At 37.9% G+C, this 72089-nt stretch overlaps 1 protein-coding gene and 1 pseudogene across 2 annotated transcripts; one reads left to right on the forward strand and one right to left on the reverse strand.

Annotated features, from left to right (window-relative positions):
• Positions 1 to 13966: 13966 nt before the first annotated feature.
• PTGFR (prostaglandin F receptor) lies at positions 13967 to 41923 on the forward strand. 2 transcript variants are annotated; one of them, XM_087820541.1, is made up of 3 exons: positions 13967 to 14045; positions 15421 to 16290; positions 40619 to 41923. In XM_087820541.1, exons 2-3 carry the CDS (start codon positions 15493 to 15495, stop codon positions 40916 to 40918), a joined length of 1098 nt encoding a protein of 365 aa, XP_087676667.1. In that variant the 5' UTR covers positions 13967 to 14045; positions 15421 to 15492; the 3' UTR covers positions 40919 to 41923. The 2 variants fall into 2 exon arrangements, with proteins under 2 accessions (XP_087676667.1, XP_016072295.1); XM_016216809.2 differs by lacking the exon at positions 13967 to 14045 and adding an exon at positions 14225 to 14283.
• A 14882-nt stretch (positions 41924 to 56805) lies between these two features.
• On the reverse strand, positions 56806 to 57446 carry LOC107540096 (cell division control protein 42 homolog pseudogene; annotated as a pseudogene).
• Between the last annotated feature and the right edge of the window lie 14643 nt (positions 57447 to 72089).

A 72089-nucleotide genomic window follows, 5' to 3' on the forward strand; every position in this document is an offset into this window, starting at 1 on the left:
TTTTGCAATTTTTTTAAATTCTACTTAAAAATAAGAAAAATATACTGTTATTGGTTTAAACTTCTCTTTCCATTAGCCATTAATAAACTTTTTTAAATTTCAAAAAGGAAATTTAATTGGAATTATACATATTTTCAGGTTTTCCTTTGATAAACAGTGAAAAATTGCTATTTTTCAGTTGAAACTTTTTATCTATTCTTTTTTTAAAATGAGGAATAGTCAGCCTCAAGCCTTTATTTGGAATCTTCTGTCCTGCCAGTTCGGAGTAGTTTAATACTCACTTCTTCCCCGAAGGCACCGTGTTTGGAGAGAACAGGACCATTTAGTGCCAAACTCTTGCTCTACCCAGCCAGCTGTCTGTAGCTGCTGGGAAGAGGCTGAATTAGGGGGTCCTCCCAAACAGGACTTGGACCTCTGCTTTCTGTTCTTCTGAATTTCTTGGTCTACTTTCCTGGGTTTAACAGTGATGCTGATGGAAGGCTAACATTTTTCTTTTCTGGAATATGTGCAGAATCTAGGTTTCAGTTTTTATAAAATTATCTTAAACCTCACAAAAATACCAAAGATAAATTTGGAATGCTATGAATTGTAAAACTTATCTTCAATGCTTGTAGAGAGAAAATGCTGGTGGGACAAAGTAATAGCGCATTCACAGTTAAGATAGTTAATGCTTCAGTGATTGTTATTTGTGTTTTTTTATTTGTTTTTTCTGTTTTAAAAAATATGTCTTTATTGATTTTAGAGAGAGGAAGGGAGAGGGAAAAAGAGAGATAGAAACAACAATGATAAGAGAGTCATTAATCGACTGCCTCCTGCACACCCCCTACCGGGGATTGAGCCCACAACCCTGAAATGTGCCTTGACCAGGAATCTAACCTCGATTTCCTGGATCATAAGTTGATGCTTAACCACTGAGCCATGCTGGCCTGGCATTCCCTAATATTTTTGATCTGAGTAATAATAAACATTTACTGAGCATTTGTGGTAATAAATATGAATTTATTTGTTCCTTACAACAACTCTATGAGGTAGGCAGAAGTGATGTTCAAAACATTTCAGAGCCTGTAAAGCATGGGTTCTGGCCCATTGGAATAGATTCAGGACACAGAGCTGGGACAAGGTGGCTAAGCTTCTGCTGTTCAAGGTGTTAGCTTTTTAATTTTTAAATTCAGTGTTATGGAGTATAGAGGAGACCCAGGAGGTGGAGCCTGGGTGGACACTGTGTGTTTGTGGGCACTTGGTACTTGAGTAAGCAGCTGTTTATCTACCAGCATGAAGTATTTTATATTTTAGGAACTAGATCTCCCCTACTGATATATGTTGGAGAATATTATCATGATGGTAATACTGTTAATATCTCCACATATTCAGATTTAACTTTAAGCTTCCAGTTAGTCTTCAGGTAAGACATTTCCTTTATAGGTAAAATGCTGGTGAACATTAATAATAGCCAGCATTGCTTGAATCTTGGCACAGTGCCTGCTACTGTGCCTGACAATGATTACTTTTCATCATTTGCATCACTTACTCTGCAGAGCAATTCTGTAAGGTAGATATTGCTATCCATGCTCAATTGCTTTGCACATTTAATTTACTACTTACAATAATAAAATAAGGTAAATTTTAAAGCATCTATTAACAGATGAAAAAACTGAGGCTTACAGAGGTTAAGTAGTGGGGCTGGATTTCAAACTCAGGTCTTTATGACTCCAGTGTTTTTAGTCATTGAATATTACGTGTCATATCATGTTAAGCACATTTCATCATGGTGTCGCTCACTCATATGCTTAGAACAGCTTTTTCTCCCTCAAAGAACTGCTACTTTCCCCTTCCTTCTCTGTCTGTAGCAACCACCTATTTTTTCCTTTACCTCCAAATATGAGGCTCAGATATAGTAGTGCCATAAATGCTGATAAAATATGTGTTTAAGCTTCCCTGGTAATGATATCCTGTTCTCTTATTTGCATTTTGCCCCAGTCTTCATTTTTAATTCTAAACTTGCATTTTTCTTTAGCCACATGTTTATTAAAACAGCCCTCTTTAAGCCATAGTCAGTTATTTTGAGGAACAAGAAGAATGAATAAATACATAAAGCCTATATTCATAGCTTGATAAATCACTCAACACAGACCTAAAAATAGTTGTTAATTGAGAGTGATCATTGCTTTTGGTTGATTCCAGTTTTATAAGTCCCAAACAATCAAGTGACAAAATATACATTTTTGAGAGTCAATGTTGTGGATCAGTATCTGGAGTTGTAATTCTTTTCTGGGAGGTAGTAAGCATCTTTAAGAGCATGCCAAGTCTAATATGTCACTCAGTAACTGTTGACTGGCTAGCTAAACATTCTGAATTAATAACTCCAAATGTATGTATCTTGAGAATTTTTTCTTCACAGGTATTTTATAGTATGTAGACAAAGCAGAAAGGTAAAATAATAATAAAAAGAGAGAACAGAAGGGGGGGGACATATTTCAATCTCATCATTCATGGACTATTCAATTAAGGAGAGAATTCACTTCTTTCAGAGAAAGAAATGCTCTAAGATGTGGCAGGGGTAAAGGGGTTATGTAACACTAGGATTGACTGGCTTCTTTGGATGCCTTTAGCAGATTGTAGAATTTTCTGCGAATGATTCTTAAGGTCACATATGATACATTCAAGCTCTGAACTAAATATTTCAAACTACCTGTATGGTTCTACCTGACATAGCAGTTCAACTTTACTAATTCAACAGGTATTTACTGAGTCCTTACTGTGTTCCAGGTTTGGGTTTGAGATACCTGAGAGAACAAAACAGAAAATCTCTGTCCTCATTGTGTTAGCCTGAATAATGCCCACCTCAGATGTCCATCGTGATCCTTGGAACCTGTGACTATGTTACTTTATGTGACAGAAGTAGACTTTGCAGATATGGTTAAGTTAAGCATCTTGAGATGGAAGAGCATCTGGATTGTCCAGGTGAACCGTAAATGTAATCACAAGTGTCTTTAGAAGAGGGAGGCAGAGGAGGATTTTCCTTCAGAAGAAAAGCAATGTGATGAGGTGTGTGCTTTGAAGACATAAGAGGGGCCGAGGAACCAAGATATGTGGGTGGCTACAAGAAAATGAAAAAGAGAAATCAGTTTCTCTCTTCAGAGCCTCCCTGTCCACATGTTGACTTTAGCGCAGTGAAACCGATTTTGGACTCTGACCGCCCAGAACTATAAGAGAACAAATTTATGTTGTTTTAAGGCTTGCATTCACGGAGATTTCATTCTAAAGGAGGAGACAGACAGAAAACAACAATTACAATAAAGAAATAAATTATATAATATGTTAGAAGATAATAAGTGCTGTGGGAAAAGAAGAAAAACAACACAGGGTAAGTGGGACAGAGAGGGCCCGGTCCACGCAGGGTGCTGGTGAGGCACAACAGCATAACGAGGACTGCGCAGAACAGGCCTCACCGAGAGGGTGAGATCTGAGCAACGACATAAAGCTGGTAAAGGAGTTAGCTCAGTGGATCTTTGTGGAAATTATTCCAGGCAGAGAGAACAGCAGTACAAATGCCCTAAGGCAGGAGTCTGCCTGATGTGTCTCATGAAAAGAGACCAGGGTGATTAAATGAAAGGGACAGTAGAAGGAAGATTAGGTAGGTGCCTGCAGGCTGATCACATAAGCTTTGTAAAGCCTACCATTAGGAAGAGAAACCATTTTACAGATTTATTAGTAGTTATTTTCTACAAGATAATACATACCTGGCCAATCCAGTTAAATAAATTATTTAACTGAAATAAATTATTAATAGGGTAAACTAGAGTATAACCATAGACTCAGAGACATCTTCTAAATTAGTTTTAGAACACCAGTTTGGAAAAATGATATCAGTCTACTAATTATGTGTGAGTTTTCCTTTTTTTTTGCAATTTATTTAATTTTTACTTTAAATAATTAAAAAAATTTTAAAATCATAGTTGACATACAATTATTATATTAGTTTCAGGTTTACAACACAGTGATTACAACACATATTATATAATTCATTGTGAGGACTCTACTAGAAGGCAGCTGAATTTCAGCTGCTCTCACTGCCTTCTTTTATTTTATAAATTTTCCACTGATTATTTACAAAAGTCTCGTGCCCACTTAAAATTTGGCTTTATAACTTAATCCCAAACTCACTTCAGTAACAGTCTAGAGTCATTGCATCCAGAATTTTGCTTAAGCTAAGCAAGTATAAATTTGTTGAATAAATGAATAAATGAGTAAATAATGAATAAAGTAAGAAGTGTCTGTACTTGCCCTCTCCAGCTACTCTTAAGTTTTTGCAGATTCCTGGGCCTGTTCTGGTATTAGATGGAGGTGTAACAGTGGACTCAGGCCATTAGCCAAGGAGAACTGGAGCAGACCTTGTGTATGGGGTATGTGGGATGAGTCCCAGGCACCTGCGTGTCCAGTGAGATGAATCTTCCACAAATTCCACTGCATTCACCCAGTGTTTACAAACAGGCTTCTCTCTTGGTTTCTTATTTTATGCTAGTTGCTTGTGTGATTGGTTCTCTGTAAGGAATGTTTTCCCAACTGGCTGGGGCCTTGCCCACCTTCATGGTGTATGGGAGGGCCAGTGTCATTTAGCAGGCCAAGAAGTAGGATTAGATATTTGTATCAGGGTTGTCCAGACAAACAAAACCAATAGGATGTCTGGGTGTGTGTGTGTGTGTGTGTGTGTGTGTGTGTGTGTGTATGCACAGTGAACACCTGACTAGAACAAAATGCTTCCCTAAGCAAGAGGGAATTCCCCAGAAGACTGCCTTGGGACTAGAACTAGAGCATGGCTCTTCTGGGTCTCTGCCCGTGGGCTGAACACTCATGTAGTAACACACACACACACACACACACACACACACACACACACACACACACATCCCTATTGGTCTTTCTTTTTGGAGAATTTTGACTCATACAGATTTCTAAAGATGATTCTAGCCTAACCCTTTCTCGTCTTTTTCTTTCCTTTGCCTTTTGCTCTCCATGTGTAGATGAGACATCTGAAGCTCAGAGGAGTCAAGTGACTTGTTCAAGATAATCAGCTAATTCGTGACTGTGTGTTGAGCTATTGGTGGGGCAGGGAGGAAGGAGGCATCAGCAATGACTAATATATTAACCAGCTAGATACCTGGAGTTGTTAAAAGGAATTAAGATGTCAGGAGAATCTATATAGTTTGAGACAAAATGATACCCTCATTCAATGGGTTTAAAGCACCAACTACGGCAGAGCTATGCAGAAGGTATTCAGTGTTCAGGAGAGAGAGACATTTCTGTCTGGTGATTATCCTATTGAGAATAAAGAGTTGATTATGTGAAAGAACAAATTTCCAACATTCATGAAAAAGTCAAAGTTTCCATTTGTTAAGGACACAATGTTCTCACAGCAGTTTTGTTCTCTCTGCTTAGTGATAACTGGCTCTGACACTTTCACATGAGGTCCTTTTATTGTCAGAGAAGCCACACTCTGAAAACCAAAATGTTTTTGAACTTAAAAAAGTTCATGACAATATAGTGCTTTTGATTTTGTTAATTGATTTTTTTTAGAGAGATAGAAAGGGGGGAGAGAGAAAGAGAGAGGGAGAGAGAGAGAGAGATTTGTTGTTCCATGTATTTATGCATTCGTTGGTTGATTCTTGTATGTGCCTTGATTGGGGACCGAACCCACAACCTTGGCATATCAGAACGACGCTCTAACCAGCTGAGCTACCCTGCCAGGGACAAGGGCTTTCAATTTTCAATTTGATTTTTAAAAATTTTACAGTGGAAGAAACAATATCAACCACATTAGGGTATGTTATACTTAGCTTTTAGAAAATGGGATGAGACACTTCAGCAGTGCCTACACATGAAACATATTGTGGAGAATGTTGGTAATTAGTTGCACAATTCAGGTTGAGAATCACTTTTCCTATCAACTTTTTTTCCTGCCTTGTTTGTTGGATAATTTGAGAGTATTTATTTATTTTTAAATATTCAGTCAATAGTTTTTATTTCTATTTCATATTGTCCAGAGAGATACAAGTTCTTGAAACAAGTGAAAAACACAAATATATATAGTTATTCAATACATATTAGTGGGCATAAACAAAGCCATTATACTAAGCTTTATGGAAGAGATAAAAATACAGAGGATACAGCCTCTTTGCCAGTGTAGCAGGTAGAAAGGTTTTAGTGCCAAAGGGAAAATTTTTATAGGAATTTATTCACTCACTGGATATGTATCAATTGTAAGTTATAACCTAGGCACAAGGAGAGGGATACAGCGGTGTCTAAGACCCAGTGTTCAGTGTGTGGAAGCTGAGAGAAAAAGCAGGAAAAATTGCTGTTAAAGGTGTAAAATATAAAGCTTTTTCCTTTCTTTCGTGGTCTCTTTCTCATCTTGTTGGTGTTGCTTATTTGCTATTTGATGTTCTAAGTAAAGAAAAATTAAAATGTTTAGTTATTCGCATGACCTTTATTGTTCATCTCTATATTGTGCAACATCAATTCAAATGCAAATATCAGTGATTTCACTTGTGTGTGAAATGACAGAATCACACAATTTGTATTTTAGGGCTTACCCTTCGAAGGTGCCTGGCTAGTCAGAGACAGAGTTAAGACAGGATGAGAAAGGTTGGAAGAAGAGAGTCTCCCCCAGGCATGGAGCCAGCTGAGGGGGCACTTGGGGCATAGGGATATTCATGAGGCTAGTGCAGATCCTCACAGGCACCTGAAAATCCCCCTCTGTGATTTAGGGTGTGTTTGCTTGGGCTTGATGGCTACTGGGTTCCTCATTCCACCAGACAAGGGACCTACGTGGAGCGCCCCATCCGGGGGGGGGGGGGGTGGTGCTGAGATGCAACAGGATGTGTGCCTGACTCCAACCCTACCCAAGCTCGTGGTCAGGCCCCTTCCTAGGTGAACAGTGCCAACAATTATGGGGCGGGGGTGGGGAAGGGGAGGCTGACTGGAGCTTGGGACAGGGGAAGGGGTGGCCCAGGGAGGCCTATCCCAGTGGGGTGGGATTGTGCAGGAAGGAATCAGAGGTTCTAAGCCCTGGTGCATGCTCTATTGTCCTAAATTCAAAGATAAAATGATTCAGAATCTCAAGATCCCACTGGCTGCCTGGCCAAGAAGCCAGTCCTACTCTGGAGTTCTGCCTTTTTGTATTGTTTCTACAGCTGTGAAGGCTCCACCTTTTAGGGAAAGCAGTTTTCTTTTTGTGCTGAGCTAGAGGAACAGTGAGCCCATCAATATTTCCCCCTTCGATCTCTACTTGAATTGGCGTTCAAGATGAATTTTCAATGTTTTTTTAAGGATTGATTTCCTTTCCTTTTCCAAGAATGATCTCATTATTTTTCACAGTGGTTTTGGGTTGGCTTTGGATTTGGCTGCTGGCGTTTTGAAACTTCACTAAAGCAAAGTTCTTGTGAAAATTGTGGACAAGTATTAATGTAGTGAAGGAAGCAAGGTGACCCCTGATAACCACTTAGCCACAAAGGGACCTTCCAAGACAGCCACCAGTCCTTGGACAACCCCCTGTGTCCAACCACAGTGCGCAGGGGAGTCTCGGCTGCTTATCACTTTTAGTGAGGCAGTTATGGGCCAGAGGTTAAGGTCAAGGGGCCCAGGAGTTGATCAGACCTGGGACTGAATTCCTCTTCTATTGTTATTTGAGTTAACCCTTTAATCTTTCTCTGCCTCAGTTGCCTCATGTGCAAAATGAGGATCATGGCTTTGCCTTTTTTTATAGCATTCTTGTGAAAGTTAATTAAATATACCTGTCAAGTGTTTAGCATGGTCATTGAGACATAGTTCTCAGTAGATATACATTCTACATCTTCCTATGCAAGCATGAACAAAAAAAGTGCAAGAGGCAAAGTGTCTTTGCATAACACGGTCCTTCTTTTGCTCCCCTGTGCTGGGGGCCTGGGAGCCTTCAGGCATTTCTGTGATGCTGGATCTGGTCCATTCCCTTCCAGGCAACAAACTCTTGCTTCGTACTTTCACTCTTGTCAAACACTATGTCTTGTGTCCCACCTGCTCAAGGCCATTAAAGTAATAGTTTACTGGGTGGATTAAGTTTGTTTTTTAGTTGAATCCTAGATATCTGTATCAAATATTGAAATCAGATCAGTCAGGAAGGAAATGTTCCAGAACAGCAAATGGGAGTCTAGAGAAAGATGAAGATGACTTGGGAAGAAAAGCAAAATAAATAAGTAAATTAAAAATAAATAAATAAAATAGGGAGTTGTTAATAAGAACTAGAATGCCACTGTAGATTTTAAGTTCTTTGAAGGCAGAAACTGGGGCTACATGGTACCTGCATTTAAATGTCCTTACCAGAATGCTTTGCTCACTCTGAGTCCAACAAGTGTGTAGAATAAATAACGAATAGTGATAGGCACCCAGGCTCTGCAAGGAGTGGCCAGGAGCAGGGTCCCTGCTGAAGGGCAGGTGTGGAAATAAACAGGAGGTTTAAGAGGGTCTACACTGCTTCTTGTCCCCTGAATGAAACAGAAAGAGCTGAGTATTTCAGGTTTGTGTAGTAACGCACTTTCAGCATAGCTTTTTGATCTTGGGCAAGTAATTTATGCTCTTTGGGCTTGGTTTCTTCATCTCTCTTTTGTCTAATGAGGGTAAAAACAACCACCTGGTGGTGCTAACGTGAGCATTAAAAGAGCCTGTCGCAGGGCAGGAAAGCAATGACTGTTATAATTCTATTCTGCCACCTTCCAACCTTTCCCTTCTTTGTATCTCAGAGACTTTCTATTCTCCTGTCATCAAGAGTTAACAGAAACATTAGTGCTTAAAGCACGCCACTGTTGGCCTTGACTATTGTGAAAGAACATAGATGGATTGTTGCAAAACTTTCTGCACTAAAAGAAAAACAATACAGGCATCTGTTTTTCTGGTGGTAGGATTAGCAGCAACAAACTGTGTGTGTAGAAGACAGCACTTGGTGATTTATTAAACCCAGAGGCAATCTGAAAAGTCGGTAAGTGTATGGGTTTGTGGTGAAACAGACTTGGTTTTGTCCCATGTGCTTGCCACTGTAATCAGGTAAGTTACTTAACTTCTTTGTGCTTGGGCTTTCACATCTGTGGTAGGCCTGCTTTCCCCCCTCCCTCCCTCCCTCCCTCCCTTCCCTCCCTCATTCCTCCCTGAGCACCTCCACAGTATGGGCAGGGTGCTGGAAACACAATGGTGATGACAGATGTGCGGTCAGCACGGTGTCCAGAAGGCACACTCACGTGTGGGGGGTTCAGTTCTGAAGCCTGAATAAGGGTGAGGCATTGTGCGAAGGGTCCAAGGAAGGTTGTCCCAGGCAGGGTGTGAGGGCAGGCCACGAGGCAGGTTTCTGGGGCTGAGAACGCCAGCGTTGCTGAAGCACAGAGTTGGAGGGGTGAGGAACGAGAGCTGAGCCCCGGGGGGGAATAACAGCTGGGCTGATTAGGAAAGGCCTTGAAAACCACCTGAGGGTGACGTAGCACCTCCCAAACTGTGCTTCCCAGTGGGACCGAGTCCAGGGGGGCCCACTGAGCATTGTCTCCCTTACAGGAGATTCACGGTGCGCACTAGTATCTATTAATATTCTTTGGTAAAGAATTCTGTTTAACATTTGCTTAACAGTTTTCTCAAACCTAATGAATATTTAAAAAATTAACCTCTTCTGAACAGAGACCCCTGAGACTCTGCTTTGGGGAAATGATGAGAAATGGGAAGCCATTTTCTGGTTGTAAGTCAGGGCCCAACATAACCTTATTTGCATCTTATAAAGACACGATAATTTCTACCACATATGAAACACCAGGTACTCTTCAAAGCACTTAATTTTAATAACAAGTCCACAAGGTGGGAATTATTATTCTTTTTTGCATTGTTGAAATACGGAAACCAAGGCATAAAAGAATCTGATAATTTCCCAAGGTTATGAAACTAGTTCTAAGTGGAGGGAACTGAATATGAACTTGGCCGGTCTGGTCTTGGAGACTATACTCAACATATCAGTCTGACTGCATGGGGCAAGAGGCTGGAGTCACACAGGACAGGAGACAATTAGGATGTGGCTTTGAAAGCAACACTCCACAACCCCTATGTTAGACAGACTTTTCTAAAAGTGATCCCGACTGCATGCTCCAAGAATTCAAAGAATCTGATACAGGAGAAATCTTGAGCTCAGGGCCCCTCTGATGTTAGTTCTCCAGGCTCCCAGCAAATGCCACTTGCCACCAAGCAGGGGTCTGTGAGCTCAAGGTCTACAGGGTTAATCCAGTTTGGAGATGCATTTTGTTTGCCCTTCAAATTTCACAGAGTCCAAATCTGGGACTAGCAATTTTCAGTTTACTACAAGCCCCAATGCTCCCTATAAATCACTCCCAGCTGCTTTACACATTCATTGTGAGTGCCTTGCCCCAAAAGTGTTTCAGTGTGCTATCTTTGTTCTCAAGGCTAGTTTTAGGTTTGGCTACCCTTGACCAGTTGTGCTATACCAAAAAGAAGGGAAGCTTCAGTCCCTTCCCCAACACACCAGGGCTGCCTCTATGGGCCCCCTTCCGAGTAGAGCCCCAAGGAGAAAGTAAACTGAGGGTTCACATCCTGACACTCCAAACAAACCACAGAGAGGGCAGAATGTGGGTGCCTTAAAAAACATAAATCCAGCCCGGCCAGGCGTGGCTCAGTGGTTGAGCATAGACCTAGGATCCAGGCAAACAGGGTTCGATTCCCGGTCAGGGCACATGCCCGGGTTGCGGGCTTGATCAATGACTCTCTCATCATTGATGTTTCTATCTCTCTCTCCCTCTCCTTTCCTCTCTCTGAAATCAATAAAGATATATTTAAAAAACACACACACATAAATCCAAGCTTTTCCATTCTCTCCTACTTCCTGGGTCTTGCAGCTCTGTTGATGAATTAAATCAGGGCTCAAGAGAGAGCCCCTGCCATCCTATTACCTCCCCCGTCTTTCCTCCCCGTAGAAGCCCACCTGAGGGTGCTCCAACCCGCCTCTGCACTGGAACACTAGAAACTCAAACAGGGAGTAATAAACTAGCATTTGATCTTGCTATTCCAAGCGTGCTCTCTCAACACACTCACCATTCCTGGACACCTGGCTATAATTTTGCCCATATGCTATAAAAAATTCCACTGTCACCATGAATACATATACTGATGAAGAAATTGTACTTGATACAGTCAGTCTATTAATTTAATGAAATATCCATTATACTACGTTAAATGGATACAGCAGCCCTAGGAAATGAATGCAGTCCTTAAACTAGGTAATAGGTGCATGGGTGTTTATGTTATAGTTCACAACTTATAAATGTGCTACATGTTACTTTTTATGTATCAAATAGTTATACAATAAGAATAAAAAGACAAAAGAAGTTCTTATTATTTTCATTACTACCAAACTGGGGCATGTTTCCACTATTAATCTTTATGGCAAATTCAGGAAAAGCTTTTCTTGACATTTTTATTCAGACTGTAAAAATCAACTTCCAACACTCCCTTTGATTTTTATAGAGTTTTTATTTCAAACTTGGTGTCACTGAGTCCCTGTTTTTCTGACTTAAATTGTAGTGTGCACATCTTCTGAGCAAAGCGTCCTGTATTTCCTGAATGAGGGTCATCGCCAAGCACACGCCTCTCATGGTATATTATCTTCTTGTGGACAGGCTGACATTTAACACAAGGAATCCTGGACATCTCAAATCACAGCAAGGTTTTGAGCATGCATGCATGCCACGAAGTTTAAGTGCCTTCCTCCAGCCTAGAAGCCACATCAGAGCAGGGGCTGGTATGCTTTGTTTGCACAGCAGTACCTCTGCCTCCTAGAAACAGTGCCTGACACAAAGTAGGTGCTCAAGAAATTTGTTGAAGGTATAAATGGTTTTATGTGAGTGTCCACTTCTCAGAAGTAACAGTACCAATTACCACTTTTCAGAAGAGTTTATCAGCCATCTCCCAACATCCACTAACTTGTGATCTGTTTATTTCCCTCATCTGCTGTTTCACTGCCTTTTCTCCCAATCTGAGCACTCACGTGTGTGTGTTTTTCTTTTAAGAGGGTTTAGTTGTTTAATTTCCCATATTACCACTGATAGTAACATATTCTTTCTATCTTGAGGAGAAGAGGTGTGGGTGCTTTAGAATCTTTATTGATACTCAGGTTGAATGTATCTTGATTAAGGAATAGATTCTAAGAAAGGAACTCCAAGAATACATGCAAAATAGATTTTTTTAAAAGGGAGGATTTATCTAATACTTTGAAAACCAAATCAATATTTTGAATCTATAAATTACATAATGAATGCTATGATTTGACATTGCACTAATAAAATTCTTCCCCCTCCCTTTTTTTTTACCCAGTAAATAGAGCCACAACTGTTAATGAGGTACTCCAGTGAGAAGTATCGAACTGGAGTACCTCATTACTGGAAATGCTGGTTGTAAAACTGATGGATTCAAACAACATTTGACAAGTGACCAGGCCTAGTCCTAGGTGAACATGGAGAGATGAGCAAGCTCTCTGCAGCGATTCAGTTCAGCGGGAGAGACGTAAGTAAACAGATTATTGCAATGTAAAGTGATTAAGTGCTATTGATCATTTTTACTGTGGTTTATTACACAGTTGTTTTTTGGATACTAGCCATCCGGATATGATATTTCTCTACTATACGGAATATTTGATGAACCAAGTTGTCCAAGTCCCTGACCATACCTGAGTAAGGGTTTGTTTTACAAGTTATAATCACGTCATTAAAAAAAACACAACTCAATATCTGCCACAGGGGAAAACTGTGCAATTGTTCTTTTCTACAGTTAATGGCTAATTTATTTTACCTTGCTTAAGCATTTTATGATCCCTTTCGACTTCCAGGAATTTGGGGGCCCTTTCTGATCTTAGAATGGAGAAGGCGGCTGCATGTCCACGTGGCACTGGTTTTCCCCGTGGATGGTGGCAACTCTTTCCTCAGACAAAAAGAGTAAAGGTCAGTAATAGATCCCCGTCAGTGTTTAGCTGGAAAATGAGGCCTAGTTAACGGGGATGGATCGAAACTGTATTAGCAAAAAGCGGTTACAGAGTTAAAATAGCTCAACTCGTAACTTCTAACGAAGAAGTGGATACTTCTTTACTTGATCATAAAATGATCTCCGCAAAATTGGCCAGGTTCACATCTCTTTGGGTAAACACATCCCTAGAGATTCTTTTTAAGTCATTAAAATGTTACCACCGCCTTGCCTGCAGGTGCTCCTCGGGACCCCTCCCCTCCCCTGCCCTGCCCTGCCCAGGTTTCCCAGGACGCCTGACACCGCAGCGGTCCGGCGACGGCGAATCTGAGCAGGGCCCTCTCCGTCCCCGCCCGCGGCGCCGAGCCCCGTAAGTCCCGAGGCTGCGGGCCACACAGCCCTCCGCCTCCTTATTTCTACCTGGCGTCCTGGTCCCGGCGGGATGCGGGACGCGCTCCGTCTGCACGCGAACTGCAGGCTCAGTCTGACGCGCCGGCCCTGAGCTTGCCTCGCCTCTCGCGACGCCTATTGGGCAGCCCCAGAGATGGTGCTTTCAGCTTGAAAACCAGTTTAAAACAAACTTTCCCCCAAGCGGTCAGGCTGCCGGGAGGGCAGCGCGGGCGCGGACGCGGATGCGGAGCGCCATGCCCTCCTCTCCCCGCCGGGCTCCGCGCTCACGGAAAAGGGGGCGGAGGCGGGAGGAGAGGAAGGGGCGGAGGCCACCGGGCCCGCCCGCCCGCCCGCCCAGGCTGCGAGCGCCGCGCGGTGCTGCGGGGCCCGAGGAAACGAGCGCCGCACGCAGCTTCCGCGCGGGGGGAGCGCGCGGCGGGGCGCAGGGCGAGACTCGGCGGGAGACCCAGCGGCAGCCGCAGCGGGCGCGGGCGCGGGAGCCGGGCGCGGGGCTGCACCCGGGGAACCTGCGGCGGCGGCGGGGCGCGGAGGAGGCGGCGCGCGGGGCGCGCGGAGCGGCGCGCCCTTCTGCTCCGCCCTGAGCCCCGCGGGCGGCCCGGGATGCCAAGGTAACCACCCCTCCAGCCCCTCGGTGCCCCTGCGTTGGCCTCGGGATGCTCCACGCGCCTGCGGTTTCGCCAGCCGCCCGCAGACTCCCGGAGGCGGCTTCAGCCCGCCGCTCTGGAGGGCGCCTCAGCCTGCGCGTGGCAACAAGTTTGGACCAGATGCGCCGAGCCGGGGAGACCCGTAGAGAGAAGGGCTCTCGGGCGGACCCGTCCCGACCCTCAGCTGCGGCGTGGGGACCAGGTAGACAAGGCGTCGGAGAGGGAAATGGGCCGGAAAGAGATCCCCCTCGCGCTCCGGGGCGCCCTGCCCGCCACCCTTTGGAGCCCGGCACCACGGCCAGCGCAGGCCTCTGGCGCCCCTCGGGGTGGGAGGAAAACCGGGCCCTGGCGTTTGAGCAATTGCAGAAAGTTTCAGCAAGTTAGGAGGTGTGGGAAGCATGTCGCAAGCAGACGTGGGGGGCGGCGGGGCAGCGCGGAGAAAGTCGGGCGGCGGGAAGGTCGGAGGGCGGCGGCGGTGCTGGGGCGGCCCGGGCAGCCCCCCCCCCCCCGGCGGGCCCCGGGAAAGGCTGGTCCCGAGCCCCCAGCCTCCGGGAAAGCTGCTCGGACCCGCCCGCGGATTGCACGGGGCGCGGTGGCTGTGGCCGTGGGTGTCGAGGGTCCGTGACTCAGGCCTCAACTCCTTGGGGAAGGAGCGACAGTGCTCACTCCGTTTGCGCGTCGCTGCGCTCAGACTGCGGCTTACCCCACGCCGCCTGGGCGCAGGTGCGCACGGCTCGCCCCCCGCCCTGGGGCTTCTGCGCAGGGCCAGCGGGGCCGCAAAGCCTCCCCAGAGACGCGCCGCTCTGCCTCCCGCGGGTCGCTGAGGCCTGTGGGGTGCTGTTACTTCGTCTCAATCAAGTCGTTTTAGAACTTATTCAGGAAAATTTAACGCCAGTGACCCTGCTGCCTCCTCCCAAGGCTTGGAGAAGGTGGTTTTGTCTGCCTGACAAACAGGTAATTCATCTAAGGAATAAAGTGCAGTTTGGGGACAAAGCCCATAGGAGAGAGAAAAGAGAAAAAAAGAGAGAAACTTTATAAGGTCACCTTGTTATTGAAATAGACTCTTATGTTTTTAAAAACTTTGTTGGGTTTAAATCTAATCTTGTTAGTGATTTTGTAAACCTGTGCGAATCAGGGGAGCTCCATTTCGGCAGCTTCTTTGCCTTGAAAATGAACCGTGGAACCAGGGGCGATGTGTGTTGCTTCCATGATGATGCAGCCTCGCTTATGATAGGTCAGATCAATCCGATTCCTGCCACAAGGTGCTGGGGCCCTTTGGTCTTAAATGTCTGATAAGCAGCTATGCAGTGCTCATAATTCTTCTGTCTTTACGCTACAGATGCCTGGACGACAAGCCTGCACGGTGCTCAGAGGGAGATGACTTGAGCAGTCGCCTTTTATCTCCACCACAATGTCCATGAACAATTCCAAACAGCCGGTGTCTCCTGCAGCTGGGCTCCTTTCAAATACAACGTGCCAGACGGAAAACCGGCTTTCAGTCTTCTTTTCAATAATCTTCATGACGGTGGGGATCTTATCCAACAGCCTGGCCATTGCTATCCTTGTGAAGGCGTATCAGAGATTTAGACAGAAGTCCAAGGCATCGTTTCTGCTCTTGGCTAGCGGCCTGGTAATCACAGACTTCTTTGGCCACCTCATCAATGGGACCATAGCAGTATTTGTATATGCTTCTGATAAAGACTGGATCCGCTTTGATCAATCAAACATCCTTTGCAGTATTTTTGGTATCTCCATGGTATTTTCTGGTCTGTGCCCACTTTTTCTAGGCAGTGTGATGGCCATTGAGCGATGTATCGGAGTCACCAAACCTATATTTCATTCTACAAAAATTACATCCAAGCATGTGAAGGTGATGCTGAGTGGGGTGTGCCTGTTTGCCGTTTTCATAGCTTTGCTTCCCATCCTTGGGCATCGAGACTATCAAATTCAATCATCAAGGACCTGGTGTTTCTACAAAACAGAACATGTCCAAGACTGGGAAGACAGGTTTTATCTTCTCCTTTTTTCTTTCCTGGGGCTCTTATCCCTTGGCGTGTCATTCCTGTGCAATGCCATTACAGGAATTACACTTTTAAAAGTGAGATTTAAAAGTCAGCAGCACAGACAAGGCAGGTCTCATCATTTCGAAATGGTCATCCAGCTCCTGGCTATAATGTGTGTCTCCTGCATTTGCTGGAGTCCGTTTCTGGTAAGAGCCTAAGCCTAACATTTTGACAAGTTTTGCTTTCTTCTGTTTTTCCATGTTCAATACAAGATTAAAAAAAAAATTATTGGTCTTGATGGGTAACGCTGTTCAATCTTTTAAATGCTTGGGTTTGTGCCTGCTTAAAACTTATTTCAGCTCTTAGCTCTGGCTTTGAATTAAGCTATTTATGGAACACATGATTATTTCCCCACAAGCCCTGAGTTGATGGAAATGTCTTACTAAACAATTCTAACTGTATTGTTACCTGCTTGCAGTGCAGTATAAAGTGATTTTAACAGAAGTAGCATAGTTTTAATGTACTAAATATGGTTAGTTTCTAAAATGTGAAAAAAATGACCAACTGGAATGGACTCCAGTAAGTCTTCGTAGAAAGTCACATAGACTTTTGATTTATGGAAAAGGCTAGTTAGCTACTTGGTTCTTCTAAACATACAGTGACAGGTCTCAGCTTGTAAAGGGAGGTGACGAGTTGAGATGGTTGGATAGTTCAGGTGAACTATATGCGTAGATCAGGTGAAGAAATCACTACTTCACAAAGCCAGTAGTGTAGGGAGAGGTACGATTGGCAGGAGAGCTAGGGAGTCCTCCCTTTTCATTCATTCCTTTAGCCAAAAGCTATAGTTGACAGCTTGATGTTTTTAGGAAGGAAGGCGAAGGTTAAGGAATGGGCAACAAATATAAGTCATATTATTTTCCAGGTAGAAGAAAAAGATACTTATGTTTGGTAAATGTGACCTTAATGCCCTTCAACATTATTCTTTAGGATGGAAAGAGTGACAACATTCCGTGAAAGAGAAAAGGTCCTGTACGTAGCTACTGATGGCAGCAAAGATTGTTTTCATTCATTTTTCTGTACCAATGGGGAAACAGGCTGGTATCCAGAGATAGTGATAGAGGTAGAAGTGAGGCAAAGGGGTGAGACAAAGGTTGACATAGCATAAAGGTCATGCTCATACCTTGCTTGGTGGTATGAAGATGTTTTCACTCATGCAGTTTTCCTAAGCCCCCAACAGGTCCCTTGTCCAAGAACTGTTGCCAGTGGAACTTAATAAACAATCCTGATGACCCTGAGGCACAGAAATGTTTGTGAGAGCTGCTGACACAGACAGAGACAGATCCTGTGACAGTCAATGTTATTTTACAGAAGGATTTCAATTTTTTGAATATTTTTATTTCTATTCATATTATCTCCTCATAATTTTTATTTAGCTTTTTGAATAGTTAAGTCACTTAAATATTTTTTTTTCATGATGCTCCTGAGTTGGACCTAGGAACTCAGCCAAGGGGAGGCTAAGCTGGGTCTGTCAGTGGCAAGTGAACATTTTGAGGCCTGCTTGTTGTCAATTTCGGAGGCCTTAAGTGAACCCAAGTAGGGATCTGATCTGTGCTCATAGTATAGTTAGTTGAATCTTAGCAGCAGAGAACAGTTCTATCAAGGCTTAGAATCACTCCAGTGTTCATTCTTGAAGAGTTTAATTTATGCCACTTGACAAAGGGAATTTCCTTAGAATAATGCTTCTTTTTCTCTTAAACTTTGAAATACAGTAGCTTTTCAAGATAAAAAGTGTGTCTGAATAAAACTGAATTGACTTGGGGGTTGGAAAAGAAATACAGAGAAAGTGAGAAAAGAGGTAGTTGAAAATATTTAAAGACTTTTTTTAAAATGAAGGTCATAGTTCTGGAGAAAACCTTAAAAACATGAAATAGTGAAGTCAATGAGAGACAGATAATTTGGACTGAAGTAATCTTTTGTGCTTTGGTTTTTATTTGTTCTGAGTCACTTTTAAATTCTGCTTAGTTCTGGCTTTGACTTTGAGAGATCGGCGTGATAGGTTAACTACTGTAAGACTGGAAGGTAGCAGATTTCAGTTTTGCCATGGGTAGTTTAAATTTATGTTTTGCTCTAGTTTCTTTTCCTGAATTCTTGGTTTTCTTCACTGTTAAAATGGGTATTACAACTTAACACATATTTTGAACATATTTCCTAGTGGAAACGATTTCATTTTCATGAACCATTTTCTGAGGTCAAGATTGTCTTAAATATGAATTATTGACACACCTATGAAACAATGTATCAATACTTCTAAAATGCATTTTAGTATGAAAATTATTTCTTTGTTAGATAGCTAGTAAGTGTACCACAGAGACTCCTTGGTGGATTGTTATTTTATTTCAAGCATTCTTTGCATTCCTGGTTTCTCTTGTGCAGATTTGGGTCTTCTTGGCAAGTTCAGGCTAAAGGACTTATACATTTCGTGGTCTGGACACAAGTGCCTTGGGCATTATTAGGTTAAGGCCATCAGACAGCTCTAAATGGAATCCTAGTAAAAAACAACAACAAAACTCAGGCTTGGGAATGCCAAAATAACACCCTACATGAATATCTCAGTTGAAGCATTTCTCCTTTTTCCTCCTTAAATGCATAGATGTTAGTGACTGAGCCTTCATCTTCCCCCCTATATTTTAAAAGCTTCTTAGTTTTACAGACACCTCTGAAACCAAGCTTCTAGATTCCCATAGATGTACTATAATGGTGACAGCTTCTAGATCAATGCTCCAATTTACACCATGTTCCTACCATCTTAATTGATAAGTAGGAATTGTTGGATTTGTAATTTGAATGAACATCTGTGCACGCTCTCTGACCTATGTTCACTGTCATTTTCAAGGCAGAAACTGGAACAAAGATACAGGTACACACACGAAGAGAGAGAAATTCAGATGATGGAGTCTGTGCTTGACAGGATTTAAAACATCAAAACTTATCAACAGTGGCATAATTTCTAAAATGATTTAAATTTGTAGCTGATGACAAAGGGGATACTTTGTTAATTTTGACGATTGAGTTTAATCAATACAAAGGCAAGAAGATCATGATGTTTGTTTGAATTCTCTGTTTTAAATAGGCTTTATTTTTCTTGATTAATTTTAGGTTTTCTGTAAAATGAGTGGAAAGCACAGAGTTCACATTTACCCCTTCATATCTCTCACTGCCCCCCAGTCATCCTTATTATTAACATCTTCCATTGATATCATACGTCTGTTACGATTGATGAGTTAGTATTGAATACACTGTTACTGATTAAAGTCTCTAGCTTACATTAGCGTTTTCTGTTTGCATTTTACATTATGTGGCTTTTGAAAAATATTTTTCCACCATTACAGTGTCATTTCAGAATAATTTCATTGCCCTCAAAACCCTTTTTTAATTTAACGTGTCACTTTTCCTAAGGAGAAAATGTTTGTGTGTGTGTATGTGTGTTGAGATTTGTAGTACAATCATAGTATTATTTTAAAATATAACTTGTTAATGACTTTTAAAATTTTACAATACTTGGATTTTACAACTTTAAACATGATTAACACATGTAAATTGACTTAATTATACTACCAACTGAAAAATATAGGAAAGGACAATAGGCATTTATTAGCTGATAATTCCATTTAGCAGCATGTTAATACAAAAATCTTTGAGAGTCACATGGCAGTTATAAAATTGTCTTGTGTGCATACTAAGTGAATTGCTTTCCTTAATAAGTAAGTCTTAAAGGCATTCTTTCAGTGTTTCCCAAGTGAGGGGGAAAATGACATTTACTAGCACTGTCAAGTAACATTTTTTTAATATTCTTTGTTTCCGTCTTTATACAGGTAATGGTTTTTTTAGGAAATAACCTAGAACATATAACCCTAAAAGGAATTTATTGTTATTGCTATGCTTATTTCACCAGTTTGGTAGAGTAATAAATACTTGTTGACTGGTTGACTGTAACCTAAGTAGTATGAATGTCAAGAGATTGCAAATGATTGACCAGAAGGTTAGATTCTGAGTTTTGTAGGTAAGAGTTAATAAAGCAAATACTGAAGCCAATGGAAGTTTTTCATCTGTTCCCTAAGTTAGCAACTGTAGACTTCTGACACTATTAACCTTCAGGGGTCTTTTACCTCCTTCTGGGGGATAGGGGATCATTTTGAATTGGGAAAAGAAGTATAAAATATATGAAGAACAAAATGGTTTCTTTCTTAGGTGAGTTCCCCAAAGAAATGTGTTCTCCTGCATGTGCTGAGTTTGAATTTGATTTTTGTACGGTTGTTACTCTTATGTTAGTATTTCCAGTCAGTGTAGTCACACAGTTGGTGACTAAGATGTTTGTGAGATATAAATCAAGGACTTGGGTGGCTAATTGAATTTTGGCTGAATTACCAGAGGTATTGGCATCATAATGACCAGGTCTGGGAGGGACAATGGCAAATGATAGAGCGAAGCAATATCATAGCGCATCTTGACCATGAGCGAAGATTGTTTTCTCTGAAAGGTGGGCCCTCACTTTCGTAGTTAAGAACTGCGTCATGGAAACCTGTGTGCCGTCTTGTGCATTTGCTGCGACACCAAAAAAGATGGTGAATGGATGTACACATTTAAGTAAAAAGGAAATGTGGGAAATGTATGAACACGCACATACATAATGTGTACATGTGTAAATTATTTCCCCAGCTAAAAAAATTAATTGATCAATCCACTCTTGGATCTAATTGCCCCAAATAAAAGGGCTTCTAATGGATTTCATTCTAAAATTAAAAACAAAATGGACTCTCTTATAGTTTTATATCAGATCTTGGAAAGTAGGTCTTTGGTTTATTCTTGGATTGCTGCTGATTTTAGAGGCAATGTTGTCGTACGTTGTTTTAGCTGGTTTCCTCTGTGATGTGGGATGTGCTCTGATGTTTGGAATTTGGAAGCAGCAATGATGTCTGGATAAAGGCCTGATGATGACACTTGGGTTCTAATCTACACAATTCTTAAACAACTCAGACACTTAGAACTCAAAATTCTTGTCAAGAAGAATACATATACTTTAGAGCTATGCTAACGTAGTTTACATTATGGGAACCCAGGCTGTTTTTGTGTTTGGGTGGGCATGGAGTAGGTGGTGTGAGGTCAGTGACAGTCGCTGGTAGAGGACTGGCTCTGGGATATTGGGGAGCACATTGCTGTCCCTGAGGCTTGGTCTTCTTTTCCCAACTCCTCTCTTCAATGTCACCTCCTCTATCCAGGCTATCTTTAAACATACCCTTTCTCTTCTGTCTTTCCTTCCTCTGCTTTAAATCTCTCATAGCACATATCAGCAGTATCTGATAACACAGGATACGTTTTGGTTTGTTTCTCTAGCTGTTTTTTGGCGTCTGTCCCCAGCATGGATGCTCTTTGAAGGAAGAGACCTTGTTTATTGCTATATCCTCAGTTCCTAGGCCAATGCCTGGCACGTCATTGGGGCCAGTGGGAATTTGCTAAATGAATTTCACGTAAAGGAGGGCTTGCTCAGTCAGCGACAGTACTCGATGCCACATGGGAGCCATTCTGCTCATGAGGTCAGGACTCAGTTGCTTAGCCTCAAGGATACTTAGCCTTCTACTTCAGACTGGAGTTCACACCGGAGAGGTCTGAGAGGGACAAATGTGTTCGGAGGTTCCCCAGGAGTATTAGTTGGAAGTGGCGTCCTGGAGAATCCTGAACATTCAACAGTTGGAATCTGGTGCTAGAATTTAGGAATTTTGTCAGCACCCAGAAGAATTTCATGCATAAACTATGATTGTATTATTCTCTTATGATGGTATTATAATTATTTGTTTACATGTGAATTCCCTCTGTTAGTCTTGGTTCTTGGTGGCTAGGTTCTGTATTACTGGTCTGTATTTTAGTTTCTACAAACAGTAGGCCATAAACCAGTGTTTGTTGAATGAATAAACTAGGAATCAAGTACCAAATGGGAAATGTTAGGTGATATTACTTATTCAAAGTTATTTTTCCCCATTATCTTTAGCACTGCCTTTCTCTGTACATGCACACATTTCTCCCCCGAAATGTATGTATGTATGTATGTATGTATGTATGTATGTATTTATTTATTTATTTATTTATTTATTTATTTTTTGTTAATCTTCACCTGTGGATATTTTTTCCATTGATTTTTAAAGAGAGTGGAAAGGGTGTGTGTGGGGGGGAGAGATTGAAAGAGAGAGAGAGAAACATTGATGTGAGAGAGACACATCGGTTGGTTGCCTCCCACACGTGCCCCGACCAGGGCCAGGGGTCAAACCTGAAACCCAGGTATGTGCTCTGGGCCGGGAATTGAACCCGTGACCCTTTGGTGCTTGACTGACGCTCTAAGCACTCAGCAACACTGGCCAAATGTATTTATTTTTTATTGGTGTTTTATCTTTGAGAGAATCTTGTTAGGAGACAAAAGGAGACCATTTCTTTGAGTAAAGTTCTACAGATATTGGTCATTCATTGTCATCAATAAAATTTCTATAGTAAGTGTTGACATTTTTCTATAAAATGGGTTTGCTTACCTCCAGTCTCTACGCGCTGACTGAGTGAACATATGGCTTATTTTGTATTGCTTATCAGGCTAAAAGATTGGATAGGTTTTATATTTGCAGAGGATTAATTCTCTGAAAACTGCAACAGAGCTGTTTAGTGGACACTGTGGTGCCCATCCAGATACCCTTTTGGGTGAGTCTTGCTCTTGGAGAAATTACCCTCCACCAAAGGGAGCTGCCTTCCCTGTGGCTGTGCTCCTCTCTCTTTGGTGATTCTGTGTGCAGTGACGGAGAGATGGGGATACAGAGAACTTTCCCTCTTGCCTTGCTTGGGACATTTCAGAAGGGTCCCCCATGCTTCAGAGCTTGCGGAGGCCTTTCTGGCCTGCATTGCAATTTTGCTTCTCTCTCTGCCAACCCCTACCCCCTTCACTGCTTCAGACTCCCCAGAGAACTTTCTACATGAAATCTCTTTCCCAAAGTCTATTTCCTGCAGAGTCTGACTTAGGAAAATCTTCCAAAAGTCCATTTGTTCACACATTATCTAAATATGAAGTATAGACTTTATTGCACATAGATTTACAGTGTGACTTGATAAATATATTGAGCTATGTATGGGCCTTTAGAATTGCACTCACTTGAGTATATTATCCCTCTTCATGGGGGTGTATGGTGTAAAAATGGCCCAGCAAAGGCCAATCAGTTAAAACAAGACGGTCCGAGGCTGAGAATTTACCCAAAAGTCTGTTGATTGAGATATGCATGGTGGTCTAAGATACTTTGGTATTTTATTTTCATTTACTCTTGGCAAAGCATGACTTCCTGTTTTTATGGAGAAAGATTTGTAAAAATGCCCAAAGATATCCTAGACGTTGAGACAGCACTTACAAAACACTACTTGAATGATTCAAGTGTAAATAAATCCGAAACATGTGGATTAAATTTATACCCTCATGGATATAAAAATCTTCTAGCTAAATGTGTTTTGGGGTTTTTATTAAGCTCCCAAACATTTGAAGGACAATTCAAGGTATTGATATGCCTAAAATCTCTCTGTGTTACCAGCTCTAACTTTATTTCCTTAGTCTTAGCCTTACTGGAAGTATATAAAATGCATTCCACTTATGTTTGCTTTGGAAGGCATTTATAATCACACCAAATTTGATCTGGTATATCAATGCCATTTATCTATATTTAGAGAGAACTTTTATCTAATAGGAGAAATTTGCCTTTTCTATGTGCAAATATTACCTTTCAAAACTTGTGCAAATTTGTCATTCTGTCTGCCTTCTGTCCTGGGTGTAAGGATATTGCCACGGAAGAATGGATACAATTGTGGCTTAATACAGAGAGGGAGGTGGTTCTTCTCACACCTCCTAAGCTATTGAATCCCCAAATAAAATTCAGATTGGAATGCCAAACTGGAGTGCGGCTGTGGTGTGATGGTGAGGGAGACAGAGACAGTTAGATTATGTAAAAGGATTTATTTTAGCTTTTTGTGCCCAGTTCTCAGTTAAGCCCTCCCTTTAGAATACTGTTCGAGTATAGGCAAAGGGCAGAGTCCCAGCCCCATCACCTCTTAGTTATGACCTGGAGTCCCTCTAAGCCAATTTTGTATATCTCTGAACTTATTATAATAATAGCACTTAAGCCCTAGCTGGCTCTGTGGTGTCTCAGGTTTAATTCCAGTCAAGGGAACATACTTCAGTTGCAGGTTCGATCCCTGCCCTGGTCTGGGCACCTGTGGGAGGCAACCAGTCGATGTGTCTCTCTCACATCGATGTCCCTCTCTCTCCGCACCCCGGCCCTTTCACTCTCTCTGAAAAGCAGTGGAAAAAATATCCTCGAGTGAGGATTAAAAACATAGTACTTAAAAGTACTAACCAAAAAAACGATTTGACCTTCCTACAATCTCATGACACAGCCATTGGGACACAGTAAGTGCTCAACAAAATAAAAAAGTCATCAAAAAGTTTTTTACTAATTGTTGCCACCCACCATCTCAATTAGAAATAATCATCTGTGTTTAATTTAGATGCTTTCTATTTTCTCCTCTATTAGGAAGGTTTGGCTGCAGTTGAAGGAAACAGAGGGAGCTCATAGTTTCAGAAAACTTTCTTGGGCATTTCCACCTGAGGTTATTTCACTATCTCACCAGAACTGAAGCTGTTGTCAGCTCATCTTTCACGTTATTCAAACTTAAGTATACTAGCAACTCATATTTATGATAATTTATAAGGCATTAAATTATAAATTATTGGAGTCAAGTTAAAATGAGCAAAAAATTATTGAGACTATTATGTATAAGTCAATACTCTTGGAGTTGTATTTTCAGGGATTAAAATATAAAGTTCTTTCCTCAGAGAGCTTATAATTTGGTTGGAGTAGAAGACATACCCAGTCTAAGAGTTAAGATATTAGCTCTTGGAGAGGAAATATAATATAGTAGTTAAGAGTCTGGGTTTGCCCTGCCAATGTTGCTCAGTTGGTTGAGCATCCCATGTACCAGGAGGTCACTGGTTCAATTCCAGGTAAGGACACATATTGGGGGATTTATCCCCAGTAGGGGGCATGCAGGAGGCAGCTGATGGATATTTCTGATGTTCTGTCTCATCGATGTTTCTCTGTTCCTCTCCCTTCCTCTTTCGGAACTTAATAAAAACATATTTAAAAAAAAAAAGTCTGGCCTGGCCAGTATGGTTCAGTGGTTGAACATTGACCTATGATCCAGGAGATTGCTGTTCGATTCCCAGCTGGGGCACATACTCAGGTTGCAGGCTCAATCCCAAGCAGGGGGCGTGCAGGAGCAGCTGATCAATGACCCTCTCATCATTGATGTTTCTCTCTCTCTCTCTCTCTCTTTCCCTCTCCCTTCCTCTCTCTGAAATCAATAAAGATATATTAAAAAAAAAAAAAAATCTGGTTCAAATCCTATTTCTTCCACTTCCTGGCTATGTGACTATAACCACCCTGGGCTTCAGTTTCCTCATGTGTAAAGTAGGTATAGTAATAGGGCCTGCCTTATTGGGTTGTTGCGAGGACTAAATGAGTTAATAAGTAATACTAATTACTAATAATTAGTACGTTGAATAGTGCCTGACATAAGAAGTACCACATGCTTCAGTTATTATACTATTATCATTATTGTTGCTGTTACTATTAAACATTAGTGCTGCCAGCCAATAATTTTGTCAGCAAGATGATCAAAAGTATTTTCAAATTAGTTATTAAATGAGTAATAGGTGCTATAGTAGGGAGCCTTCACTTCCAATTTGGTGGTCCACAGTAATGATCGGTTTATTTATTTGACAAATATTTATTGAGCACCTACCATGTGCCAGGCAATGTTCTGGATACTACAATAACAATCTCTGTGATTTAACTGTTTGCAATATCTATGGCTTTAAACAACAGTACTTATAGAAAGTGAAAAGAGAGGACATGTGTAGGAAATTGAAATATGAAGATATTCAGTTATATTTTATGTTAGAATAGCAGGTATTCTCTTGTGAATGTATATGGATGAGAATTTTTTGATTACTTATTAAAGGAAAAAATTTTATAGTATATCATTTAGAAGGAAAAATTCCTGGAAATACATGTGCTCCTAATTAAGTAATGTGAACTGTAAAAACCAAGGAGAAAAGAGATAATGTATGCAATTTCTAGAGATATAAAAAATCTGTGAATAAGAAACTCTTCCGTATTTGGGACAGGCTTGAACAAGATTAGAATACAAGAGGTTGTAATAAATTAATATGAAAAGCCAGAAGAATTTTCGAATGAAATGAAACATGAGTAATGAAACATGAATTTCATTAAATCAGATAATAAAAAGTTAATAACTCAAATTAATATTTTATACAGCCTTTTTATAATGAAAGTGACTCTGGGTTAGAAGAGAAATAAATGGCGAAATAAAACATTATAAAAATCACCAATTTAGGTTAAGAAAGTGTGAGAGAGGACTGAAAATAAGGAAAAACAAATTGCTGTGAACATTGCTAATACTGTAAATGGGTAAAATTTAAATATTCATTTATGCTTTAATTTGCTCATTGATTTGTTCTTTCAACTGCACAAAAGGCTGGGTGTCTGTCCAGGCAGGGAGTCAATTATAGAGACGGAAACCTCACCTGGGAAAATAATCCTGAGGCAAATTCTAAGAAGAATACTTTCTAGCTCCTTTTTTTTAATCCATGATCTATGAACACTGACTCTTATGTGTATCTTTCTTTTCCTTTCTTTCTACTTTTAATATAGAATAAATATAACTATTTGTATTTTTCTGGCCTTGCCCGCAGAGGGTTAATTGCTTTAGTAATAGTAGAGGAAACTCTGGGCCCAAAGGTACATTGATAAGTGTTAAATAATAATGCGGTAACAGCAGCAGCAACAGTAGTTATTATTGTTATTAACCTGATTAGATATTAATAGATAACTAGGTATTCCCTTATTTTGCCTCTTGTATTTATGTTCATGGCAGAAGACCAGAAAGCAAGGAAAGTAAAAACCACACGAATGACAGAGGTGGGACGCAGGCGAGGCAGCGAGCAGGGACCAGGCAGTGAAGGCAGCAGGGAGCCGGCCGGTGTAGGAGGCCGGGGGCGGGCGCTTGCATCTTTGAGGGACCACATAAGAAAGAATAGACCTCTTTTTATTTCCATGGACATATTCTCTTTATTGAGGAATATGAAATTTTGTGTATTATATTCCCTCAAACTACTTTTAAAAATGCAATGTTTTCTTTATAAAATTTTATTGTAAAAATAACTATAAATTAAAATTTTAAAAAATCTTTCAAATTACACTAGCAACAGATAACTACTGTTAGCATTCAGGGTGCCTCTTTTGCCCTATCTAATAAGGAAAAACATATTGTCATTGATTAATAGAGTAGTTAAGTTTTCTATTCTTATATTACTGGGTATTATCTTCCTCTTTTGTGAATGTGTGGGAATTTGTATATGATTTTCAAGAACTCTTTGGATGACAAAGAACAGATAATGTTAACATATAAAAACAAATATAAAAGCAATTGTTTTCTCAGACCCGTGGTTAGCCTTTTAATTTAGTATTTTAATTTATAAAAGTAGTGAATTAATCAATAATTTCTTTTGTGGTTATTGCTTTCCGTTTCATGTTAAATACTTTTATCAGGCTAAGATGATATGGTTATTCATCTGTTTTATCTTATAGCACTTTTGCCCTTTCATTTTTGGTATTCATGTTTTTAATACATTTCTGGTTTAGTTTGCAAGTTAATAATATGGGTTTTCTTTTGAATGGTTAACTAGTCTCAAAATTATTTATTGAATGATCTTTCTACAATTGTTTTAAATTTCTAATGTTATGTCAGAAATTCTTAAATGTGTTTGGATTTTTTCTGGACCCTTTATTATATCTTATTGAGCTATCTTTAACTTTATGTACAACTACCATCTACTTCACACTTTATGGAGACTTGTGTTCAGTTTATCAGTTGCAGCGTAGAGTGTTTCCTTTCATTGTCATTATCTACTTGCCCTATTATCAAAGTCATGTTTTGAATGATAGTTTTATAGTTTCTTCATAACAGTACATAGAAAGCACTGATCTTGACACATTCATTTTTTATTTATTTTTATTGTGACAAAATTCACATAAAAATCTTATTATTTTAACCATTTTAAAGGGTATACTTCAGTGACATTTAATACATTCACAATGTTGTGTATCCATCACTATTGCTTTTTCCAGAATGTTTTTACCCCCCCAAAGGAAATCCCATACCCATTAAGCAGTCATTTCCCACTCCCTACCAGCATTTTGTATAACATTTGTATTTTTTAAACTAGCCTTTACAGAAAGTTGTCTCCTTTAATAGTTTAATAATTTCTTATACCAACTTATAAATCTTACTGTTTTCAAATTAGTTAACTTCTTATCAGATTTTGTAAATATTTTATGGGCGTTTGAAAAGAATCCACATTCTCCCTTTTTTTAAGTTACAAAGTTCAATACAGAGCTATTAAGTCAAGAATAGTTTTAATAGGAACCCGTTTCCTTATTTTTAAAAATAGGTTTGATCTTTATTGTTGAAAGTATTACAGGTGTCCCCCCCCAGTTGGTCCCTTCTATCCTGCTCTCCCCCCTTCCCATTTCCTTATTTTTTAACTGTCTTGTCAAATAATTTGTATGAGAACTTAGAATTTCACTACATTTGCATTTTGTTAGTTTGTATATGTATTTCTAATGGTTTTCAAAGGATTTTGATGATTTAGATTTCAGCGTAACGTCATCAGAGGTTAAAAAGTCACGTCTGTTCTATCTTTGTTGTGAATTACTCCTTTTATAAGTATCAAATAACCTTCCCTCTCCCTTTAAAACATTTTGCCTTGAATTCTTTATCTTATACTGAAGGTAAGTATTATTATTGCAATAACAACAACAGATGTTTTGAGTATTTTGGATTTTCTTGTGCACTTACTATTATTGGTATCGTCTAAGAACTTCGAATGCCATTCTTATTAATACAATACAGCATCCTCATAGCATTCACACGGAACAAGAAGAGCGTTTCTCTGCCACCGTCATTCCCCCAATACCTCTTGGTTGGGCTCCAGATTTCTGACAGTGGAAAAAAAAATGTGGAGAGTAAATTTCTTCTTATATTCTGCTGCCTGTATCCTGGTAGCTGCTTCAGTTCTGCTGAGATAGGAAGTATGAAGTTAAATCAGAAGGGAGTCAGTGAATGGCTAAATTTTCAGTATAGAAAGGAGGTCAGTTGCGCCTCGACCCAGGGACGCTCCACTGCAGACAACAGGGGACCTCAGCACCTGTAATTGGACTGCCCCTTACCCGCTTCTGCTCGAGGTTTTAGTTTGGAATTGCCCAAGACTAGGAAGGAACTTCCAACCTAGCCATTTCCTTGGGATCTGCTTAAATTGGAAAATGCACTTTCGGGGGGAAACTGGACTAGACTGCATATAGCAAGAAAGAACTCTGTGACTGCCTTCTTACTTCTCATCTCCCAATATAAAAACCTTTTTCCAAATTGCAACACGAAAATAGCAACAGGTATCTCTATTGATATTCCTGTGCCCATTTCAGTGAACAGAGAATTAGTTTCTGATACAGTTTATATGCTTTTGTAATGACATTTTGTGAATGATAATGTCAATATTTCTCTCAGGTAATATTTCTGAACCAAAAAACGACCCGACATACCAAAGACTTAAAAAAAATTGTAATTTTTATAAACTTTGATAGCATGAGATGGTTTTAAAGCTGTTACTAAGTGTATGGTAATTCTTTTCTCCACTGAAAGTCTACACACAGCTAAGGCAGACTGTACCTTTTTTCAAGGGAATATAAAAAATTGCTGTGAAAAAGTCAACAGAAATATACCAGGCAGTTCTAAATGCATGGCATTTAGAGATCTTTGCCTTTTCCCTTCATCCCTCTAAGCTCACAGCAGGCTTATCTATGGATACAGATGCTGAAGCCAGCTTGCTAAAAGCATCCCTGGGTGGTGGGAAAGACAGCACTGTCTAGGGTTAGTTTCCATTGTGTGCTGTTTACTTTCTCCTAATGCTCCACTTTAGGTTTATCTGTCTAAGGCAGATAGTATAATATAAAAGCCAGTCTGCTTATTTAGATAGTTTTCGATTGATGTGTATTTCCCCATGGTCAATTTAGCAAGTCATTTTATATTTGGTCATAAAGATGAACAAATAACCCATTTTACCTGTATCGGTGCCCTTGTCTCTAACACCTCCCTTGAATGTTGCACTGACATTAATATGTGACCACAGCATTGAGGCCCCCTTTCTCTTGGACTTCTTGGTTTGCTTTGCATGGTTGCCTAAAACTCAAGTTTAAATCCATTCAACTCACCCAGAGATTACTTATCCAGTAAACAGTATAAAGAGACAAGCAAGCTGTGAATTAAAAATCGTGCTTCAGAGTGATTTCTGAAAGATGCTCTGTACAATCTGGCACCAAGCAACCCATAGAGAACAAAGGGTCCTGAGGTATTTCTCTGTTATTCCCCTCCACACAAACCCCGCACTAAGGCCAAGAAACACAAAAAGGTTTCCACTTTAAGGATAAAGGTCAGTATTTTTTAATGTTTAATTCTCACCTGCGGGTACATTTTTTAAAGTATCACTGGAGGATGTTTTTTCCATCGTTTTTTCAGAGAGTGGAAGGGAGAGAGAGGGAGCGAGACACATAGGAGACACATCGATTGGTTGCCTCCCACACTCGCCCCGACCAGGGCCGGGATCCAGCCTGCAGCGGAGGTGCGTGCCCTTGGCTGGAATCGAACCCGGACTCTTCAGGCCGAGGGCCGACGCTCTAACCACTGAGCCAAGCCGGCCAGGGCCCAAGGCTATGCTCTTATAGGTTTGTAGAGAGAGAGGAAAGGAGAGGGAGAGAGAGAAACATCGACCAGTTGCCTCCCGTATGTGCCCTGACTGGGGATCAAACCCACAACTTTTCAGTGCCCGGGGACCATGCTCCAGCCAACTGAGCCACACCAGCCAAGGATGGTCAGCATTTTGGAAGACCACTTGGTATGTGGGACACAGGCAGGATCCTTCTTTGTGGTGAGTAGAGGGAGAGACTAGGCCTCAGGCTTCCCTCATCTGTCACAGCCTGAATTGGGGAGGGAGGAATGAATGTGCTGTCATGACTTTAAGAACAGGTAAAAATAGTTCATTAATAATGCTTTTCGCCAAATGTGTAGCCAAATGTATATGTGACTGGTGGCTGAAAATCACGTCTCTAGGAAGAGTATGCTACTACAACACATGACACCGACTAAAATCTTTCTTTTTATTAGTTCAGGCAGCCTTGATTTGTTTTAATTTGTAATAATTTTTTTTAGGAAACCTACTCTGATTATTCTAGCACACATTTTAATCTCTCTTTCTATGGATAAAATACATCTAATTCTATATAATTATGACAGCCAATGTCACATTTTCTACTCTGTTTCTTGTGGTACCTAGTACACTACTTGGGAGGTTCAAGGAATATGCAACCATTTGTTAGAATCCTTTAATCACAAGTCGCAAATGAAATTAGAGAATTAAACAACATTCTTATAGCTACGATGTATAAATGCATATGATATCACGTAAGAATTTTATTTTTAAAATGTTAGTTTTGAAAGAAAGTAAAGTTTTAAAATATAACTATAAAACTATAATTGCGATGATCATTTTAAATGTAAAGTTCTCGCTTAAAATTTGGTTTTGTGGTATAAGAATCAATCAATTAGTTAAAAACTCTCATCTGCAGCTTCTACTATATGCTGAACATCAGCACTTTACAGGTGTTAACCTATTGAATCCTTATTACATTTTCAATTGTATATTTCCTCAGACTTGGAAAATATTTATGACTCTATATGTATGTTCAGAGGGTTTACCCGGAGGATGCAATCATATAGGGTTTGGCATATTTGCATTTAGCATCATGAGCAGTTGCACAGCATCATGGGCCATGTGTTATAACAGAAACTTTAGTGAAAATTAAAATCACAGCAAATTTAAGTCAAGGTTCATGGTGAAGAGCACTGACATAAAGACAGGTCAGAGAAATTGAATTGGTGGAGGTGGAAGAGGGCATAGAGGGGACCAGTGGCGATGGAAAAAATTAAATTAAAATTAAAAAAAAAGAAAGAAATTGAATTGGTTGTGATTTGTGGAGAAAGATAAACATGATTAGAAGATGGATTCTTTTTATACTTTATTGTTGTACTGACATAGGCCTGATTAAAAGTGAATCTCTGCACACATTTGTCAATACATTTAAAAAAAATCTGCTTCTCTTCTCCCTTTCAGAGCATTGACAATGCCTTTAGTTGCCTACCTTCCTCTGTCCCCAACCTAAGTGGGTTCTAATTTATCTGGGCAAATTTAAAGAACTCAAATAAAAAAAAAATATGGCAGCTTTGTTAATTGGGTTTAAGTATTAAAAATAACCTAGATTTTGTGCAGAATTTTTTTACCCTTTCTCTTTTGTGATCGAAAGGTTAAAGCCCCATCTAGGGGAGAAAAGTCCTTGCTGAACGTTGTGCAGGACAAGTGAAGCTTTGATTAAAACCAGAGAATGCCATGAGAAGCCTGTTTCAGAATTTTGATTACAACAACACAAACTTTTGAAACACACACTTTTCTTGAAAATGTGCTCATCTCTCACTGAACAGCCTGTTTATTTCCAATGTCTTGCAAAATCTGATAGTTTTGCCATCAAGACACTACTGTTTGCAGTTGTACTCAGGCATGCTGGCAGCTGGCGGATGCCATAGTCTTTGACTTTTAAAGAGAGCCAAAGATGTGACCTTAGTGAGAATTCACTACAAAAAAGCAATAGAAACCTATCCATAAATATAATATGTTTAGAAATGCTCATTCATTTATTCCTTAAATATTTTTCTCAGTGCCTCCATGTATCAGACACGGCTCTAGGTGCCAAAGCTATGGTGCTGGATGAGACAGGCCATATCCCCTCTTCTAAGGAGGTTACATTCTTCTGGGGTGGTGGTTGTCAGGGGTTGGGGCTCTTCGGAAAGAGAGATAAGTAAACAAATGATAGGATGTTTTCAAATAGTGGTAAGTGCTGTTACTGAGGGTGGAGGTTAGGGCCCTTTTAGGTCGGATGGTCAAGGAAGGCCTCCTCATGCCGGATAGCTCCGGATGACAAAAGGAGCCAGCTCTGGGGAGATGTGTGGGCAGGGTGGTCGGGCAGAGGGAACAGCCAGCACTGTATCCAGTGCTGGAGCCTTGGCCAGGTCATCCGGATATGCCATTGTGGGTTTGATCTCTGGTCAGGGCATATACAGGAATCAACCAATGAATGCATAAATAAGTGGAACAAATTGATGTCTCTTTCTCTCTTCCTCCCTTCCTTTCTTTCTCTAAAATAAAATTTAAAAATACCTTGTAGTGAGGGACAAAAGGACATTAACTGGAGCAAGGGGGAGCACAGGTGAAGGTGATAGGATTTGAGGATAGAAAGGAAAAGAGGGCTCAGATTGTCTAGGACTTTGTAAGCCATGGTGAGTTTGGGTTAAAATTTGGTTGGAAACCATTTGAGGGTTTCTTAACAAGGGAAATATATGACCTGATGCATGGTTTAAAAAGAGCACTTTGGTTGCTGGGCAGAGAATGGGTTACAACTGAGCAGGAATATAGAAGAAATTTGTTTGCTTGAAATTTCAGTTGACACATGAGTAATGAATAAATGACTTTGTTAGAACTTGTATTGGGAAGTAAGGCAAATAACAAATTATTTATTACAAAGATTAGCTTGTAAGTAACAAAGGATATACTTTCAAAATTATTCTTCAGGTGTGAAATAAAATTATATTTTGTGGCAAAAATTTTAGAGAACATATTTAGTTATGTTCTTGATTGATAATATCAACGTATCTTCTCTGCAGGTTTAGCAAAAGGCATTTTGATGAGAATTCATTTAGTTAAGAATATGAAATTATCCATTTACATTTTGCTTTTGAGATGAAATTATTTGGCCCTCTTTTGATTATGTGCGTGTGTACACACACACAAATTAGATAATCTTATGTTTTAGTCATAAGTGGTTTTCTGTTTCTTGACCCTAAAGAAATGCCCTAATAATTATTTACTACAAAAGAGAAATTTTTAGCCATTACTGCATTTGTCACTATAGTATGAAGGACACACATATACATACACTTTTAGGAGAGTGTGTCTTATGTGTCAGATGGGCTATGGGCCTGGAGTTTACATTTCCCTTGTTTGGAGTTTAGGCTTTAACTCTGAAATAAAAAAACACCACACTATTGATTTTAATGTCACAGTCCTCACTGTTTAAACTGTGTGAACATGGACGAAGTATATCATTTGATTTTGCAGAGATTTCTATAGGGCCATAAAATATTTTAAAATCTGAATACCTCACAGAGGCAAATCTTCTTGGGCAGAGAAAGAGAAATGGCCCCACTTAACGAGCCTCAGCAAATTCTGATTGTAGAAGAGGTTGTGCTTTCTGAGCCAAGGTGCTTAACTACTCTCCAGCTTGTTATCGGAAATAAAAAATCAGTATTCATTCCATTGTTAGGACCTTCACAGGTCCTTACTCAGAAAAGTAATTGAGTTTCCCACTTCAGTTCTTCATTCACTTACCAAATATTTAACAGGCACCTACTACATGCAAAGGTATATTGATTTATGTTGTCTGTACCAATGAGCATCTTCATCAGCGTTGAGTCTGTAGCATATGACAATACTGAATCACCGAAGCATATACTTAAATCTCTACTAATTAGGTGAGCTTCTGTAGCCTATCGTAGGGTGCAGAAACTTCTCACTACCTGAGTTTGGACATACTGGCCACATGTCCTGTGGCAAATCATTAAAGATCTTTGTGAGCTTCAGTTTTAACTTTTTAAAGATGTGGATAATAATACTGACTATATTTAATCAAGCAACATGTGTTTCCATGTGATGCCTAGCTGGTAAGCATCCAGTGAAAGGTGCTGTGTGGTGGTTGTTATTACTGTTCTAGCAATTATTCCATTTGGTACTGAGTTTTACTAAACTCAGTGGTTATTTGAAAAACATTCATTCAGCGACTACCATGGGCATTTGCACATGTGCTACATGGGTATATAAACATGACTAAAATGCACTCCTAACTTCAAAGGAATTTGTAGTTTATTTGGGGAGGCACGAGCAGAACCGCTCTGTTACAAAAGAGCCCTGTGAGCAAGTGCCCGTGGCTTTCCAAGGGGCCGCTTTGCCGAGAGACTTTGTCTGTGTTTAGTCTACGCCGAGCGAGTAAGGGTAGAGAGTTCTCGACCAAAGCTTTCTTGAGTTCAGGTTCATTGTGGTCCCTGTTGGTCTTTGGGCTTAGTCTGTAGTACTGAGTTCTTTTCTAGAAATGCAATTCTTATCTTTTGATTTACTCATTGATTTATAAACTTTCTTTTCTTTTCTTCTCTGGGTTAAATTACCTCACCCTTTCCTTACACTGATTTCTTTTCCATAAACTTGTAGCAAATGCCATTTTAGGTTAGTATCCCCTTTTTTCTTTGCATGATGTGTTTCTTAATATGAATGTTTTTGATATGGTTAATTCTTCTCTAAGATGCCAACTAGAGGCTGTTTTACCTTTTCGGATTTGGGGCCTTTGCAATTTGAGAGTAGAAAGATTTTGGATCTTGTATCTTCTTCTCTTTAACCCCACCAGGGAAATCTGAAGGTTAGTTCAGCCCACCTTCTTCAGCAAATCACTTACCTGAATGCAAAGCCTCATTTCTTATGGATTACATGTTTATCTCCTCTTGTTTATTCTGGGAAAAGTCATGTTCTTTTAAGTGAGTCCATTTTTGTGGTATTATTTGCAAACCTCTTAAGAATACAATGTCTTCTATATAACCACATAAGAAGGGCTTGGCTTTCTGCTATTGCAAATAATACCACAGAACCTGGTAGCTTGATGGAAAACATTACAGAGAACTTATATAATAGAAAGAAGGGGGTTGGAATTGGAACCGCAGTTTTACAGTAGTACAAGGAAGAAATTTCCTGATCTTTTGCTGACAGTTCTCTAAGGGAAGGCGAAGCATCTTGGTACCTTTGGTGGTCATTTTCAGACCTACCTGTTAGATTGCCTAGACCTTTCTTAGTGATATGAGTGAGTCATTAGTGCAGTTTGGTGAAGATCCGCCTTTAGTTTAGGATCAGTCATAGTTAAAGTATGCAGAGGGTATCTCAGTAGCCTAGTGTTAAATGGGTCTATAAAGTGAAAACAATTTGACCTCTTAAGCTGCTTTTTATGTTAAATTTACTTTCCACTCTGGTGGATTTTGTAAAAGTACTTATTACGTATGTTGATGTGCTTTAATTACTATCTTTTAATTACTCCCCGGGTTTGAGACTCAAGCTCCATGAGGAATTTTTAACCTTATCATTTCATAATTTGAAAGCAGGTAATGTCAAACATTAGCATTCTTGGAACAATTGAGTTCACGCAGGGAGATGAAGTCTGAGCTACATTTTTGCACTGTCCCCTCAGTGTGGGTAGGACAGGCAGCCTGCTAGGCAGGGGCCGGCCATGCGGTAGCTCGTTCCCCGTCCTCGTTTTCCCATTTTCCAGCTCCGCACGCTCCCTTTCTTCTATGCCAGCTCTGTATTTTGCTCCCTGCAATCTTTAAATAAGCCATCTTGCCTTGTTGATCTAAATGTGTTTGTTGGACTACCTTTGTCCTGACTACAGGAAAAATACTGAGAGAAATTCTTCAGAGAAAGCGGAAGGCTAAAGTTAGTCCTTCCCAGCCAGTTCTGGGAGAGACATATAATAATCACTTAATTCACTTAAATAGTCAATTAATTACTACAGTGCAAAGCTTTTTTCACCAGGCCCATGGCTGTGTGGCTGAATCAATTCTTTACTGCCTTTGCTGTTTTGATTGGTGCCAATGTTTTAAATATGTTGAATATTGCCATTGATATTGTATGTCTTTATTAGCAAAATAATATATGTTCATAATACAAAGTTTGAAAAACACAGAACAGAAGAAGTTAAAACTGTAAACTCCTTTAAAGGTCTTATTTATTTCTTAAGTAAACTCCTAAGGACTTTTTAATTTCTATGCTATTTTGAATGGTATTTTTACTACAGTTTATAGTTAGTAATGTTAATGTAGGGAAGTGCTTTTTATTTTCTAGTTAGTCACATATTCAACATCTTGCTGAACTCTCCTATTGGTTTTACTCATGTGTTCATTCTATTCACTTCCAGATCACAAAAGTTTGTCTCTTTTCTTCAAATTCTTGCACGCCTCTTTTTTTTTTTTTTTTCCCTTCTTATAGCATTAACCAGGAACTATGATACTATGTTAAGCAGTGGTAGCAATAATGGTCATCCTTGTCTTGTTCCAGATCTTGAAACACATCTATTATTTCTCCAGTGTAATGACTGTTGTAGGTTTTTGTATATAAATTTTACTGTTTCCTAATTTAAGTCCCTCATAAGTACTGCATTAGTTTTATATTGCCATGTAGCAAATCCCTGCAAACTTAGCAGTGTGAAAAACAATGCCTACCTTATTATGTCCCAGTCTGTATGTTAGAAGTCTGGGTGGGTTCAACTGAGTCCTCTGATCAGGGAACCAAATCAAGGTAAGATATGTATCTGAAGTGCTGAAAATTACACAGGAGAGCGTCAGTTTGGTCCGAGTTAGGCCAGTAGGCTGTTATCAAGTGAATGGTAGAGTAGACATTGACTAATAATGAAGGAAGATTAATTCTAGTTTGCTTTTTAGATGCCCTAAAGAAAAATTAAAAATGTAACTACTTAACTCCAGAAAAATAAGTTCAGAAAAAAAAAATCTTTTTATTTTATTTTAAATATATCTATTGATTTCAGAGAGAGGAAGGGAGAGGTAGAGAGATGATAGATAGATGAAAGATAGATAGATAGATAGATAGATAGATAGATAGATAGATAGATGATAGATGATAGATAGATAGATAGATAGATAGATAGATAGATGATAGATAGATAGATAGATAGATAGATAGATAGATAGATAGATAGATAGATAGAAACATCAATGATGAGAGAGTCATTGATCGGCTGCCTCCTGCATGCCCCCAACTGGGGATCAAACCCGCAACCCGGGCATGTGCCCTGACCAGGAATTGAACCCCGATCACCTGGATCCTAGGTTGACACTCAACCGCTGAGCCACACCCGGCCAGGCTAGAAAAAAATCTTAATGATCAAGAAGTTGTCTTATCTTTGTGACCAAACTACCAGATTGACTCAAGTGTCACCATGAAACAAATTATTATGGAGAAGATTCAGGGGTGGCAGAAGTCCTTGAGCCAAGATAAAGACCTCTAAGATGGAGAAGTCTGTTGTAGTAGCTTGAATATGCTCCTCCCACCCACTCCTGCCATTTCCAGGCTCCCAGTCCCTGCTGAGATCTGCCCAGGTGGGAATCTCTGCCTCTGTCTCTCCTTTTCCTCTTCCCCAGTTATTCCCAATTATGACCAGAGACGACAGCCCTTCCCTAAGGACAGTAGAGGCTTCTGGGGAGATATCCGACATACCACCTTAAAAATTAAAAATTTAAAACTCGGCTAAATTGTGCGGGGACTGTAATTTTCTTGTTGTTGTTGAAACTTCCTTGACCTATTGAGAGACCGAACCTTAGGCCTGCTGCCTGATACACTATTCTCCTGGGAAATGGACTCGGAAGGAAAGAACCGTTTCCCCAGCTATCCACAAGATCCTGTTCCTTTTAGTGACAACAAACCGCCTTGAAATCCTTCACTAGTGGATGCTGTTGTACTAAATTTTAGAAACATTTTAAGTTTCAAAATATTAGACTTTTCTGATGGAAGACCAAATGTTTCTCTGGTGACGTCTAGAAATAGCCTCAATGAATAAAGATAATACAACTTTATTCTTTCCAACACTCGTGTGTACATCCCAAGTGTCAGCTTTGTTTTGGATATTAGAAACAAATGTAAATTAGAGACACACCGGCAAATGCATACTTTATCCTGCAGTGTGGTAAGTGGTAAAGCTGGATAGGTGCAGGGGGCACAAAGGAGGGGGCACAAAGGAGGGGGCTACGTGCTAATTCACCTCAGTGAAGTTGGGGAAGGCTTCATGGGCGTGAGCTTACTTTTTGATGAGGTTCAAAGGATGCACGTGAGTTTGTCAGGCAGAAAAAAGGGGGGTAGCAGTTCAAAACAAAGCCATGCAAGCCAAAGCTTAGAAGGGCTTGGCGTACCTGGGACCAGTGAAGCCTTCGTAGTGGTTGGAGCAGAGGGTGTTTGGGGGGAGACTGGACCGTAGAGGTCACTTCGGGTGAGTAATCTAGGCACCGGCTAAAGAGTAGTTTGTACTTTGTTATGTAAATAATGAAGGTGTTGATAAGGGACATTTATCCTTCAACCGTTAGTGTCCTTGGGCCTAATGAAGACATTTTCCTGTGAGAATAGTCCATAAAGAAGATCAAGAAGACCTGGTTTTATTCTCATCTGGGCTTTAGGCTTTCTTACATCCTCAGTCCTGGAGGCCTAAGGTCCGAGCCTCCCTTGAGTTTTGTTTCACCTTTTGTTTTCTTATTTGTTGTTTGTTTTTAGAGCCAAACTCTTTTCTGCAGTTGTTTGTTCTGCAGCTATTTATTTGAAAGTCAAAGCTGGACTGTGATTAGACCAGTTCTAACATGTAGCTGGGGCCATTTATGGAACTTGTTCCACAAAATGGTCTCTTTTACATCACGGGTGGTCAGGAAATGGACACAGGAGACCAAAATCTACATGCAATCTCAATGGTAATACAGAGGGGGAACTCATTTCCTCAAAGCCCTTAGGAAACCCCGCTGTGTTTTTGTAATGCTTTGGCCAAGTTGAGGCTATGAGAGATGAAGAAAAGGTAAAATGAAATAGAAGACATTGGTATCATTGTAGTTAGCAAGAAGAAAATTCTAAAAGTAACATTTCAGAAAAATATATGCCACGTGCAAATTAATATCAGATGCTCTAAATTTATTTTTAAAAACTTATTTGTAGTTTACCTATACTTTAGCTTAATTATGCTTTTATTTACACAAATACATTTTAGTTTTTTTTTTCATTGAAATATACAAATGTGTATTGGCTTTGAACTTACAATTCTCAGAATTAAAAAGAAAAATTAGTTACTAATATCAGTGTTTGTCCTCTTGTGTCTTTCTACTTGTGCACATTTGACTTACCATATAAGTTATCATTTTTGTACATCTGATGTCAAATTCAATTCAATTAAAAAGATTCAGATTTATGCATCAGTATTTCTGCTGTTGTTCATTTCTTTTTGTCAGTATTTTGCAAAATAACATCCCATTGTGTAAGGTGAAATGAATAGCATGTAGCACAGCTAATCAAGTCAGAAACAAAACTGTAGGACTGAGAAAATGTCTGTCGACTCACTTCCCTTGTTGTTTGTTTTGCAGCTGACAATGGCCAACATTGGAATAAATGGAAATCATTCTAGGGAGACCTGTGAAACAACACTTTTTGCTCTCCGAATGGCAACATGGAATCAAATCTTAGATCCCTGGGTGTATATTCTTCTACGGAAGGCTGTCCTTAAGAATCTCTACAAGCTTGCCAGACGCTGTTGCGGAGTGCATGTCATCAGCTTACATGTTTGGGAGCTTAGCTCCATTAAAAATTCCTTAAAGGTTGCTGCGATTTCTGAGTCACCAGTTGCAGAGAAAATAAATCAGCAATCACCTAGTTTAATAGGATAGCAAGCCAATGTAGGTCTAGGACAAAATTAAGAAAAGTTTTGGCAATGTTTCAGTTATTTGGATAAATATTTAAAGCCTAACTGGAAAATTCAGGCCTCAGCAAGTAGTTTGGGGGGCACTTTTGTCAGATTCAGTTTTTGAAACTTGTACAATTAACTGTTTAATTGCACATTTTCACTTTATCTGTCAACTGCAGGTAAACATGATGAAATAATGCCATGGGAGTTAAATTGAAAACAATTTTGGGCTTATCTGTGTTATTTTCTGTTTTTGGAATGAGTGACTCTGTTGAGTCCTAAAATATTTATTTGCCCTGTTTGCCAAAGAATATCTTAAAACTACCTGCATGCTGAAATGGCTATTTGGGGGTCACTGCTCTGTAGCTGTTCCTTATAGACCAGGCTCAATGAAATGGAGTGCCCTCATTTTTCGATCTGGTCTGCTTTACCCCTCATTATGAAACCTCGGTCAATATATGTATGGTCATGTCACATGGGATTCCCTGTGGCTTATTATAATGACCTCCATATACACCAGGTGTGGCTGTGAGGTTGCCCAATCTTACGAGCCTTTTTAGAATGAGCCTATCTTTGTCATTTTTGACAAATATGACTTCTTGCATTGTTGTGAAGGTCAATTATTGATTGAAGGTTTTCTTGGTAAGTTATAGATTTGCATAGTTTTCAAATAATCTCCTTTTCCTCTGAAAATTCTATAACACAGAAATAATCTTTAGAGAAACAAAGTCTCTATCTTAGAACATATGGAGGCGATTTGCATTATAGAGGTTCCTAAGAAGCTCTGCCATGGGTAATGCAAACAGAACCTAAACCCAGTGGTAGGTGCCAAAAACCTTGACAAAGGCACTTTACCTTGAATCATCACTTCTGTGTCAGAGAACAAAAGAAACACTATATATAAATATACAAAGACTCTGTGCAGGTAATGTGTTTCTGTCTGCAGGTAGTGTGTTTCTGCTTTCTACTTACACACACACACACACACACACACACACACGGATGGACATAAAAAATTTCAGTTGAAAGTGGCTTTATTAAATCTGTAAGATAGCATCTTCTAAAGCCTGTGCCACCAGTGTTAAGGGGAGGATTGGCAACTACCCAGGCATTTGGAAATCATTACAATGGTTAACCAAGAGATCAAGGGGCAATAATCTTTCCCTAAATTTCCCATTAATAATTTAGATTTTTCTTTGCTTGTTTGTATAATTCAACCCAAGGAGTTTTAGTAATCATTCAAAATGTCCTGGGTCTATCAGAGCATAAGTAGGTAGTTCTGCTTTATAATAGTGAGTTGCATTTCTGTAAAAGAGTTCATTGCCTTCATTAACTGGGGTCTGTTTTAAAATTAATCTTTCATGTGAGACTGATTTCACATTCTCTAGGAAGTTTGTACAGTTCAACTAGACTTAAGTTATATCCACAAATTTTTGCTTTTGATTGGTAATGTACATTGGAAGTTGTCTACTTTTGTGAATTTTGGAAAATTCTCATGAATAAATTAAAAGAAATTAAGCAAATTGCCTCAATGAAGATTTAAAGGCAACCATTTTTTTCAGTGAATTTAAAGGGAAACACATATATAACTGATATGTGATATTCTTAATTTTCAACCAATAAATGATTAATCATAGAAATTTAGGTTATTCTTATTTACAGAGCACATGGTAGATACTCGATAAATACTTGCCAAATTAAATCAAGAATTTTTTGGTATGAAATGAGCATGAAATTGCAAAGATTTTGTACATTTTTTAATTTAAATTGCCAGTTACATATGGTTATTGTGATATACGTGTGTGTGTATATGTGCATATATATTTGTGTATGTATATATATCCAGTGTGTATGCTTTAAAAAAAGCCATTGCAATGTATGATTGCTGTTATATTGTATAAATACTCTCTTGTGTTTCAAGAGGACTTAACGCCCAGAAGAACTCTGAGATGGCTCAGAGGCGATCCCTGCTCCTTACAGCTGCTTGAGCGCTGGTGTCCTGTGATCTGAGGCACAGGGAGCCAAGCCTCCCGCCTTCTTCCTTATGCGGGGAGGGTGCTGTCGCGAGCACGTCCCTGTACTGTGACCCGCTAGAGGTGCCAGGGAGCAACTCTCCTTCAGCGTTCCAGCCCTCTTCTCCTTGAGGCTCCTTCCACTCCAGTGGCAGAATTGTTGCTCCGTTGCTGTGCTGTCACCCTGGCCATTGTGTCTGTGTGGAGAAGCTGTTGGGACATGACTGTATGTGGGAGGGCATGCATGAGCATGCAAGGTTTTGGGGAGTGACAGGGGACTCACTCTGTGCATACCTGGAAGGAGGATTATCTTTTATTCGAGCACAGGTTTAGGACAACTCAATTGGTTTTATGATGATGTTAAACCCAAGAAGTAGACATCAAAAATTGAAAAAATGTTTAGTAAAAGAATATGCGTTTCTGTTGTTTTAGGCTTTCACCCAAGGAAAGTGAAATGAACACAACCACATGCATATGTGACTTCAGAATTTTATTCATGTTATTATACGTATTTCAGTGTCGTTAGGCAATTTATTGTATCGTGAATAAGAGAGTGGCGCATTCACCAATCACTTTCATATAAATGTTCAAAGTAAAAGTATATTTGTTCAGATTACTGGAAATAAAAGTACAAATAGTGTTTAACAAGTTTACCAATTTTGAGGTTTCAAGCTCTATTTTAAAATTCATAATTAGACCAGAGTAACTGAATTTTCCTTGTCATTGCGTAAAGTGGTATCTAAGCAACTTCTCATACTGTTTGTCATCTTATTTCAGGGGAATTATATTATTATGGGCCAGTGACTTGAAAATGCCAGGCTTTTCTTGATGTTAATGATGTCTTAAAAAAAGACCAACAAAATAAAAAAGAAACCCAACAGCAAATGGGTTTTTACAATTATGAATACAGAGGCAGATAATGCTGACCTGTAATTAACCATGGATGTGTCCCCAAACATCAGGCTTCTTACCGATGGATTTAACTAGGTAATAGAGATACGCTCTTTTAAATTTTCCCCTAAAGGCAGAAACGTGCTTCTACTTACCTGTATTACAGAAGTGAGAGATACCTAAAAGTTCACACACACACACACCCCTGTCTTATGTAGCAGTCTTGTTTGCTCATTTTCAGACTTAAAGAAAAACCTGCTTTAGTTGTGTGCCTAATCTTAGAGCTTAAGTAAGAGCACTTGTTAAATACGTAGAGTGAACTTTTTGTGAAACTTGTTGCTGGCTTCACCTGTATTGCTATCGTTGCCCCAAATTAAAAAAGGTCGGAATATATAGAATGGAAATATCCATTTTCTTACTTCATCTGGGCGTCAGAATATTTTACCACCTAGTAAATAATGTTGGACTTCAACTTGTTACCGACCCAACTTGTTACACATCTACTAGGAGTAGGTGAATGTTTTAAGTGAATAAATGTATTTTGTGCCGTTCATTCTGTGAGAGTAAATAGTGATATGTATATTTTGTTGCTTGCATCAGTATGCAACTCGTAATTTTTGTGCTTTGGCTAGTTTAAAACTTCAAACAAATGATTTTATAATAAACTTGGACTAGTGTTTATCAAGAGTGTCCATTTTCTAGGAAAGTCATATAAAAGTTGGAACTCTTGAACCTAAACTCCCATTTTTATCTGCTATGCCAGTGATTTTCAACCTTTTTCATCTCATTGCACACATAAACTAATTACTAAACTTTTGCACCACGCCAAAAAATATATTTTTTTGCTGATGTGATTTTTAAAAAGCTATTAATTTTGATTCATTCACACTGGGTGACTATTGTCATGTTGGCTGTTGTCACTTTTTTAGTTGACAGTCTAAGGGAAAAGAGGTCAATGTCCCCGATTAAATAGTCAGATATTTCATGTTTTAAAATCTTGCGACACACCAGTTGAAAATTGCTGTGCTATGAGATGAGAAGAAATTGAACTTGTTTCCCGTTATTACCTTTTGCTATCCTTTCCTGCCCACTCTTTTGTGATATGTTTTCTTTCTTTTTCCTGCCTCACCTTTCCTATGTAGGTCATAATGGGAATCTGATCATTTCCTAGATGTGTCAGTCAGGATAGCCAAAGTATATTTGTGAAAACAACCCCAAAATCTCAATGCCATAAACCTACAAAGGTTTGTATCTCACCTGTGGCTCCTGTCCACTCAGAAGAGGAACTCTGCTCATTGTAATCACTCACGAGACCTCAGGTGGCAAAGCAGCCACCTTATATGTTGTTTGCCATGCTACAGGGAAAAACCCAGCATGGTAGATCATGCCTGGCTGATAGAGCTTCCACCTGGAGCTAATGCATATTACTTTTGTTTACACCCCTCTTAGCCAAAGCGATACGGCCCTGCCAACTTCAAGAGGGGCAGGTAAATGCAATACTATAACATGCCCAGGAGAAGACCTGAAAATAATTGGTGAACAGCACTAATGATTTCCACATTAGGTAAAAAACTCCTTCCATTCTTGCCTTCCTAATATAATTCAAACTGGAACTACATTTGTTTGTCTTTTTAGAAAAATATTTTATTTAGGAACATCATAGGATGAAAACCTTTAGGACTCAATCCTCTAAGTATCTTACAATCTATAAAGAAAAGGCAGAATGAATGCTACATACATGCTGCATATGCTGTTTGCAATTAATAGAAAATTTATATTTTAGTAATATAAAATAAAGAGCAAAAAACTTGGTTCTTAAAAATGAGAGAAGTGAGACATTTCTGTATAATGCCTATGCATTGTCTAATTGCAGCATTGTCTGAAATTGTTGCTTTTCCAATAAATAAGGATGTTTGAAATAGTTTCCTTGTTATAGAAAACATGTACCTTGATATACCCCATGCCACTGAATTCCATTAAGCTGTCAGAAAACCTGCAGGAATATGAGAGCACTGGAACAAGATTAAACTGCATTTAAAAAAATTCTTAATCTCCAAGTGAGAACAGTCCCTTCATTTTGAACTCAATCATGACAGTATAGGAAGTAAATCAGAATCTTGGCTAAAATGAAATCTTAGTCATCTGGAGATGTAAGTCTACATATCAAGTGTTCCGTTTAAAGCTTCCATGGAGAGTTATTGCAAAGGATTTCTGGGAGCCCTGTCCTTCTGCCTTGCAGAAATATCAACTGAAAGTAATATGATAAAGATATGACATGCAACTATGAGAAAAGTAGTTGGAAGGATTTTACGTTTTCAAAAAATCTCATACTTGCTAAAGTATATATATATATATTTTAAATGTTTTTATTGATTTTTAGAGAGAGAGGAAGGGATTGACATAGAAAAATTGACATTGATGAGAAACATAGATCTGCTGCCTCCTGCACGCCCCCTACTGGGGATTGAGCCCACAACCTGGGCATGTGCTCTGTCCTGGAATCAAACCGGTGACCTCTTGGTTCATGGGTGGATGCTCAACCACTGAGCAACCCTGTCCAGACTAAAGTATACTTTTTAGTTAACAATCCCGATAGTTTATGAAAGAATAATGAAAATACCATTTACATACATCTTATTATTAATAGAATGAAGGCAGAACTATTGAAATCTAAAGGAAATATATTTTGGATTTAGAGTGCATTTTACATTTCTACTTATAAAAGGATATAAATTCAGTTTTAGCATTTCATATTTAATTTCATTGGAATTAATTTCTGTGCTTGATTGGTAAAATCCAAATTAACAAAATACCCCCAAATGTCACCCCAATATATTCAATAAAAATAAAAAAAATACACTGTTGTTGTCACTCTAGTTTTCCCATGTTAAATGAGACAATCCTATACACTACTAAATACTGATTTAATTTCAGTTTTAAAAAATCAGATTATACTAGATGTGCTGTTGTGTTGTGCACTTTTTTTAGTTCATGTCAATTCACATAGGATATTCTTTTCAGCAGCTAAATAGTGTTACATAATAGAAATGTGCCATATTTTAACAACTTCCGATTGAAGGAGAGTTGTTTTTGTTTTCAGTTGCATCCCTCTTTCAAATAATGCTCTTTTTTTTCAAATAATGCTATTTCAATATGAATGTCTTTATACCTTTGTGTGTGTGTGTTTTGTGGAATTGGTGAGTTAAGGCATGCTCATTTTCATTGTTGATATGTACTGCTAAATTGTGCAATGAGTGCTCCCATTCTTTTCTAAGAGAAAACGCCCTACTCCTGACATCACCCTCTGTGTATTTTAGTAGTCTTTTTATTGTCATGGATCTGATTGGCAAAATAAATCATATTTACCTCACACTTTGTTATGTTACTTGTATTTCCCGTTGTTAATAAAGTTGAGCTTCTTTTCATACTTTGGTGAGTCATTTGCCCTTCTGTATATTTCCTGTTCCTGACCTTTATCCATTTTTAATATGTTAATTTTTTACTGATTTACGGGAAGACTGTGATTATTAAGGATATTATCTTAGTCTTTTGGGTTCCTGGACCCAATTCCAATGTGTGTGTGGGGGAAGTGTTCCCTATACCAATAAACAATTCCTGGACACCCTGCTGGTGTCCAAGACACTATCTATCCAGAGATAGCAATCAGATTCCCCAGGTTAAGGGTTCAGTCTTCCAAGGCGGTTTCTTCTGATACCAGCTGCAGACCCAGGCTCTTACTCATACTTCTGACTAACTGGTTATAGATTGGAGGTTCCAATGCTTCCCCAAGTCAGAATGCCAATCATAAGTCCAGGTTGTTACCTGTATTTCTGACCGACTGGCTATAAATCAGAGGTTCCCACAACTTCCTCCTTATATCAAATTAATTTGCTAGAACAACTCACAGAACTCAGAGAAAAATATTACTAGATTGCCAGTTTATTGTAAAAGGATATAACTCAGTAACAGCCAGGTGGAAGAGATGCAAAAGTCAAGGTACGTAGGAAGGGGTCCGGAACTTTGCTTCCTTTCCCTCTCTGGGCACAACACTCTTCAAGCCCCTCCATATACTTACCAACCCAGAAGCTCCCTGAACCTCATCCTTTTGGGTTTTTATGGAGGTTTCATTACCTAGGCATGATTGACTAAATTTTTGATCACTGGTGATTGAACTACATCTCCAGCCCATCCTGGAGGTGTCGGGGTGGGACTGAAAGCTCCAATCCTCTAATAACACGGTTGGCTCCATTAGCAAAAGACACTTTTCTCACTCTCAACACTTAAAATATTCCAAGGAATTTGGAAACTGTGAGTCAGGAATTTATAATGACCAAATATATATAAGAAATATATTTTGGTCATCTGAAAATGACCCAATATAAATAACTTATAAATCACAATATTACATTTAGCTTGGGCTGCTGTAGGAAAATACCATAGACTAGGTGGCTTGAACAATAGGACTTTATTTCTTACATTTCTGGAGGCTAAGTCTAACATTAGGTACTTGGTGAGGGCTCTCTTCCTAGCTATTTTCTTGCTGTATTTTTATGTGGCAGGGAGTGAGAGAGAATGGCTTCTTTTTATAAGGCACTGATACGATCATGAAGACCCTGTTCTCATGGCCTTACCTAAATCTAATTACTTCCCAAATGCCCCATCTCCAAACACCACCACGTTGTGGAGTATACGAATATCCTTATACCTTAAACATACAAATTTGGGAGGGGAGGACACAGGTCAGTCTAAAACAGATATTATTAACACTTTATTTTTTATATATGTTACAAGTACTTTTCTCCCAGGCTACCATTTTCTTCTGCATTGATGATGTCTTTCACCATACAATAATTTTACATTTTTTATTTAGGCACAGAATTAATCTTTTATGAATTCTTTGATTTGTTTCTTGTTTGGAGAGACTTTTGTGCCCTCGAAGATTATAAATATACCCTCCTATATCATTTTCTACAATTAGAGTTTTGTTTTTTATCTTTAGATTTTGTACTTTCCATGGAGCTTTGTTGTTGTTGTTTCCTGTGTGATGGGGATTTTTTTTTTTCTTTTTAACCCAGATGTTAGCCAACAGACCCTTCAACATGATTACAATTTTAGAAAAACTTACTTTTAGTTATATTCTTGAAATCTTATTTTGGGCAGATTTCTGTTAAGCTTTTTGAAATATTGAACTTGGCTCACCTGGCTTCTATTATTAACTCAGATTGGGAAACTAGTCTAGACCACACTGTAATAAAAGTAATGTTACTCTTAGTATTCTACTAAGACCTACCACCATTAGGACATGGCCTTTGAATTGTTTTTTTAGTAAAGAACATAGTGTTATGTAAGACTGTTTTCTCATTTTTGCTATGTGTCCTCTGTGACCAACATCAGTTTCCAGATGGTTAAGTGGGTTAATTAGGAGGCGCACTAGTTTGCTGGGGCTGCTGTAACAAAGTATTGTGGACTATGTGGCTCAAACAACAGCCATTTATTTCCTTGCAGTTCTGGAGGGTAGAAACCTGAGATCAAGGTGTCAGGAGGGTTAAATTTTTTTTCTTTCTGAGGCCTATCTCCTTTCCTTGTCTTATAGATGGCTGTCTTTTTCCTTTATCTTCACATGGTCTTTTGTCTGTATCTAATTTCCTCTTTTGTTAAGGACATTAGTTATCTTGGGTTAGAGTCGCTCTAGTGACTTCCTTTAACCTCAGTTACCTCTTTAACAATCCTATTTCTAAATTCAGTCACATTCTGAGGAACTGGGAGTTTTGGATGAACACAATTTAGCCCATAACAAGAGTATAATCAGTGCCATTAAGGTAAAGTTGCAGTAACTGGCCTCACAAAGATTCAGCCTATTCAGGTTTGTTATCCAGTGGTTCTTAAACATTAGCATGCTTCACCTTTACATGGAGGGCTTGCTAAAGCAGGTTTCAGGGCCCCAACCCAGTGACTGATTCAGTAGGTCTTGGGTAGGCCCAGAGAAAATTCTTTTGTAAGTTCTTTTGTTACATTTCTATTGTAAATGTAAATTTACAGGGGAAGGTCTCGGGCAATGCTGGTCTGAGGAGCATACTTTGAGAACTACTGGGCTACTCAACTAGGCTAACCAGCCTTAGGTGGCATCATGTGAAACATGCAAAGAACCATAAAGCTTTTGGACAACACAAAATTGTACCATGATTTTTGTACTGGCAGCTTAATTTCTTTCCTAAATACTTTTTTCCCCCTCCAACCCCAAACAAATTGGTCATGAAAAATGTAAGAGCTAGATGAGCATGGGATGATGTAGATTGACAATGAAAATCATACACAAAGAGACAAAGCAGACATAAGTGAGGCCATGTTTTATCTGGTTGCAAATCCCTTACTGGTGTCAAAAGGATTTTTATTGTCATGTAAGCAAAATTCCCATAGTAGTCTAAAAATATTTATATATTATAATTCTAACCCAAACCTCTTTTTTTTTTTTTTTTGAAAAAAGAAAAGTACAAAGCTATTTGGATAAATTTTACGTTTTCCTTCCTACATTTCTAATGCTTATAATTTTCTTTGATGTTTTTATTTTCCATTTTTGTTTGAGTCCAGTTAGTCTTAAAATAATTTTCTACTCTAATAAAATAAATCTTTAGTCAGTTTTTGGCTTTCCAGAGGGGTACTGAAACTTTTTCAGTTTCCAAATAAAATATAATACTAATACTTTGGGGACTAGTAAATTATCAGTGTGGATTTAATGAAAAACAATTAGAATGAAAGTTGAGAATAAATGGGCCAAAACTAAATAAAAATACTAGAACACAAAGTATCATTCTACAGGCATTAAAAATAAAAAATCTTTTATGCAAGTCCAAATAAATGGTATTTGTAAGGTAAGGAGAAAAAAAGCTACAGAGGTAAAAGCCCAGGCCGTGCTTTTTAAAAATACAACTCTACCCAGGAAAGTTCCTCTCCTTTTTAAGAGTCATATATCATGGTTACTAGGAGACTAACAAAGGCAAACACAAACATAGATAAAAAATATTTTAAGTAGTCCCTTTAAATATATTATTGTGAAATCTCAGTGCCAAATATACTAATTTATAAAACTTGGATTATTAGAAGAGTTGAAAACAGCAACAGGATATAGTCTCCTAAAGATTATGGCAATTTGTCATCATTTTATGATTTTGGTTTTACAAGATTAAAGGTTTCCTCAGAACAAGTCTCAAAGGAAAATGCAAACCAGAGAGCTCCAAAATATACTAAGAATGAAAGGATCTAAAATTAGAAGTACTACATAGAGATCTGCTTTCCAAATTGTGGTTAGGCAGATATTAAAATTGTCCACTAGTGATGCCTTAAGAAATAATGGCGTTTCTTATGGCATAGAATTCTTCAGATCCCTCTCTGGCTTCTGTGGATCTTAACTCTTTTCAATTTGTGGTACATACCTCCCAGCCCTTATTAATTGCAATAATCAGAAACTTGTGACGATCCAGAAGAGTTTTTCAAGAACCCTATGTGCCAAGGCCTCGAGTGAAAAGGAGCTTAGATTTATGTGGTGGCTGTGGTTTTGTGCTATAATAAAGTGGTCCCAACTGGCTTTTGTCTCTAAAGATATTAGCCTCTAAAGATGTTTCCCTAAACATGTTAGCCCATCTTCCACATCTGTGAAAATAAGGTTGTTGGTGCCATACTTATTTAAGCCCACTACAGTTTATGTCCAACTGAAATATAGATATATTTTGGACCAGGTTGTCTTTATGTATCAGGAGAACTTATCATGGCTTGTGATTCCATCCAGAATCGAGACAGCAATTCATTCTGACCTAATGAAGCAACATCAAGCACTTAACCTACAGGCTGACATTGCTGTCATTTAGGAACTCTCCATAATCCTGATTTGTGGGGAGTATGCATGGTGGGAAAAGAATGATTTTACTGTCTCTAGCTTCAGAAGAAAAATTTCTGAATATTTTAAGAATGGAAGATGAGCTACCATTACATTACAACATTGCTCTTGAAATTAAATTCTCATAAGCATTTCCAGGAATTGTTCACAAGATTATTACCATCACTCTGAAAATCAACATTTCAATTGTAATTCTGAGTAAAATTTGCAAGTAAGACAGTCATTGTTAAATTTGTAACTATTAATACCATCTGAGAAAAAGCCTGTGGTTCAACCTCCACTTGCCTGACACATCTATTTATGAGGATTAAGAGATGGTAGGTGGCTGTTGAGTCCCAACACGTAAGCTTCTTAATGTTGCTCTTCTTCGCAATTGCCACTGCAGGTCAAGTATCATCCTGTTTTATCTAATGTATAGCTGCCTAGTTGGTTTTCCCCCCACCACTTTGTTCGTCAAAGGGTCACCCCTTTGACCATTCACATTGAATGTAAAGTTTTCTTCCTAAAAAAATAATTATGACTATTTTAGCTACTTGCTTTCAATTTACTTTCATTCTTTATTGCCTTCAAAATCAGGTCCAAACTACTTAGCATGATAAACAAAGCCTGCCATTGTCTTGTCTGCAGTGGATCCCTTCTGACGAGCCTGAGCAGTCTGCAAACCATACTCCCTTCCCTGAGACTGCTGAGCCTCCTCTCATTTTTAGGGTGGAGACTAACTGGATTTGACCACGAGTAGGCTTCTTTACCAAGTCATGAAAATCAGATGCTCTTGCTTGGAATTTTAGACTCCTAAGCTTATCAGTGATCTAATCTGACCTTTACTTGTTATTATTATTTCATTATATTAGCGTGACATTTCAAGTAGACAAAACTATAGTTTGGAGAAGCTGTTAGTTTAAAAGCAGAGAGAGCCCAGCCGGGTGTGGCTCAGCGGTTGAGCATCGCCCTAGCATCCAGGTGATCAGGGTTCGATTCCTGGTCAGGGCACATGCCCGGGTTGCGGGCTGTAGCCGATCAATGACTCTCTCATCATTGATGTTTCTGTCTCTCTCTCTCTTCCTTCCCCTCTCTGAAATCAATAAAGATATATTTTAAAAAAATAAAATAAAAATAAAAGCAGAGAGAAAGGATTAAAACACAAGTGCCTGAAGCTCCAGGCTACACTGCTGCCATGAAAAAGAAATTTTAAATGTGGTGGTAGAATTAAAGAACCATATGAATTACCTAACTTACAGGACTAGACATTGGAATCATTATTAAAAATTCTATTTGTCTACTTGTTAATTAAAAGTGATTAAAGGATTCTATATTTAGTATATCTATGCCAAATACTACACATTAATTTTTTTTCAGAAATATCTGTTATAAGTATATTTAATAAATAAATATTCAGGAGGGATGTATATTTTAAAAATATTTATTTTTCAGTTGATAATTGGCTTTAAGAAATTTTATAAAACCACTTGATATTATTAATTCTTATATACTTCTATACCAGTTGCAAGGGGCCAGCTGGGAAAGGGGGAATATGTGTGTGTATAGGACAGAAAGGTGAAAAATACATTTTTGAGTACACTCTATTCCAGTCATGTGCTTGATGAACATTTCTTTTTGGGGGTGGAGGGTGGCGGTGGTAAGTCTTCTTAGTTTTATTTTTCTAAATGCCCCAAATTTAATACACCTTCACTGGGGAAAATGTGGAGGGTGAAAAACAAATATATATATTTATAAAGCTATACTTTTTCTCTGTATTCATCCTTACTATCTATACATTTTAAATTAACTTAATTCTTAAATTTTAATTAATTAAATTAATTAATTAATTAGAGGGGCAATTGACCCTATATTAATTTCAGATGTATAATATAATGATTCAAAATTTGTATGCATTGCAAAATGATTACCACAGTATGTCTAGCTATAATTTGTCACTGTACAGTTACAAAATTTTTTTTATAATGAGAATTTTTAAGATTTATTCTCTTAGTAACTTTCAAATGTTATTTTTCAAATAATAGTACCATGTTTTTAACTATAGTTACCATGCTGTACATTATATTTCTATGACTTACGTACTTTATAACTAAAAATTTATACCTTTTGACTCCCTTCACTGATTTCACACCCCTGCCCCCACCCCTGGTAACCACTAATCTGTTCTCTATGTCTATGAGTTTGACATTTTTTGTTTTTGTTTTTTATTTTTCATATATGTGAAATCATACTGTATTTGTGTTTGTCTTATTTCACTTAACATAATGTCCTCAAGGTTCATCCACGTTGTCACAAATGGCAAGATTCCATTTTTTTACGGCTGAGTAATATTCCATTGTATTCCACTTATTTTTTATCCGTTTATCTATTGATAGGCACTTAGGTTGTTTCCATATCTTGGCTCTGATAAATAATGCTGCAATGAACATGTGGGTACACATATCTCTTTGAATTAGTGTTTTTATTTTTTCTGCATCAATACCCAAAGTGGAATTGCTGGATCATGTGGTAGTTTATTTATTTATTTATTTTGGAAACGCCATACCATTTTCCATAGTGGCTGCACCAATTTAAAAACCCACCAACAATGTACAAGAGTTCCCTTTTCTCCACATCCTCACCAACACTTGTTATTTCTTGTCTTTCCAATTTACATTTCCCATATGATTAGTGATGTTAAGCATCTTTTCATGTGCCTATTGGCCATCTGTAGGTCTTCTTTAGAAAAATGTTTATTCAGGTCCTCTGCTCATTTTTTAATTGGATTGTATTTTTTGCTATTGAGTTGTATGAGTTACTTACGTATTTTGGGTATTAACCCCTTATTGGATATATGATTTCCAAATATTTTACCCCATTCAGTAGGTTGCCTCTTCATTCTGTTGACGATTTCCTTTGCTGTGCAGAAGCTTTTCAAGTTTGATGTAGTCTCACTTATTTATTTTTGCTTTTGTTGCCTCTGCTTTTAGAATCAGATCCAAAAAATCATCGGCAAGACTGATGTCAGGGAGCTTACTGGCTAGGTTTTCTTCTCAGAGTTTTATGGTTTTAATCTTACATTCAAGACTTAAATCCACCCAGCTGGACATGGCTCAGCAGTTAAGCGTCGACCTGGGATCCAGGCGATTGGGGTTTGATTCCCGGTCAGGGCACGGGCCCAGGTTGCGGGCTGCAGCCGATCAATGACTCTCTCATCATTGATGTTTCTAGCTCTCTCTCGCCCTCTCCTTTCCTCTCTCTGAAATCAATAAAGATATATTTAAAAAAATAAAAAAAAGACTTAAATCCATTTTGAGTTAATATTTTTTAAAATTTAACTTTAATGTTGAAAGTATTACTGATGTCCCCCTTTCCCCCCCTCATTGATCCCCTTCTCCCTGCCCCCAACCCTCGCCCCAGGCTTATTGTCTGTGACCCTGGGTTATGCATATATGTATATAAATTCTTTGGTTAATCTCTTCCTGCCTCCCCGCCCCCCACCCTTTCCTCTGAGACTCCTCAATCTGTTGCATGCTCCCAGGTCTCCATCTACTTTGTTGGTAAGTTTATTTTATTCATTAGATTCCACATATAAGTGAGATCATGTGATATATGTCTTTCTGATTGGCAATATTTGTGTATTGTGTAAGACACTGGTCTGGTTTTATTAATTTGCATGTGGCTGTCCAGTTTTCCCAAAACCTGGTGTTCAAGAGGCTGTCCTTTGTATTGTGTATTCCTGTCTCCTTTGTTATAGATTCATTAACCATAAATGCATGGGTTTATTTCTGGTGATACACATTTTCTTAATCCTCAAGAAACCCCATGAAACATGTGTTATTATCACTGTTTTACAATAAAACTGAAGTAAAGAAAAAGGCTTTGTACATTTATAACATCATAACTGTAGTACTGAATGCTAATGTTGTAGAGGATTGTGTTAGCAACCTCTCCACCCCCTTTATGCAGAGCCCCCTAAACAACTGTTAGGAGAATGGCACTGATAAAGCATTGGTTGGCAGGACAAGACAAAAATCTTAAAATAGTCAATGTTTTCAGTGAGATCTAAGTTTAGTTTTTATCATGGGAATGCTAAGTGACTTTACTCTGTGAGTTACTCAAGTGTGGTACAAATATCATGTTAGAGGCTTTCAAATCCCCGGTGTTTAAAACAATCTTACCACTTTCTTTCTCTGGTATAGTGACAAAGGTCATCTAAACAAAAATCACAAAGAATTAATTACTTCAGAACTTTTGGGGCAGACAGCAGAAGATGCAGTTACAGAAATCACTCATCTCTAGACATGAAAACTTTCTTGTATACTAGGAAGGGCTCTTGTGTCATATTCATGTTTTCTCTTTGACTTTGGTCTTTTGGGCCTTCAGGATTTCTGCATTCATATACCAGCGTCTTCAAAACTGCAATACATGAAAGACTGTTAATTGATGCTGTTCAAGCAAAGCTTTCTTTGGTCAAAATCTATAATAGGATAAAAGAACCGTTTAGCTTGTTTAATAATTTGAAAAATGGTTTAGCCAGAGCAAACACTTTTTGCACGGTGTGCTTACTAGAATTCCTTAACATTATTTTGGGAAGTCCAGTTCTTGATAAGCAGAACACAGTTGTTTTTGTTGTTCTTAGCTATAATTTGTGACTTTTTATGTGTACTAATGATCTTAGGTACTAATTATAGAAGAAAAATTCTAGAGCTGAAAGCCATAAAATAAAAATCCCAGGAGTCATCAATACTACTATGTATCCTTGATCTTTGAGAGAACAAATCAAGATGGCACCCTGCCTCCTGAACGTACACATTCATTGAAAGGTGGGATAACCAGGAAGAGCCAAATAAGTTACTTAGGGACTAGAGTAAGTAAGGCTTAAATTGTTGCTTTACTTTCCAGTGTTAACTTGCTTGCTCCTCAAGTGAAATATATTTCTTGGGCTCACATTCTAAAGAAGTGTTCTATGTTTCATCCTTGAATGTCCAAGACTAGGTGAGAAGGCATCTAATGGAAACCTGCCGAGGAGGAAAACTTTATTATTCTCTGACATGACTTTTTTTCATTATTGCAAAAACAAATTTTAATTTTTAATCTCTAGTTTGATTTAAACATTACTTTTAGTATGATGCCAACACCAGCTGCACAGAAAGGGCTCTGGAGAGACGTTCGTAGCAGCGCACACCTGTGGCTCTTCTTGGGTCTTGGAGTTTCCAGGGCAGCCAATGTTGCTTCATCACATACATTCTTTAGGCCTTTCTGTGTGAGTGCAGAACAACCCACATACTAGACAGCCTTCAGGTCACGGGCCAGCTCTTCTCTGGAGTGATAGGATTCTGTTTGTTCTTGCCAGGTTTCTCAGTTCTAGAGGGGTCATCTCTGAGATCAACTTGGGTCCCAACAAGCAAGAAAGGAGTCTTCAGGCAGTGGGGAGTTATCTCAGGCACCCACTTTTCTTTCACATTTTCAACTGAGGATAGAGAGACCACTGAAAACCAGACTGGAAGTACATCTGTTTGTGGATAGCTCAGTGGTTGCAATCTGTCATAATCCTCTTGCCCTGCAGTATCAAAAAGTCCAACGGTATAAGGCTCTCCACCAATCATAACTGTGACTGAATAGTTGTCAGAACCAGTTGGACCACACTCAGATGGAAATTTGTTTGTTGTGTAGGATATCAGGAGACATGTTTTACCAAAGGGACCATCACTCACAACAATGCACTTAATTGTTTGCATTGTTGAAACAGTTTTCCATCCACTTTAAATATTTCCAACCCAATGATGACCTCAGCTTCTCTGCCGGGGCTTTGGCAGCACTGCCTCATTCTCTGACATGGATTTAAGAAATTTCTGGCCTGCAGAAAACTTTTATCTCATACCAAATTTGTACTCTCTGTGATCATCTTATTCATCCTTAATTCTCTCAATTTCTCTTCCTACAGCAAAATAAGTAAACCTAAGCATTGGTTAATATTAACAAAATATGTAGGATTGGTCCATGAAATCAGGTCCTGGGATTAGTCGTAACCACAGGTAACCCAGTGGAAAGGCACAGTATATTAAAGGCAACTTTTACCAGTAAAATAGAAAATGGAACAATGAAGGTGGAGAAAGTAATTTGGGAACAAAATGTTTCAGGCTAACTGGTTGGTTTCTCTTATATGCCTGTTTGATTTTTTTATATAAATCACTGGAAATATTGCATATTAAATTTTACAGAATGTCAGACAAATGTGAAAATAACCTAGGATAGCTGAAATAAAATTACCATCTTGATTGTAATAGCATAGTTATGGTGTCTAGTTTTTTGCTTTTTTAATGTATCTTTATTGTTGAAAGTATTACAGATGTCCCCTTTTCTCCCCCATCGATCCCCTCCATCCTGCATCGACCCCATCCCCAGGCCTTCCCCATAACAATGTCTGTGTCCACGGGTTATTCTTATAGACATATAAATTCTTTGATTAATCTCTTCCCACCTGCTCCTCCCTCCCCACCTTCCCTCTGAGGTTCATTAGTCTATTTCATGCTTCCATGTCTCTGGATCTATTTTATTCATCAGTTTATTTTGTTTATTAGTTTCCACATATGAGTGAGATCATGTGGTACTTGTCTTTCTCTGACTGGCTTATTTTGCTAAGCATAATACTTTCCAGTTCCCTCCATGCTGTCCCAAAGGATAAGTGATCCTTCTTAGAAGGCAGTGTAGAAAAAAATCAGTCCACCAGAGATCCAAAAAGAAAAAACAATTACTTGGAGAAGAATGGGTGATTTTAGCCTATCACAACTTGAGACTTTTGAAGGAACAAAGTTCTACAGTGTTTTCCAGAAATGGATCCTGCTTTTTCAAACATTAAAAAAAATTCTTTTTCCTCCGTGAAGCTGAAGCAGAAAGAGAAAGAAGGAATCAATACGATGCCATCATCACATTGGTGAGTGAGTCCACAGGACTGAGAGTTTCTAAGCAGAAGTGGGTCCCTTTTCTAGTGACTGCTGAAGAGGAAGGAAAGTTTCCCCTACCCAGTAGGAAAGCCCAGTTAGCTAACTGAGTAGGTTTTCTTGTGACTTAACTACAATGGCATTTCTTCCTGCAGCTGTGCTTCGTCTACCACAACTTCACAGCTTACCTCACTGTTGTTGCCCAGTACAAAAGTCACAGAGAAGTTTAGCGGGAACAAGGAATTTATTGTCTCACCACAGAAAATTTAAAAACACAACCTTAACCTGTGTTTTAACCAAAGATTTAGATTAGATTCATGCTTGGTTAGTAGAGTGCAGTAATTTTTATAGCAGTAATTTTTCAGTGGTGCTATTGATCTTGTAAATTTGCAAGGGAGAACCTGTAGGGGCAAAGTGCCTTGGCTAAAACACAAGATGGTCCTCCATGGAATAAAAGTTTCTGAATTAAGATTTTAGGATACTTCTGGAAGCGTGATTATGCATTATATTGTGACCACAACTTTACTGTTACTGTGTATTTCATGAAGTATAAATAAAAGTATCTGTAGAGATAGAAGGGCACTAGGTATCCAGACAAAGATATTTACATAGATTTAAAAGAAGATTAAATAAACCAATAAACTAGTAACTCTTTTTCTAGAAAGAAGTGATATGGACAAATTCATTTACAAAAAAATAAATTCACAGAAATAAAATATATCATTTAAAAGATATTCATAGTTTTAGGGGAAAAAATCAGATTCTTAGCAAAAACACTGCAAAAACCAGTGAAGTAAGGCTGTTGATGGAATATCAAGTGAAGTAAAAACAAAAAATGAGAAAAATTCCAAGTTTGGGAGATTCCTGAATTGAAGCTGGGCTTCACTAAAATCGACTGCACCTTTTGGCCTCACCTATCAACTGGAACTGCATGAATAGTCAGGTCAGGGGCCTACCCCAATCACCTTGGCCTGCTCATTGCAGATTTCTACCCTCTCAGCTTTCCTCACCCAACTCCTAGTTTAGAAGAAAAACAGAAATGCTTCAGTGTTCTCTCTGTGTGTCTCTCCTTTGACTCCTTCTTCATTGTCCCTAAAATGCCTGTTTTTGATCTTGGTTCAATTTTCATGTAATGCGTGTTGCTGAAGAAAAAACAAAGTGAGTTGTATACCTAATTATGTTATTTTTTCTACTCTACAGCTTATTTCTCCTGCAAGTAATAGTCCAAGAAGATCTGCTTTGTTCTTAGTTTTTATTATTGGTTTGTAAAGCAACTGATTTTATTAAATGCTTTTAGCCAAGAGGATTTTTGCACCCTGTGTCCTGGAACTGGCTAAATAAAACCCATTATGGAAGATCTTTTGCTAAAGATTTTTAATCATTAATCACTCATCTCTTGAATGCTTTAGTAATGTTTTTCTGGAACCAATGTGGTTGATATTTTGGAGATATTGACTATGCTTTTGATGTTTTAAAGGAGTTTTAAAAATACCAGGGTCCCAGAAGGCCTACCCTTTCCAGAATAGTCAAGTACATTAATCACTAATAAAATGAACCCAATGTTTTCGGTGTGTTCCTCTTTAATATTCATTGATTATCACAGTGCATTATAGAATGTACATGGTGAAGAATATTCTACTGTTTTTGAAATCATTGTGGAAAATTTTATGAGTGGAAATAAAGGCAGCAAGAAGTAGATCAGGGGAAAATCCATTTGCAATGTGCTTTTTATTTACAAATCATGAGTCTTGTGCCTTGATAAAATAAACAATAATGATTATTTAACAGATTAGAGCAGAGATGCTGCTGCATTTGGGATAAACTCAAGCTGCTTTGATGAGCATAAATGTTTATTAAATCTTAAATTATGGCTTAGAATTCTGTGTTTTCAAAACTAGAACTGAAACTATTTCTGATGTGAATGAAATCAATATGGAAATTTATCAAGTCAAGTACATGGAGGATTAGACAAATCAGACAGATTAAACATTTCAAAGTATCTGTTTTCCAGGACAGTCTGGGCCCTGGGCAAGAGTGATCAGGATACTCCCTTTAGCACAGATTAAGGAAGGTAAGAGAAATGGAAGCAAAGCAGGGAAGAAGAGCATTTCATTCCCAGTCTGTGGTGGGGATTATGCTGATCCAAGGGTTTTTTTTCAATTTTTTGATGCTTAAGACTCTGTAAAAGAAATAAATAAGAAAAGTGTAAACCAAGTTTAGTATTTGCCCCCCTTTCTTGAGATGCATATTCTTCTAAATTGGAGCAGAAAGCTCAAAGAGACCTGAAAGACAATGACAGTCTGATATTTTTGTGACAATAACACCAAGGAGTCACTTGTCAAGAGCTGGTTAGTTTCTGAAGCCAGCACATGTGTCAGTGAGTGAGAACAGTTCTTGAAAAGCTGTGATAGTACCTATGAAGCACAGGATTTGAGGTTTTGTGTATACAACAATATACAGTAATATGCATATCTAATGAATATAGAAATGTTATATATAATAAGGAATATTATGCAAAACAATCTTTAGCACTGTTTATGTACTTTTTTCATTTTCTTTTTTCTTCTTTTGCCAAGCATGCAGTTCAATTTCAAGCTAACTACGCAATGATGCGACTCCTCTGAAAAATATTATTTTAGTAAAGGTTCCATTTAATGAGTGGCTTCATCTTCACCAGAACTGCACTGATGCTTTTGGATATATTATTTCACTTAATAAATACAATAATACTGTGAGATAGGAATTCTTGATCAGTGTTAAAAATCTAACACTGAAACAAGTGGATAATCATGTAGCCGGGATTGGCACACAGTTCAGTCTGACTCTGAATCTCACACCCTAGTTAAAGCGCCTGTCCACGTAACATGAATGTGCATGTATATTACACCCACACACACTTAGTGCCATTGTGTTTCTCTCTGAATGCATAACTTGAGTGTAATCAATAAATATTATAATTGAATTTAAGCTGCTTTAGTTCTTTTTTCAAGATTGTGTGCAATTATAGATCTTTTACATTTCTATATAAACTTGAGAATTAGTTCATTAATTTATCAAAAAGTCCTGTTGAAATTTAGTAATGATTATATTGACTATAAGATCAACTTGGGAAAATGGACATCTTCATAATATTGAGTCTTCTAATCTATGAACATATTTATAATACAGGTCTCTAATTTCTCCCAACAATGTTTTGTATCTCGGCTATTTTTCACCAGCTGGGTAGTCTAAGAAATGTACTTTGTCCTTTGGTGGTAACATACTCTAATCTTAGTAACTTAATCAGCAATTTTGATATTTAAAGCAAATGGATCAGTTTAGGGAAATAAATTCTTTAATTGTTAGGTAAGGAGTGAGAGACAGGTTCAATTGTCTACTAATGGCTAAAATACAAAGTACACTTCCATGTGGACCCTCCGCTTTCCTAGGGAAAACCTATGAAAAATACCTTACTTTGTTTCAAAGAAACCGCAATAAACAACTCAAGGCTGACTTGTTTCAGTCAGCCAGCAAACAATTAAAAGCATAAAAAATGTACTCCCTAAAACAAGAGGCTAGATTCTAAGGGTAGGATAACTAAGGCCCATGAATTTCTCCGAGGAATCTTGTAGTAGAAGAGAAACAGGCATTTAAATAAATAATAATATATTGTGATGTGTTATGTCAGAAGAAACTACAAGGAGCAAGAATTTTTTTAGAGAAAGTGATGAACAAATCCTAAAATTTCTATGAAAATGTAAAAGATCTAGAATTGCCAATATAATCTTGAAAACAGAAAAACTAAGCTGAAAGATTTACACTACTTTCTCTCAAACTTCCTATGAGACTTGCTGTAAAGCTACTGTAATGCAAAAAGTGTGGTATTGACACAGGAGAAAGAAAAATGATGACTTCTATTTGCAAAGATTTTTAAAAACTGAAAATGTGATAGTGCATGAGAAGAGTTCAGCATAATGCCTTGCACATATTACACACCTAATTAATGTTAATGACTGCCACTAATTATTTTTTCATACACGGTCTCACTTTATCATCATAATAGTTCTGTGGTAAGTATTATTACTGCACTTCTGCAATGGAGGCCCAAGGAGGTCAAATGACATCAAGTTATTATTAAGGGTCAAAATTGGAACTCAAATACTGTTTTTTTATACATTATCAACCCTTGTGCATTTTATGCTGAAAACGAATATAAAAAGAAAGCAGCAGCTCCTCAGCTCCAGTGCTCCAGTTACCTTGTAACCAATAGCCTTGTTGCCTGCCACACTATTATTTTGAATAAATACTAACAAAGTTAAAAATGGAAAGAATTCAATGGAAAGAACAAAACCAATTAAAATGATTATGTTGTCTTAATATATCTTTTCCAAAACTTAAAATATGAAAAATACTAGTTATTTCAGACTTTATGTAACATTTTGACTATAAGGTGAGACAAAACAGATTACACTTTGAAATTCCTATCCCAGTTTGGTGCTATATAGATAGGTTTTCACATGAAGAATAATGTTGATTGGGGAAATCTATATTATGTTGACCTTGTGAAGACTTTATAACATTGATTTATTTCACAAATATTATTTGAGTCTCACTATTTTCTGTACCTATATTATCAATTGAATTTGTTTCAATAAATACATTTGCAATTTGTTAGATTTTTGGGACTTGGAGTAAGTTTCAATTTTATGCTTCACCCCTTACATATTCTTGGTGTTTTTTTTTTCAGGCTAAAACTAAGGTAGCAACTTCAGAGAACACAAAAGATAACTCAGTAGCTAGAGGAAACAATGTCATTGGACTGGTATTTTAAAAGAAAATATCTTCTTAAGAACAGTGATGAAATTTATTTTTGTAAAGATCTTTTAAAAATCTTGATATTTTTTGATCAGAAACGCTATTGATGAAGCCCTGCCTCAAGACAGAGAAGTAGCATCTCTGTACTGGGAAGATCTTTCATTTTGCATTTTGCTGACATTAGTACCAGTTTTCTTCATCATGCTGTTTATTTGATTGTTGGAGAAATTTCATTTCCTTTGAATTCAAAATCTAGGGATGCTCCAAAGGAGGGAATAAACCAAGAAAAAGACTAATCTGCTTTATTGGTTGATGGCATGACCAATTACTGTCTTGGCTCTCTCTGTTTTGATTTTAGATAACATCCAGCAACTTCTAAATAGTAATAGATTACATACTGCTTTGTAGACCTTTCGAAGCCTAGGAAAGGCCTGCTGTACATCAGATTTTAATGACATAATTCTTTTTCTTTGAAGAATCTTAATAGAGCATTCCATGTCTGGGGAAGAGGAAGGGCTGACAGATTTCAACATTACATTTTTACCCTCAGCCTTGCCATATATATTAGCCAATTAAAACAAATCATTCTGTTAGTGAAATGCTAAAAAACCTTAACATGGTGGTTTTATGCCAAGAATAATAGATACAACATATATCATGTATACTATAAAGAAGAGAAAGAATCCTACACTTCATTTACAACCTTTGTTTGGTTTCTCAAGACAAAACAAAATAAAAAATACAATTTAGTAGTTCTTTAGAGCTTGAAATAAAAAAGATCATGTAGAAACAAACACGTGTATATTGGATATTTTATTAAATAATACTTAAAAGGGAATTTAACACGCTGTAAAAATAGCTTTTTAAAGTGTATATTTTATCTAAAACTTTAAGCCCTTAAAGGAAAATATTAAGCAATAAATATAAATACACTTAAACTAAAATTTGAACCTTAAAATAATTTCACATCAATGTAGAAAGAGAATATCTTTTAGAGACCAATGTGAAATATTTTTTTCATTTACTGAGCAGCCCCCTCGCCCAACACACACACACACAAACCCTTATCAATTTGTTTGCTGCCATTCTTTTTAAAAAATATATTTAAATTGATTTTTAGAGAGAGAAGAAGGAAGAGGCAGAGAGAAAGAGAGAGAAACTTTGATGTGAAAGAGAAACATCAATCAGTTGCCTTCCTTATGCACCAACTGGGGATCAAACCCACAACCTAGGTATGTACCCTGACAGAGAATCAAATCTGAAACCTTTGGTGCATGGGGCGGTGCTCCAACCAACCAAGTCACACTGGCTGTGGCTCTGCTATTCTTAACAAAGAATTTTATTTCTTTCTCTAAAAGTTCTGATACCTATGAAATACAAATGTTCCCAAGACTCCTAATAATAATTAACAATAAAATTTAGCCTTTAATGAATGCTTATTATGGACGCAGGCTGTGTTAAGCATTTTGTGTGCCTTTTCAAAAATACTTATTGAATTTATTTGGGTCACATTGGTTAACAAAATTATATAGGTTTCAGGCATAGAATTCTATAATACATCATCTGTATGTTGCGTTGTATGTTCAGCACCCCAAGTCAAGGCTCCTTCCATCACCATTTATTCACCCTTTACCCTCTTCTAGCTCCCTTCACTCTCCAAAGATTTTTAAAAAATGAAATAAGCCAGTCAGAGGAAGACAAATATCACATGATCTCACTTATATGTGGAACCTAATAAACAAAATAAACTGATGATGAAAACAGATCCAGAGACATGGAAGCATGCAACAGACTGACAAATCTCAGAGGGAAGGGTGGGCAGGAAGAGATTAACCAAAGAATTTATATGCTTATATGCATAACCCATAGACACAGACAATGGTACAGTGAAAGCTTGGAGGGAATGGAGTATGGGGTCCATGGGGGGAAAGGGGGGGGGGACATCTGTAATGCTTTCAACAATAAAGATAAATTTTAAAAAATATAATTTCAGGAATGACTTTACATGTTCATTGATATTATCTGATTCATAAGGTAAACTCTCAGACAAGAGATCTTGACTAATCCTGTGTGAAACAACTGCTTCAATTTAGATTGTGAATATTGAATGTTAGTGAAAGAGCGCGTATAAAATTTAACAATGACCAGGCAAAGCTAAGGTTCATCTGGTTCAAAGTATTTTCCAGACAATAGATATAAGTGGGTTTTTATATAATTTAATGTTTACATTAAGGCAAGAAAACCAATGAATAAAAACTTCTGTAATGATTTTTTCACAATGATCATTTTAACTTAAAATATCTACCAGTCAGGTAAAATTGGATGATCTTTTGCTCTAGGAATGCTAAAAATAAATGAATGTAAAAGTCTTAAAACTGTTCACTTTATTTTTACTTTTCTAAATAAATCACCCCAATAAATCAGGCAAAAATCTACTTTTAGATTTAAAATAATGTCATATGTCTGTTTGTATTATTAAAATTAGTCAGAAAGTTATCAAGCTTCTTTTTATTCATTGCTATATGGATATTTTCCATGTTCAAGGGAAATTCTTGAAGAATTCTAAAATATATATATTTAAAAATCTCTCCTAGAATTGAATTCCATAACTTTTTGAAAGCGATTTATTCCAATGTTCAAATATCTTCATTGTCAAGAATTTCTTACTTATGGCTAATGGATATTATTCATGTGTACATTCAACTGTTTACCAGTCTCTATATGCTAATCTTTGATCTAAAGGTAGAGAACATCTCCAGGAAATCCTTATTGAAGTATCCAACTGTGCACTCAAGATCTCTACTTGAGTATCTAGTATATTAATCACATCTTAATTGTAACTTCTGATTCTCCCATCTCCCAGAAACCAGCCTACTCCAAGTTTCTCTATCTCAGTAAATGGCTACTCCAGTTTTTCAGCTGTTCAGGTTAAATCATGCTTGACCTCACACTGTCCATTAAGTCCATTAGCAAATTCTACTGGCTCTTCTATCAAAATAGATCAGATTCTCACCTAGGGCCCAGACTTTTTGGTTTCTCTGTGTCATTCTTGAGTGAAAGTAGCCAGAGTTTCTTAGAGAAATGGTTTATTCTAAGGCTGGCACAGAGGAAATATAAGATGAACATGCAGTATATTATTGTGACAAAAATTAAGAAATTGCTTAGAAAACAAAAGCTGGGGGCATGACAAAGGGACACAAGAGTCAACATGAAAGAGATCACAATTGTCAAAACTAAAATAATTTGAGCATAAAAGAAATAATTTCATAATGGCTTATAACCCAAAGTATAAAATAAAAGTTTATGAGTTTATATTGATATATAGGAATGGCTGAATAAATAAATAAATGGGTGAGAAGAGACAAATCTTTCTTACATAATTCCAAGGAATATATAAAGATATTCTCCCTTCCACAAGGTGGAATTTAATCCAGGCCACCTTTCCTTTCTAAGTGTAACCTGGACCTAATGACTTGCTTCCAAAGGATAGAGTGTGGGAAAATACTAACTTGGCAAATACTACCTTAACCAAATGATCTTGATAAACATCACCAGTTGTAATTCATGTTGATAGCTTGTAGTCACTGATATGATGTGATAAGGAGACTTCAAATTCACCTCTGTGGTATTTTTCCTGATACCCACAGTCCCAATCTAATCATGAGCAAAACATCAGACAAACTCAAATTGCAAAACCTTCTATAAAATACCTGATCAGTGCCCCTCAAAACTATCAAGGTTATAAAAAACAAGAAAAGGCTGAGAAGCCATCATAGGCCAGAAGAGACTAACTGCAATGTGGTTTCCTGGATTGGTTTCTGGAACAGAAAAAAGATATTAGTGGAAGAACTAGTGAAATCCAAATAAAGTCTGAAGTTTAAAAATAGTGACATATCAATATTGCTTTTAACAAATGTACCAAGGTCATATAAAACTTTATTAACATTAGGGGAAACTGGGTGAAGGATGTATGGGAACACTCTATTATTTTGTAATTTCTTAAAATGTAAAATTATTCCAAAATAAAGTACTTATTACAAATATAATAAATCATATTCTGACCATTTCTCACCAACTCAGACTCTACTAACAACCTAGTCTAAGTCACTATGTCACCATCAATGTTTCCTGGATTATTACACTAGACTCCCAAATGTTCTCCATGTTTCCACCTTTATCCCTTCACAATCTATCACCCATATTGCAGCCTGGACCTCTTCTCTTCACAAGATCTTACAATGGCTTCTCATTTCCTCTCCCTACTATAAATCCTAACCATGGACCATGAGGGCCTACAAGGGCTAACCTTATCTCACTTCCCAAAATTTGCTATAGCCATTCCTGCTTCCTTGTTGGTCCTGAATGCACCAAGCACTTCTGTATCTGCTATTTCTGGAATACTTTTCAGGTGGTCTTTGGAGATTGCTGCTGTTATTATTAATATTTATTTTTTTCACCTGGAGCTATAGTGGAGCCAACAGAGGTTTTCTTTTGACTACTTTTGCCATGAGGGTGTCCCCCCCCCCCGAGGTTCTATCTCCTCTGAAGGTCTAAGCTTTATGCAGGGTCTCAAGTTCATTTCCTCCAAAGCCTATTCACTTATCCAATATTGGGGGAAAGGAGAGACAAGTTGATTTCCAGTACTTTCTTGGAAGATAGACATATATAGTTTTTTAAACATTTATTTTAATTGTTTAATGAATATTTATGAAGCACCTAGTTTTTTCCAGGCACTATTCTAGGCCCTGGAGGTAATGCAGTCAGTAAACAGACAAAACTTCCCTAATGGGTCTTTACAATTCAGTGGGAGAGACCACAAAAAAGAAATAAATGTCTAAAGTTGCTCCTTCTGCCTTCATCATTCTATATTGAATCATTTGATCAGTAACCAACTATGTGGTGATAAATCTTATCTTAAAAAAATAACAAAAATTCTACTTCCATTGGTATTGTGAATATGATATGTAGATTAAATGACCCTTTAGAATGTTGGAGCAGGAGATGATAAAAAAATAGCAGAAATTTCTAAAGGATGGATATTATAGACAAGACTTGAATTTGTATAGAAAAATCGGCAACCATTGTTTTAAAGGAAATTTTTTGTTTTGTTTTTTCTATGCGAGAGGTAAGGATGAACATTAAATTGCAAATGGGAAGAAGAGGTGGTGAGAGAGTCACCATATTTTAATGAAAATTGCAAAATGTTTTTCTAATTATTACAAATGAGCTTCATAATTAATTACTATGCTAAAAAGCATTCAATTCAATTACTCCTTCTCAGGGTGCATATGTTTTGGCTTGTTTGTTTTTATTTATTATAGGGTCTGTTACAAATGATGCAAACTATTGGACAAAACAATAGCCACAGATACTGATCAAGATAGCTTGACCAGAAACTACTGAGTAACTAATGACTGAACCAGGAAATTGATTTGGACATAGATGAGACTTGAGCTCAACCTCTCAACCCTCATCAGCTGAGAGTGGGCATGAAGGACTTTCCAGTGCATTTAAGATCTTCACTATATTTACAGTTTTATAATAATCAGAAGGGCGAGTTCTTTATATTTTTAAACTTCCTTCGTGTATTGATGCAATGACGCACACTGAATTCTGTTAATCTGATTTTCTTCCACTTTAGTTTACTTAGCTATGGCTATGACTCACTTACCTTTTTACTCAACAACAATCTACACACCTGAGATTTTAACATTTATCCCCAAATGAGTCTGGATTCTTCCTATCTACCTAGAAACCATTTATTTCTGGAGAAGCTGTGAAAAAAAAATCCAATTTGAATTTTCATTATCATCAAGTGATATTTAGAGCACTCATGATAATAAGAACTGAATATGAGGTCTAAGAGGCTAAAAGAAATATGAGTGATTCTCTGAGGATGTCAGTGAAATGGGGAACTGGGATAGTTTTAGGATCATTCAGGCCAACAAAACCACTTCTATTTCAATCATATGAATGGTTCAACTGAAAGTGACTTGCTGAGGAGAAAGGGAAGTAATTTAGGTAGTTTCCTCTCAAATTCTCTATAATTTATTCCTATAGCATAATCTAATTCATTCCTATAGCATAAGTAGAGTGCTTTCATTCTTGGATAAGTTAAGAAAGGCTAGGTCTAGGAGAAACTGATAACCAACTACCTAGTGAATGAGAACTTAGAGTAAACCTAGAGGAAGTTAATCATTTCTCTTATCATTTACCCATTAAAATTATAACTCAACTGGAGATATGAATAACTCGGTTTATGTCAACTTATATTAACAAAAAAGGAGGCAGAAAAGTCCCAGACCATTCAGTTATAAGATACAACTGGGAGTTCTTATAGCAAATTATGGTGGATTATCAGGAAGCTATCTGGTTTAATCAAACAAAATAAAGATTTATGTGGACAACTTAAATTTCCAATTGGCAGTGAACCATCCAATGATTTTAAAAATGAAATTAAATTAAAATTTGGCTATGAGGGAAGGGACAAAGGTTGAAAATTGCTGTTTAATGTACAAATATAAACAAAATAAATATGAATGAGTTAGAGGTAAGAACTGGATGGCAAAGATGCAGATATATGTTTACTAAATTTAACCTGCTTTAATATCATCACTTATTTCCTTATGAAGAGCAAAACTATATGGATTAAATTTCTGAATGATAGTACATTGGACACAATTTCTATTTCCATAACGCCAGAAAAATCCTGCAGAGTTAGAGGCCTATGTAGTATAGTTGGGAATACACTTTCTAAATAGAAAATTGGAAAGAAAGAAATAAGGCTATCCCTACTTTCAGATGACATGAATGTCTACATACAAAATCCCAAAGACTCTACTAAAAAATTCTTAGAAGCAATAAGTGAGTTTAGCAGGTTCACAGGGTATAAGGTCTATACACAAAAAGTCAGTCATATTTCTACATACCAGCAATGAACAACTGAAATTTGGAATAAAAAATGTACCATTTATAATAACACCAACACAAATAAAAACTTTAGACAGAAAGCTAACAAAATACGAACAGGAGGTATATGCTAAAAACTACAACATTAATAAGAGAAAATTTGAAAAAGATGTAAATTAATGAAGAGATATCCTGTGCTGATGGATTGGAAGACTCAATATTGTTAAGATGTTAATTCTTCCCAATTTGTTTTGTAGATTCAATGTAATCCTAATCAAAATCTCAGCTAGCTATTTTATTTTTTATTAAATTTATTGGGGTGACATTGGTTAATAGGATAATATAGGTTTCAAGTGTACATTTCTATGATACAAGATCTGTATATTGCTATTTTATAGATGTTGATAACCTGATTCTAAAAGGCAAAAAAATTAGAATAGCTGAAACAATTCTGAAGAGCAAGGTTAAAGAACTCACATAATCCAACTTCAAGACTCGTTAATGTAATTACTGCAAACTACAGTAATGAAGATAGAGTGGTATGGGTTAGAGGATAGACATGCCAACAGGGCTGGCTTCACGGGTATGTGATCTATGCAAACAGGACCCTGTCCTCAAAAGCATCCTGTGTTTGGTTTATGTTCTGTTGTCACAGTTTTGAAATTCTTAATAATTTTTGAACATGGAGGCTTACTGGACAAATAATATGAAATCTAATTTAAAATACTTTGCTGCCTTTTGTTGGTGTTCCAGGAAAAACTCCCACATAATTTAAAATTATTACAGTTAAAGCAGGAGGAGAAACAAAGGAATCAAAAGGTTGTATATACACCTAGGGTCCATTTTTATTTTCATATTTAGGCCTTAAGCATTTTTTTTTTTATTTTGGAAAAATCCTATCAGGAAAATGCTGCAGTCCCTGATCATAGGACTTTTAGCAGTTTGCAAACTGTTAGTTTTTACTTCAAGATTTTTGCTATACTTGTTTTCCACCTCTACCATATTTTAAACAATACTATTCCTTCCTATTGCAAGAATAACTTGAGCTTTTCATATTTTGAGATGCCACTTAGAAAGTGATGGTAGCAATTTTCCCCATCCAGGCTTTTTCACAATCATATCAAGATATAGATCATGATGTCATAGTAGGATAATGGAGACCCTGGAAAGAGATGGTGGTAGAAATAGTGCCACGTGTTCATTAAACCCACTTCATTTTGTCCTAGCAATGGAGGAAAACTAGATTTTTCAGTCACTTGTAGTTACGAGTAGAAATAGCTCTGGCCAATGGAATGTAGACTGGCTCCTAAAGCCCCTTGCCCGATCCTATGTACCCTTTTCCCTCAAGTATTGGGGGGATGTCATTGTCTACAGCAACCTTAGGAGCCATGTGTTGAAGACAGTGGAGCCTTTGTCAGCTCGGGTCCCTGACTGAATGTATGGCAGAGGGACTCCCTCCCTCAAGCTCCCTGCCACCTTGTATTGGGCTGTTTCGTGAGCAAAGAATAAACCTCTTTTGGTTTAACCATTAAGATTTGAGGAGAGGTCTTTGTAGCAGTTACTTACCACAATTATTATTGAGAATAACTGAAACTTTTTTTGAACAGATTGTCAATGAATGAAGCAATTCAATTCATTAGCAAAAAAAGAAAACCAAAAAACTTCAACTATATAAAACATTTAGATGATTTTATGAATTGTTTTAATCCAAAATTTTAAAACACAAGGGTTTCTGTA

This window comes from Miniopterus natalensis, chromosome 9 (assembly GCF_054644295.1).
Source record: "Miniopterus natalensis isolate mMinNat1 chromosome 9, mMinNat1.hap1, whole genome shotgun sequence".
NCBI lineage: Eukaryota > Metazoa > Chordata > Mammalia > Chiroptera > Miniopteridae > Miniopterus > Miniopterus natalensis.

Bases quoted from the DNA above. Each gene is read 5' to 3' on its own strand.
- PTGFR (XM_087820541.1), top strand. From the start codon at position 15,493: ATGTCCATGAACAATTCCAAACAGCCGGTGTCTCCTGCAGCTGGGCTC. The intron at 16,291-40,618 runs GTAAGAGCCTAA...TTTGTTTTGCAG, and splicing joins TTTGCTGGAGTCCGTTTCTG to CTGACAATGGCCAACATTGG.